This window comes from Gopherus evgoodei, chromosome 8 (genome assembly GCF_007399415.2).
Source record: "Gopherus evgoodei ecotype Sinaloan lineage chromosome 8, rGopEvg1_v1.p, whole genome shotgun sequence".
In the NCBI taxonomy this organism is placed as follows: domain Eukaryota; kingdom Metazoa; phylum Chordata; order Testudines; family Testudinidae; genus Gopherus; species Gopherus evgoodei.
Window position 1 is genome coordinate 72,605,381 of NC_044329.1, and position 72,089 is coordinate 72,677,469.

At 42.2% G+C, this 72,089-nt stretch overlaps 1 long non-coding RNA gene across 1 annotated transcript; it reads left to right on the forward strand.

Moving 5' to 3' along the window:
• The first annotated feature begins 30,657 nt into the window (after positions 1-30,657).
• LOC115656480 lies at positions 30,658-52,380 on the forward strand. The gene is made up of 3 exons (XR_004001675.1): positions 30,658-30,738; positions 37,243-37,252; positions 52,367-52,380. It is a non-coding gene; the product is annotated as an uncharacterized LOC115656480 (long non-coding RNA).
• Positions 52,381-72,089: the final 19,709 nt, after the last annotated feature.

The following is a 72,089-nucleotide window of genomic DNA, read 5'->3' on the forward strand; positions in this document are numbered from 1 at the left end:
AGTTGTCACCGTTCCCCAGAGAGTACTGGAATCCCTTCGGTGGTGGCTGGACCAGTCCATAGTCTGTGCAGGGCTCCCGTTTCATCCGCCCCGGCCCTCGGCATCCCTGACTACGAACGCCTCAGATCTGGGCTGGGGGGCGCACTGCAGCGCCCAAAGAACTCAGGGCTTGTGGACCCCTCAGGAGCTGGACCTCCACATCAACATACGGGAGTTGAGAGCGGTCCGTCTTGCTTGTCAAGCGTTCATCCATCACCTTCAAGGTCGTTGTGTCGCGGTGTTCACCGACAACATGACGACCATGTTCTACATTAACAAGCAGGGCGGCACCAGGTCCTCTCCCCTATGTCTAAAGGCGATGCGTCTCTGGGAGTTTTGCATAGCCCATGCCGTTCACCTTTCCGCCTCCTATCTCCCGGGAGTACGAAACACTCTAGCGGATCGACTGAGCAGGTCCTTCCGCTCGCACGAGTGGTCCCTCCGTCCAGACGTCGCCCTCTCACTCTTCCAGAGGTGGGGTCATCCCCGGATGGACCTCTTCGCGTCCGGGGGAACAGGAAATGTCGAGCCTTCTGCTCCTTTCAGGGTCGGGAGCCCGGGTCTATAGCGGATGCCTTCCTGATCCCATGGGCGACCCACCTGTTTTACGCGTTCCCTCCCGTTCCGCTGATACACAGGGTTCTCCTCAAGGTGCGCAGAGACAGAGCTCGGGTGATTCTCATAGCCCCAGCGTGGGCCAGACAACATTGGTACCCCATGTTGCTGGACCTCTCAGTAGCCAACCCAGTTGCCCTGCCCCTACATCCGGACCTGATCACCCAGGACCACGGCAGGCTCTGTCACCTGGACCTTCCGTCTCTGCACCTTACGGCATGGCTCCTGCATGGTTGACAGGCTCTGAGTTACGCTGCTCTACCCCAGTTCGGGAGGTTCTCCTGGGCAGTAGAAAGCCTTCCACCAGGGCTACTTACTCGGCTAAGTGGAAGCGTTTCTCCTGTTGGTGTTCGGAGAAAGGTCTTCTTCCTATGGAGAGTCCCATCACCACTATTCTAGACTACATCTGGTCCCTCAAAGCCCAGGGTCTGGCATGGTCGTCCCTCCGGGTCCAACTAGCGGCTATCTCCGCGTTTCATCCTGGAGTGGATGGATGTTCCGTCTTCTCCCACCCTATGGTGGTGAGATTCCTGAAGGGATTGGAGCGTCTCTATCCGCAGATCCGCCTCCTGCCCCTTCATGGGATCTCAACCTGGTCCTAACTCGGCTCATGGGTCCTCCATTCGAGCCATTAGCTACTTGCTCCCTGCTCTATCTCTCATGGAAGACCGCATTCCTAGTGGCCATCACCTCAGCTAGACGGGTGTCAGAACTACGGGCCCTCACAGTAGATCCCCCGTATACGGTCTTCCATAAAGACAAGGTGCAGCTGAGACCACACCCGGCCTTCCTTCCCAAGGTGGTCTCTGCTTTCCACATTAACCAAGAGATCTTCCTCCCCGTCTTTTTCCCAAAGCCCCATTCGTCCCACAGGGAGCAACAGCTCCACTCGCTAGATGTCCGTCGGGCGCTAGCATTTTATGTGGACAGGACCAAAGCGTTCCGCAAGTCCCCCCAGTTATTCGTGGCGGTAGCGGACCGGGTCAAGGGGCTACCGATTTCCTCGCAGAGGATATCTTCCTGGGTTACCTCCTGTATCAGGACCTGTTATGACCTGGCCCATGTTCCGGCGGGCCGTGTGACTGCTCACTCCACCAGAGCACAGGCGTCATCGCTGGCTTTCCTTGTCCGTGTGCCAATCCAAGAGATTTGTAGGGCGGTGACCTGGTCATCAGTCCACACATTCACTTCCCATTACACCCTGGTTCAGCAGTCCAGAGATGATGCGGCCTTTGGCTCTGCAGTGCTCCAGGCCGCGACCTCTCACTCCGACCCCACCGCCTAGGTAAGGCTTGGGATTCACCTACCTGGAATGGATATGAGCAATCACTCGAAGAAGAAAAGACGGTTACTCACCGTTGTAACTGTTGTTCTTCAAGATGTGTTGCTCATATCCATTCCACACCCGCCCTCCTTCCCCACTGTCAGAGTAGCCAGCAAGAAGGAACTGAGGAGCGGGCGGGCCGGCAGGGGTATATATCTAGTGCCATAGTGGCGCCACTCTAGGGGGCGACCTGCCGGCCCACTGGAGTTGCTAGGGTAAAAAGTTTCCGGCAAACGTGCACGCGTGGCGTGCACACCTGGAATGGATATGAGCAACACATCTTGAAGAACAACAGTTACAATGGTGAGTAACCATCTTTTTCCTCTTCCCAGCGAAATAGTTATCATCCCACATTTGAGACTATTGCTAGCTCATTTGAAAGATTGCATCTTCACACCACATACATCTGTGCACAGAATTGTGGAGGGGAAAGCAATGGAAGAAACTGAAAAGCTGGTAGATCCCATTTCAAAATTAGAAAATATTATTCCTCAGCTTTTTGTTCTAATTTTTGAGGCTAGGTTATGATACTTTTATGCACATTAAATAACATCTTCTACTGACTCTGATTCAGGAATTCATTTAGGTATGTGTTTAATTCCATACCTTTTCAGCATTTAAGCATGTTCTTAGGGCCCTTTGACAGGCTTAAGTGCCGTCCTGAATGTGAGTGCTTTCTCTAACTGGATTAGTAATGAGTAGTCCTATTTAAAAAAGTGGGTCAACTGGTAAAGTAAGGTGCTAATTTGGCCCCAAGAACTTATCTGGTAAAAGGAAAAGAATGCAGTGTGTCTTCTGTATGTAGAACATGAATTACACAGTAGAATCCAGTCCTATTTCCCATAAACTGAAGCAGTTCTCTGGTCAGCTGTACTTTCCAAACATACGTAGGAGCATTGGGACACTTCTGATGCTCTTTCTGATACCTGGTACAGCAACTCCTCACTTAATGTTGTAGTTATGTTCCTGAAAAATGCGACTTTAAGCGAAACAATGTTAAGCGAATCCAATTTCCCCATAAGAATTATTGTAAATGGGGAGGAGGATTAGTATCCAAGGAAATTTTTTTCACCAGACAAAAAACTATATATTATATAGATATACACACAGTATACATTTTAAACAAACAATTTAATACTGTTCACAGCTATGATGATTGTGAAGCTTGGTTGAGGTGGGGACGTTAGAGGGTGGAAGAGGGAGGGCTATTTCCCAGGGAATGCCTTGCTGCTAAATGATGAACTAGCACTTGACTGATCCCTCAAGGGTTAACACATTGTTATAGTAGCCTCTCACACAAGGTAGCACGAATACGAGGGAGGGGAGACAGCATAGCAGACAGAGACATCTTGTGTGTGTGGGAGAGAGAGAGAGATGCACACTGCTCCTTTAAGTAAGCTGACTCACTCTTAAGTGCATTGTCTTTTTAAGTGGATCAGGAAGTTGAGACAGCAGCTGCTGCCCTAAGCTCTCTCTGTCTCTCTCCATCAGTGTCCCCACCCTGCTCTATATGGAGGAGTAAGCGGGGTGTAGGAGCAGGGGGAGGGGGACACCCTGACATTAACCCCCCTTCCTCCCTGCACAGCAAGCATGAGACTCTGGGAGAAGCTCCAAGGCAGAGGGCAGGAGCAGCACATGGCAGTTGGGGGAGGGACAGGGGAACTGTCTTGATAGCCTGCTGGGTGGCTGCAGCACAGGGAACTTAGGGGAGCAGGGACCTGATAGGGTGACCTGATGGGGGGCTGCCAGTCTACCCTGGTTCCAAGCCCCCACCAGTTAGCTGCAATGGGCTGCTCTTCCTGCAAGCAGTGGACAAATCAGGCGGCTGCCAAACAATATTAGAAGGGAGCATTGCACAGCTTTAAACGAGCATGTTCCCTGATTGATCAGCAATGAAACAATGTTAACCGAAACAACTTTTAGTGAAGTGATAATGTAGTAGAAAACAGCCCGGATGGTACAAAGGTACATCAGCTCCTGCATACAAGCTGGGGAGGATTTTGTCCTGTCACTAACTCGTACGTTGTGTTTTGTCATCCAAGACTATTTATTTCTGCAAAGATATGATGATGATAATGATCTCAGAATGGAAATTTGTTCATACCATGAATACACTTTCTGCTGGAAATTGTATTCTATCTATAGCTGAGAAAACTAGACAGTGATTCTTACACAGGTACTGAAGTAATCTGATTGGGTGAGCAAGAAAGCCCATAGCAAACATTTGCTTATGACACAAAGTGGAAAAGCTTTTTGATAATCATGGTATCTTAACATAGAGTGGATTATTTTTCCTCCTGTTGTTTATCCATGCATCATCTTCTCATGCCTTTTAAAGCCATAGCAAATTAATGGACTTTTGATTCTTCTGCAAAGTTGGAATTCAATATTTCACCCAGGACAATAAAAACATGTCTGTTATTTGAACTTGATGCCAGATTGATCTAAAGTTACACAGTTGAAAAGGTACAGTTAAGTAATTGCATCCATCAGGCAGACAGAAGAAAAATATCCTCAAAAAAATTAGAACAAAACTCACTTACTAAAACAAATATATATTTTTATTTCATCTGTCCATCTGTGTTTTTAACATTTTGCTGCACTGTGGTGAATAAATGTCCAAATTTGATCTGAGAAGCTTATCTCTACAATGAAGAGTATGAACAAAAGCTGAAAAGAGAAGTATCTTGACAAAATTAAATTTCAGTGTGAGATTTAGATTTAGCACAGAGATATTGCCAAAGTCCTGCAAGTAAACTGAAGTGCTCTTGTTTTTGCCAGGCTAATAATATGTTTTGTGTCAGCGTAAAATGTGAGGAGTGAAAATAAAGGAATATGTTGGGTTTCCTTGATCTACATCTTACCACTTGATCTGAGACTGAGAGGGAGAGCTTTAGTTCAAATGTTTTATTCATTTTAATATCTGCAAGAGAAAAAGCTACAAAAACATGCAGTGAAAAGGAGGCAGATAGGGAAGGAGAAGGCAAGAAAAGGCAATAATAGTAACAGGCATTAGGAAGAGGGGCACAATCTAAAAGGAGAAGAGTGCGATGGTTGCATCTGCTAAACTACCCTCCTCTCCCCACTCAAAAAAATTGCAGGAGGGTGTGGAGTACTTTGTACAAGGGTAGACAGCTTAGAGAGAAATAACAGTTCACTCATATTCAGAAGACTAATATTAAAGCCGTTATTATATATGGCAAAGACCTGGAGATCAAATCTTTTATTGGTGTTTTGTTGATGGGTTTTTTTTCCTTCTTAATTTAACCAGATAAAAAGCAATTGAGTTCTTGGAAAGTAAGTAATATTAAAGATACTACAGTAACACCACAGATGGCCTTTAAGTCCCTGTAAAGTGCCGGAGGGTGAGAAAATACTGGGAGGGGTGGACAAAAAAATAATGTGAATTCATTAAAAAAATACTTGAACAGCAAAAGCTGCACCTCAGATAAAATTTATGCATTAAGCTTTGTCATGAAACCTACCTAGGTTTCTGTGACTCTAACAGCATCCCAGTGCCAGAGTGCAAGGAGCTCCCTGGTATCTAGCAGTGAGTTTCAGCTGGCCAAACCAGTTCAGCATACCCCAATTCACTAATGTCATAATTTAACTAACAACACACTCATCATTAATATTCTTGCGTGCTGTATGTACAGTAAACCCAAAAAGGACTGTACAGTTGCACTGGAAATATGGGACAAAAATGTGTTCAAACCAGACGAGTCTGGTGCATTAGGAAACAGTTTTTTCTCAGACAGAGGAAAGACTGACGTCCGTCCAGCTACAATCAGTCAATTGGTTATTCATTTGCATATTGGAGGTTGCAGGAACAAATCAGTTTGCATTGTAGCAATCACTAGTGGGGAAGCAACCAGTATGGAGCCTTATCCTCCATACCTCATGGCTCCTTCGCTCACCATGAATTAATGAATTTTGTCTGGGGATAGCCTTCAAAAGAATACATTTCAAAGGTTTACTGGACAATATAAGAAAGGGGCAAAGAACCCTTGAGTTAGCCTTCACCTTAGGAGACAAAGGAGCCAAGCAATTTCATCTCTGTGGTGAGTCCTGGCCAATAAAAGCTGGAAAAGAGACTGTGGCTGAGAGAAACCATCTTGAACAAACACTATATTTTGTTAGAGTATATCTTAGTCTTTTAGATGCATGTTTTCCCTTTTATTTGTAACCATTTTATCTTTATCCCCTTTACTTGGGATCATTTAACCTATGTTAATGTTAATAAGCTTTGTTAATAAGCTTGTTTTACTTTTACTATAAATCCATTAGTTGCTATATTTGAAGGTAAGGATGTATTTACCCCAGTTAAATTAATAAGCTATATATTGACTCTTTTCAAGAGCAGGATACTTAATATCTTCTGTGAATGTGCAGTGGTAATGGCTGTGCATTGTAGAGAGACATCTTTTAGGAGCTTGGGGACTGGAGTTCACTGGTTGTTATCTGCTAGATGAGGTTTGGGCCCAGAGAGCTTTGAGGAGTTGGCTGGTAAGAAAGACAGACTGTTGTGGCAGGAGGTGACACACAGTCTAATATCTAGCAAAGCTAACTCTTGTTGAGGCAAAGAGGCAATGCAGTGGTTCACGGTTCTGGGTGCCCCAGCAATGTGTTAATGTTTCAAAATGCAAAAATGATCCATTCCCATCAATGGAAGAAATCTGGGTGATAAAAAATTAGAGAATCTTGTCTTTATCAAAAAGAACCTGAAGTTTTAATTCCCATTCACGTGCTCTGAAAGCACATAATCCTCTGCATTGACAGTTGTCTCCATAACTCAGTATTTTCTTGCTTACCTGAGTAGATACTCCCAGGGGAAATTTGAGTCATCTGGGCCTCTGACAAGGAGTAGTCATGGGAACTTGATTTCTGCAGGATCCCTGCATTTACAATTGTAAATCTTCAGGTAAATTTACAGTTGCTTGAAAGTTTTCTGAAGAAAGTGCATGGAATTGCTTTATGCTGCATTTTCAGAGGAACATAATATTTTCATTGTGCATCACTGATTTTCTAAGTATGTTTTCCATTTGTTATGTATTTTTGTGTTCTGTTCAGTTATCCTAGGTTTCAAGTACAATTGTCTTCCTAATAGCCTATCTTTGTTCTTGCCATATCCCACCACCATTGAAATTAATGTCAAAACGCCACTTTCTGTTGTTTGAGCAAAATCAGATGATACTTTTGTATGTTTTGAAGTCTGGGTTAAATATCCTCTTCTCAGCATCTTTGAAGATACCAAGTAGGAACCTGTGGAAATGAATTCTGTCAGGATCATGGTTCATTCCTATGAGTATTTTCCCTGTGAAAGGATAATGCACAGAGCAACTGTGCACCTTTAAGGCCCCCTTTTCATCTAGATACTTCGCTGAGATATGACCATGCAGAGTTCAGAAGTAGAGGCTTCTGTGGGATCAAGGGGTAGATGCAGCTTACATTCAGTTTCCCTCCTGCTAAGAGATATGAGACCATTTGAGCAGGTAGTCTACTTATTCCATCCCCTCTATAGTGACAGCTTGTGGAATCGGAATAGGTCTCAGCTTCAGATAATGACATTGTTGATAATGTGACACTCCAGATTTGCCGCTTCATTACACGTGCAATGCCACATGCATAAAGAAATTATGTGACATTAAAGCAGCTATAGTTTTAAATGCCTTAGATTGCAAGAGGCTCTCAAAAATACTAACAATCTGCATTTTTAAATGTATAACCGCCATAATTTAGCTATTGGTGTATCATGATGATGCCTCGTTGCTATTCTTTTGACTATCAGGAATGGTTATGGCACATTAATTCTGGATTAGACTGGTAGTTACCATAGGCTGGGCTTACTTATTTAAAAATATTATTCTCCAGCAACATCACATTTTTAGGAGGATCCAGCGGGACAGGAGGCAAGTCATACATACTAAGTGCACTATGTAAACACTGTAATTTATCCGTGCAAACATGTTCATTATTGGACTCCTCTGAAGCCAAATTTCATTTTTGTTTTAAGTATGCATTCTGAAAATTGAAGGTGATTTATCCCACTCTCTTGGGACAAGATGCACAGAGGTACACCCCTCTCTTTTTTGATACTGGCCTTTTTCCAGGATTAGTCTTCATTTCAAAGCTAATAGCTGTTTTAAGGTTTGTGATGAAAAGTAAACCTGACCTTAGGGATGATCTCAAAGACAGTGAGTAGCTTTCTGCCAAATTCTTCATGGCAACTCTGCAATTATCATGTTGCTTTATTTCTCAAAAGGGGAAAAACTCCTCTCTCAAGTCTTTTCTGTAAAAATTGAAAAAATCTGGAAAAATTATGTCTATTGTAGAGGTATGATTTAACATGAACAAATATATGCATTGTAAATGTTTTCTTGGCAATTTACTTGTCATAAATGTCTACTGTACTGAAAAACTCCACTGGGAATTGGATGTGTTTATTTTGCTTGTACTTATGAATTTGTAAAGAGATGCAATGACAATAAAAGTAGAAATATTATGATTTGCAAACCCCCAGATACTGAAATTGGTTTCAGCTCAAATGTAGCTTTCCAAGGTCTGAGCTTAATCCAGACGTCAGAACAAGCATTAAATGCATATTGTTTTTTCACAATGATGTGAGCACCAAATGATTCTGAATGATATTAGGCAGACATCTATAGGTAATTTAGTACATGATACCAAATACACAGGGCTCAACCCAGTCCAGGGCTGTGGTGGCTGGTGCCATTATAGCTCAGGATGCAGAGCCTTTGGTGCTGGAACCTCTTCCCAGAAGGGATGTTTGTGGCAGAAGGTGGGTCTGCAGGGGGGGACACAAGGCTTCGTGAGAGTCCTGACTGCAATTTAAAGGTACGCTTTCAGTGAAAGTCCCAGAGAGGATGGCACTACATGCATGATTTAAACTTCCTAAGGTAAATATGCCTTGATGTGCAGCAGCTGAAGGGATTACAGTGTTCATCTCCTTGCACCAGTAAGGGTGAATCAAGTGCAAAGGCTGTATAATCAGTCATTACCAAAAAGGAAACAAAAAAACAATCTTTCGGGTTAAATCCATTTCCAAACTAAAGAGGCTTGAATTGCTTGTATTTTTATCTAAATTGTTAAAAAAAATTGAGATAACTTTTGAGATATTAAAAACTTTTGTTTTTATTATCACTTGACTGAAATTATTGCTGAAATAATAATATACAGTCTTAAAGTGTACTTCATAGCAACTGAGGTAACTAGCCCTTCTTGATCTACATATGAATCCATTGCTTATAACAAAGCCGTATTCCTGTTCCGTGTGGGAGTGGCTGTATGTAAACAGTTGGCTGTACATGTTCCTAAATATGTCTCTATATTGTTCATCATATATTTTAAATATTCTAGAACTGAAGATATTTAAAATGTTAGCTATTTAAGATCTATCTTAAATATAAAGAAAAGAAAATATTTTAAACCTACGAGAAATATAGAAAAATAGATATTTCCAAATAAGCTTAACTTTGTGGTACTTCTTAAAGTAACTTGAATAATGTGATATCATGAATATAATACTCTTACCGTATTAGCTATAATGCCTTTTCAATCTCCTCAGTCTAACAAAACGCTCAATAGTTGGTTTTATTCTGTCCTCAAATACACACACAGGAACTGGTGCACATCTTGGAATAACTCCATACGGTGTGTGTGCATGCTCAAACATATATATTGTAATAGCAGCAACTAGAATCAATAGATATATTCACCTCAGCTATGTGGCAGTGCTATAACCTCTTGTAACTTAAACTTTCCTTGGACTTAAAGATCTGTGTCTGTACAGCATTCCTGTGGTCTGATATTCTAATATCATTTACATCAGTGTATATTTGGAGTAACAATAACGAAGTCAATGGAGTTTACACCAGGGTAAAAATGATGTGAGATCAGAATTAGGCCCTTTATTGTAAGGTCGGTGATATTGGCCACCGTTATATTTGACACTGAAGTCTGTAGGGCTAATATCATTATGGTGGTAAGGCAGTCAACTAAAAGTCTGATCCAATACTCATTGAAGGAGAGTAACTCCTGTCAACTGAAGTAGGCATTGGTTCAGGCCCTAAGGATCCACTTCTACTCCCATTGAAACAAAAGCCCAAACTCTTATTTAACTGAAATGGCACAGGATGAGTCCTTAAGTAATTACACCTCTTGACTGCTGATCCTGCAGCTCAGCTGCTTTCTTTCTAAATTCCAGAGTTCTATTGTAAGGGCACCAGAATATCAAAAGTTAAAATACTTGCTACATTGGGTAACATCCGAGAGACATTTTGACCTCTATACATTAAGCAGCAGTGAAGCGAATGAATTTAGAACTAGCTATGAGCTTGGTATGTATTCATATCAGCTGAGACAGCCTTGAATCTAACAATATGTAGATCTAATAAACCATATAAATACCCTTTCCATGAAGACTGTTTCCAATAAAAAAAGAGAAACACTATGCCATTTGACAGACTCATGCCTAAATGTCACAAAGAAGGCCCAAATTAAATCATAGATCCAGAAATCATTGTTCCCTTGAGATCAATACTGAAATATAGCAATTCTAGAGATAAATTTCGCCCCACCTCTCAAGTACATCAGATATTGCAGGAAGGATTATGAAAAAGTGGTAGCTGTAGGCTGGTTTCAAAAATTTCAGTGCTTGTAAAGGAATCCTAGTGCTGTTAGCATATTTTTTATTTTCTTTGACAGCCAGTAAATGTTGTGTGGCAGACCAAATCTGGAAATAAAATTTTATGATGTGCTGTAGCTATAGTGGTTTATATATCTATAAACTGCTGGCAGACCATCAAAAGATGCACATTTTCAATATTTTTGAATGTGACTTGAAAGCAGCTTGGCTTCTGTAATCATAAACACAGACAAGTGTACTGTGCATTCTTGCACCAAATGATGTTCCTCTTCATATTAGAGTGGTGGTGGTTTTTGAGTAGTCCAGTGAGATCAAAAAAAACTGTGAGGTGAAGAAAAGTATTTTTTCTTGCCTAAATATTGAGTGCAAACTGCTTGGTTTCACATAAAAGGAAACACTACCAGGCATATTACTGTAACCCCTCCTGTTCACTATCCCATTAAGATGCTGTTCAACACAGGAATAAGTGCAGTAGTCTTTTATCTTCATGGCTTTCCTTGTAACCTGGAGCCAAATTCTCCTCTCATTTATGCTGGTTTAACCCCAAATGACTATAAGGGGTTGCACCAAAGTATGTTAAAGAATTGGTAGCTAATTGGAGGCATGTGTTTCTCTTCCTCTCTATGCAAATGGGAAGAACGCTTACCAGACCTAGGCAGATAGCTTCAAGAATGATTTTTTTCCTCCCCATTCCCGGATGTCCATGGAGAAATACAGAAAACAGAGCCAGGCTTAAATTGTGAACAAACGGCATCAGTTGCCCCATAGCCTCAGTCATACAGAACACAATGCCATCCACGGCCTCAGAAACAACTCTAACATTATAATCAAAAGGGCTGACAATGAAGGTGTTGTAGTCATAATGAACAGGTCGGATTATGAACAGGAGGCTTCCAGGTAACTCTCCAACACCACATTCTACAGGCCACTATCCTCTGAACCCAGACAGGAGTACTAAAAGAAACGACACCATCTGCTCAAGAAACTCCATTATATCACAGGAACAAATCTGCACAGACACACCCCTAGAGCCCCGACCAGGGGTATTCTATCTGCTACCCAAGATCAATAAATCTGGAAACCCTGGACACCCCATCGTCTCAGGCATTGGCACTCTTACAGCAGGATTATCTGGCTATTTGGACTCTTTCCTCAGACACTATGCTACCAGCACTCCTAGCTATCTTCAAAACACTACCGACTTCTTGAGGAAACTTCAATGCATTGGTGATCTTCCTGAAAACACCAGCCTGGCCACTGTGGATGCAGAAGCTCTTTACATCAGTATTCCATGTGATGATGGACTACAAGCTGTCAGGAACAGCATCCCTGATGAGACCATCGTGGCTAAACTTTGTGAGTTGGTCCTCACCCACAACCGTTTCATCTTTGGGAAAAACTTATATCTTCAGGTCAGCGGCACAGCTATGGGTATCAGCATGGCCCCCTGTATGCCAACATATTTATGTCTGACTTAGAACAATGCTTTCTCAGCTCTTGCCCCCTTGCGCCCCTACTCTACTTGCGTTACATTGATGACATCTTCATCATATATACCCAAGGGAAGGAGGCCCTTGAAGAATTCCACCTGGATTTCAACAATTTCCACCCCACCATCAACTTCAGCCTGGACCAGTCCACACAAGAGATCCACTTCCTGGACACTACTGTGCAAATAAGTGATGGTCATGTAAACACCACCCTATACTGGAAACCTACTGACCGCTATACTTCCCTACATGCCACCAGCTTCCATCCAGGACACATCACATGATCCATTGTCTACAGCCAAGCCGAAGATACAACCAAATTTGCTCCAACCCCTCAGACAGAGACAAACACCTACAAGATCTTTATCAAGTATTCTTAAAACTATAATCCCCACCTGGGAAGTGAGGAAACAGATTGACAGAGTGAGACAGGTACCCAGAAGTCACCTCCTACAGGACAGGGCCAACAAGGAAAATAACAGAACACCACTGGCCATCACATATAGTCCCCAGCTAAAACCTCTCCAGCACATCAGCAGTGATCTACAACCTATCCTGGAAAACGATCCTTCCTTCTCACAGACCTTGGGAGGCAGGCCAGTCCTTGCTTACAGACAGCCACGCAACCTGAAGCAAATACTCACCAGCAAGTACATACCATGCCACAGAAACACTAACTGAGGAACCAATCCCTGTTGCCTACTCTGTCCCCATATCTACTCTAGCGACACCATCAGAGGACCCAACCACATGAGCCACGGCTCAGTCACCTGCACATCTACTAATGTGATATATGCCATCATGTGCCAGCAATGCGCCTCTGCCATGTACATTGGCCAAACCTACGTAAAAGAATGAATGGACACAAATCAGACATCAGGAATGGTAACATACAAAAGCCAGTAGGTAAACACTTCAATCTTCCTGAACATTCTATAACAGATTTAAAAGTAGCCATACTTCAACAAAAGAACTTCAAAAACAGACTTCAAAGATAAACTGCAGAGCTACAGTTCATTTGCAGATTTAACACCATTAATTTGGGTTTGAATAGGGACTGGGAGTGGCTGGCTAACTACAAAAGCAATTTTCCCTCTCTTGGTATTAACACCTCTTGGGTGGATGGGAGTAGCTCACATCCTCCCTGACTGAATTGGCCCTCTCAACAGGGGTTCTCCACTTGTGAGATAACTCCCTTCTCATAATGACCAGTATATTTATGCCTGCACCTGTAATTTTCACTCCATGCATCTGAAGAAGTGGATTTTTTACTCATGAAAGCTTATGCCCAAATAAATCTGTTAGTCTTTAAGGTGCCATCGGACTCCTTGTTGTTTTTGTGACTACAGAGTAACACGGCTACCCCTCTGATACTTAAGAGCTATGGTCTGTGCCTCCTACAGCCCTCTCTCTTTTTCCCTTATGCTCTGGCCTAATAGAACTTACAGACTTGAATTGGGGAGGGGGGCTGACATTGTTCTCTCACTGTTGAAAATCATGAGTAATTCCTCTGATGCCACTAACCTTTCACTGGTGTAAAACCAGCACAAATGGAATCATCATCAGCCCCTTTGTTAGGCAAGGCAACCTTTACTTCCTGAAACTAACAAAGAAATGTTCCCAGCATGTCTCCATCTGTGAGGCTCCCTCAAACACAGCACTTGCTAAAGCACACTACCCTTTGGAATATACAAGTAAGGACTCATGGATCGTCTACATTTTAAAAATTCTCTTTTTCCAAACATCACATTTGAAAAAATGTCTCTCTCAATATAAGCAATGAAAAAAATCTAGTGTATGCTTTTGCATAAGACAGCATGACATGTCCAAGTCTGTTTTTAAAATGTGTAAGTTAACTCAGATATCTAATTATGTATGTGTGTTTCGTAAAACGTAACATATAGTTAAATCATTCAAGTATTATCAAAGGTCAAGCTAAACATACAAGGTCAAGCAAATTCAACAGTATTCCTGCACTGTGATCTATTTACATTGCCTAGAGCAGAGGTTCTCAAACTGTGGTTCGTGGACTACCAGTGGTCCGCGAGCTCCATTCAGGTGGGCTGCGGATAGTTCCCTCTAAGGCCTGGTCTACACTGGACAGGAAAGGGCCCACGAACTTTTGAATTTCAGTTCCTGTTTGGCCAGCGTGGAGAGCTCACCAGCACAGGTGACCACTCAGAGCTCATCAGCACAGGTAACAATGCAGTCTCCTGAGAATCGAAAAAGAGCTCCAGCATGGACCGCACAGGAGGTACTGGATCTGATCGCTATATGGAGAGAGGATTCCGTGCTAACAGAATTCCGTTCCAAAAGACGAAATGAAAAAACATTTTTAAAAATTTCCAAGACCATGATGCAGAGAGGCCACACCAAGGACTCAGTACAGTGCCGTGTGAAAGTTAAGGAGCTCAAACAAGCCTACCAGAAAACCAAAGAAGAAAAAGGGAGGTCCGGAGCAGGGCCGAAAACATGCCGCTTCTACGCTGAGCTGCATGCAATTCTAGGGGGGTCCACCACTACTACCCCACCCCTGTCCGTGGATTCCAAGGTGGGGGTGGTAATCTCAGCCATGGCTGAGGATTCTGTGGATGGGGAAGATGAGGAGGAGGAAGAGGAGGATGAGCTTGCAGAGAGCACACAGTACTCCGTTCTCCCCAACAGCCAGGAGCTTTTTCTCACCCTGATGGAATTACCCTCCCAGCCCTCTCAAGCCACTGTCCCAGACAATGAAGCCATGGAAGGGACCTCTGGTGAGTGTACCTTTTGTAAATAGAAAACATGGTTTAAAAGCTAACGTTTTTTAATGATTAATATGCCCTGAGGACTTGGGATGCATTTGCGGCCAGTACAGTTATTGGAAAGTCTGTTAACATGTCTGGAGATGGAGTGGAAATCTTCCAGGGACATCTCCATGAAGCTCTCCTGGAGGTACTCCAAAAGCCTTTGCAGAAGGTTTCTGGGCAGGGCAGCCTTATTCCGTCCTGCATGGTAGGACACTTGACCACGCCATGAATGCAGCAAATAATCTGGTATCATTGCATGACAAAGCCTAGCTGTGTATGGTCCTGGTGTTTGCTGGCATTCAAGCAACATCCGTTCTTTATCTCGCTGCGTTATCCTCAGGAAAGTGATATCGTTCATGGTAACCTGGTTGAAATTCAGGAATTTAATTAAGGGGACAGAGATGGCCATTCCTACTGGGCTGTTTGCCTGTTGCTTAAAAGAAATCCTTCCTTGCAGGTAGCCAAGCAGGAAGATAGGGGGAGTGATTGGCGCTGAGCTTTTTCGCATTTGGCTAGCAGGGATCTTCCCTGCTACCAGCCACGTGGTGGAGGTAGGGAGGGGGGTGTTTAGCAGTGATCTTCCATGATACCAGCCACGCAGTGGGGGTGGGGAGGAGGGTGTTTAGCAGTGATCTTCCATGATACCAGCCACACGGTGGGGGGGAGGGATAAAGCGACCATCCCAGAGAATTGGATGCGGGGGTGGCTTCTGCTGCTGCATGTTAACAGGAAAGAAGCAGCACTGAACGGGCTTTGCTTGGTATTTGGGAAAGGAGGGCACTGTGTATATGAAGGCTGCAGAAGCTGAAAGACAATGGCTTACGATGGCCGCATGCGAGCTGAATTCTGATGCCCGGACCTGCATCTGTGAGATCTGTAACACCAGAGCCGCAGGCACTCAATATTAAGATGCAAAATGCGACCTTGTAGTGAAATCACGTGCTATGTAAGGTGAATAGTGTTGTTCACCGTGAAAGAGTATAACTATTGTTCTGTAAAATGTAAATACTTCTCTCCCTTTTTTCCCTCCCTCATGCAGCTGCAAATTTTTCAAGCCTCTCTACTCCATTCCAAAGGCTATCTCAGATAAGGCGGCGGAAAAAAAAGACGCGAGACAAAATGTTCTCGGAAATCGTGGAAGTGACCCGCAGTGAAAGAGCTCATCTGAATGCGTGGAAGGACGTGGTATCAAATTACAGGAAAGATGCCAGTGAACATGAGGACAGGAGGGATCCACGTGAGGAGAGGAGGGATGCTCGAGATGAGAGGTGGTGGCAGGAAGGTCAGAGGGGTAAGCATGAAGATCAGCGGTGGCGGGATGCAATGCTGGGGCTGCGGTGTGATCAAACTGACATGCTCTGGCATCTGGTGGAGCTTCAGGAACAGCAGCAGGATCACAGAGTGCCGCTGCAGCCTCTATGCAACCACCCTTACCCCTCACCATATTCCATATCCTCCTCACCCAGACGAGTAAGAACTCATGGGGGAAGGCTCCGTGCACCCGCCCACTCCACTCCCGTGGACAGCCCAACCAAAAGGCTGTCATTACTTTGGAATTTTTTTAGTCGTCTTTTTCTTCCCTTCTATCCTCCTCCCAAACCACACCCAGACTACCTTGTCTGTTCTCTCCCTATTTTTATAATGAATTAATAAAAAATACATGATTTTTAAATGATAGTGACTTTATTTCCTTAAGCAAGCTGTAATCGAAGGGAAAGGGTGGGTTGCTTACAGGGAATGAGTCAATCAAGGGGGGGTAGTTCATCAGGGGGAAACAAACACAGCAGTCAGACTGTACCCTGGCCCGTGATGAAACTTGATTTCAAAGCTTCTCTGATGCGCACCACTTCCTGGTGTGCTCTTCTAATTGCCCTGGTCTCTGGCTGCGCGTAATCAGTGGCCAGGTGATTTGCCCCAGCCTCCCACCCTGGCATAAAGGTCTCCCCCTTACTCTCACAGAGATTGTGGAGCACACAGCAAGCAGCAATAACAAAGGGGACATTGGTTTGGCTGAGGTTTGAGCGAGTCAATAATGTGCGCCAGCGCGCCTTTAAATGGACAAATGCACATTCTATCACCATTCTGCACTTGCTCAGCCTGTAGTTGAACAATTCCTGACCACTGTCCAGGCTGCCTGTGTGTGGCTTCATGAGCCATGGCATCAAGGGGTAGGCTGGGTCCCTCAGGATAACTGCAGGCATTTCAACATCCCCAACTGTTATTTTCTGGTCGGGGAAGTAATTCCCTTGCTGAAGCCATTTAAACAGAGTAGTGTTCCTGAAGATGCGAGCGTCATGAACCCTTCCCGGCCATCCCACGTGGATGTTGGTGAAATGTCCCTTGTGATCCACCATTGTGCAGCACCATTGAAAAGTACCCCTTGTGGTTTATGTACTGGGTGCTCTGGTGCTCCGATGCCAAGATAGGGATATGGGTTCCATCTATCACCCCCCCCCCACAGTTAGGGAATCCCATTGCAGCAAAACCATCCATTATGACCTGCACGTTTCCCAGAGTCACTACCTTTTGTAGCAGCAGCTTAATGATTGCTTTGGCTACTTGCATCACAGCAGGCCCCACAGTAGATTTTCCCACTCCAAATTGATTCCCGACTGACCGGCAGCTGTCTGGCGTTGCAAGCTTCCAGAGGGCTATTGCCACTTGCTTCTCCACTGTGAGGGCTGCTCTCATCTTGGTATTCTGGCGCTTCAGGGTAGGGGAAAGCAAGTCACAAAGTTCCATGAAAATGCCCTTACGCATGCGAAAGTTTCACAGCCACTGGGAATTGTCCCATACCCGCAACACTCTGCGGTCCCACCAGTCTGTGCTTATTTCCCGGGCTGAAAATCGGCGTTCAGTGGTTACAACCTGCCTCATTACCATCAGGATCTCCAAAGCGCAGGGGCCCGCGGTTTGAGAGAATTCTGTGTCCATGTCCTCATCACTCTCGTCGCCACACTGCCATAGCCGCCTCCTCCTTGCCTGGCTTTGCGGGTCCCGGTTCAGCATAGACTCCACGATAATGCGCGAGGTGTTTACAACGTCCATGATTGCGGTATTGATCTGAGCAGGGTCCATGCTTGCTGTGCTGTGGCGTTTGCACAGTTCACCCATGAAAAAAAGCGTGAAATGGTTGTCTGCTGCTTTCACGGAGGGAGGGGTGAGGCTGTACCCAGAACCACCCGCGACAATGTTTTTTGCCCCATCAGGCACTGGGGTAGTAACCCAGAATTCCAAGGGGAGGAGGAGACTGCGGGAACTATGAGATAGCTATGGGATAGCTACCCACACTGCAATGCTCAGGAAATCGACACTAGCCTCGGTACATGGATGCACACCACCAAATTAATGTGCTTAGTGTGGCTGTGTTCACTCGACTTTATACAATCTGTTTTACAAAACCGGTTTATGTAAAATTGGAATAATTCCATAGTGTAGATGTACCCTAAGGTGTCCGCCTGGGTGGCTGCACATGAGAGAATGAAGGGCCACCCACCTAATTAGTGAGCCACGCAGGCCTGAACTCTGGAGAAGACGCACATGAAGGTGAGGCAGTGGCCTTGGGAGGAATAGAGCGTAAGTAGGAGGGGGCAGTGAGGTGAGAAGAGGGGGTAAGAGGAATTTGGAACGTGCAGGGCTGTGGCAGCCAGAGAAAGAGGTGACTTTCCCCAGCTCCAGGGTTGCGACTGCCAGGGAGAGATGGCCCTCCTTCCCAGCCTCACCTCTGTGGTGGGGGAGAGACCCTTTTCCTTCCCAGCCCCAGCTCGGGGGCTGCCACAGGAGGGGGAGAGAGGGCGCATCCATCACATTAGAAAGGTAAGACTACTGATATTAAAATGATTTGTGTGCTTTTATTTGTAGGAAAAAAAAGTTTATTAGGTTTTTTTTTAGATAGTGCTTTTATCCAAAGCGCTTTAGTAGTTAGCTAATGGTACAAACAACATTTGGAAAGAGCATTAAGTTGTCTGCCAAGACCCTCAGCAATTTTCTAGTGGTCCGCAAAAAAAAAAAAAAAAATTGAAAACCAGTGGCCTAGAGATTGCGTAGTATTGTACATAATTGCCCTGAACTGAAACTTCCTGAAAAAGGATCGTAAGTGTTGTAAATGGCTTCGCAACAATAGACATGTTAAATGACATAGCATCAATGCTGACTCAGAGCTTCCTTGTTCTAGCTGTTATTCTTTGGTCTGTGCTGCATTATTTTAATATGTTTGTTTCTTCCTTTTTGTAACAATAGTATGAAATATTGAGAGAGAGTGAAATGCAAATAAAAAACTAAATTACACTTTGCAACAGTGCAAACTTGGATACTTACTATATAAGATACATTTAAGTACAGAAAATAAATGTTCCAAGAGAGAAATTCACAAGGTAGACCTGAACAGAGTAAATCAAATTAATACCCTCACATGCACACACCCACTCTGTAAAATACATGGACATTCTCTCCTATGTAAATACTTTGATTGTAAATCAATTAGGCATCTAAATATAGACTAAGATTATTTAATTTTATACACTCATATTTGTACATTTTAGCCACTGTTTTTTCTTCAGTGATGCCATGAATTCTTCTTTTAAAAACTATTATTTATTTCGTAATCTCATCTAATGCTTGAAAATTGTAAAGGAACAAAGTGACTCTTTGTAAGTAAGTGTCTTTTGTCTAAACATTCCCAACTCTAATATGTCATTCCCAGTAGTTAAAACAGTGTAATAAATAATAGATATAAACAAAGGACACCATAATTACTCTCTATACCCTATACACCTGGCATGAATCAATGGTCTACAACTGTGTACTCCCTGCAGTTTGACAAAGCTCATCCTGAAGCAAATGAGGTTCACAGGAGTTCAAATACAACAGCTGGACACCAATATGTGACAGTGGTAGAATAAGCTCCAAGATTTCCACTGGAGACAAGAAGATGGGTCCTTTTACTGCAAAAGCACAGACCCTTACCACTTGAGCTAAAGGAAAGGCTCTATGTGATGTACATTTGAATTAAGGTTGAATTAGCTTCTTCATGCATCACCTGTATGAAGGCAATGTAGGTCTATGTGCTTGAGCAAGTCTGTCCTTACATCCAGGTGCTCAGAATCTATGCTATGAGAACATACGCAGGTACAGTAAGGTGCCACTGTGTATGTATACACACTAACCAGAATGTGCAAACATATCCTATTCCCATTTCATAAGGCTGTATCTATGGATTTTCTACCTTTCTTGTCTCCAATTACCACCGGGAGCTGTCCTACATATCCAGTGCTTAATTTGTGCCAGAGCTTGCCAGGGCTGAGCCCCATCACCTCTAGCGCTTGACAGTTCATAGCCCCAGAACTTCTGGGCTTGCTGCATCAGTTATGAATGTATAAAAATTGCTTCAGGCCCTGCACCTAATTGCTTGAGTCCCAGCCCCTCTTTCATTACAAATGAAGCACTGCACGTATCTCTGGAATAATTGCCCTAATCTTCTCTTTAAAGATGCAATAAAGTTGGAAGGCTTGTTCACCTGTCCACTCCAATTAATGATTTTAAAAGGCCCTTCTCTCTTCCATGGGCAGTACTGGAGTCCTGACAGCTGATAGGTCAATATAAAAACAAAGTGGTGCATATTTTAAGAGAAGGAACCTCCTTCTCCCTCCAGCAAGCAGTAAAACTTGAAAGAACACCATAATATTTTAAATTGTAAGCATTAGTGCTACCAGAAGGTAGAAAAGCTGTAGATTAACATTGTGGATTGATAATTCATTCACTCAAATTTAGTGAACAGGAGGACCATAAATTCCCTCTTTCCATTATGCCCTATGAATTTCATGTAGAACCATTTCAAAGTGTTTCTACTTGACTCCTCATGTGAGTTAAAATTCAGCATTACATTTTCTCTGATCATACACAGTAAGTCAGCAGCAATTCCACACTCAGACAACAGAATATGTTGAGAGATAAAACTAGAACCTGGAGAGCATGGCCAGAGCCAGTTGGATTTGACCTTTCCCACTTTCTTTTTAGTGGCTTTGTTCCGAGTTCCACACTGTGTCTGAAATAACATAGGGACTGGCTGGACTTCAACCTGATTAATATACAGGCCAAAGAAACCCCTGGTGCTGGAAGTGTTCCTGCGACCTGACAATTTGTGTCAGAGGTTGTCCAGCAGATAACATTATTACTAGTCTTTAAGGAGGGGGATATGCAGCAAGAGAAGCAACAGTAACAGAGATAGGACTACAGTCAGGAAATGCCTGTCAGGATTTAAACCAAACAATAAATAGAGATGTCACTTGAAAAGGCCCCCAGTAGAATGGCTTGAATCCAATATGTGCCCAGGGTAAGGGGAGAGGGCTGAGGGAAAGGGAGCGGTTATTTCCTGAAACCTTCTCTGCTACCAGTACTCAAAACATCTCACTGAAACAAATACATTTCTTGATTCCCCCTGCAGCATTTGTACTAAACTGTTTTCTTAACAGCTACACTATAATTAAGACCATATCATTTGAGAAAATAAACAGTGGGCACCTTGGAAAAAACCTCTGGTTACTTAGTTTTTTATTTAGTTTTATTAAGTGTCGCAATCCTGTTAATAGAAACTGATCTTTATGATTTACAAAAATCTTCTAAAGTGAACTTTCTGTAGGTTTCTCATTTTAAACTGAAACTGACTCTGTGCACAGTCATTGTGATTTCCCTTTGGATGCATAGCATTTTCTTAGCCAGGAATGCTACATGTATCTCTTTGCTCAAACCCAAAAAGTTCAAAAATCTACTGTTAAAATCTCTTTGCAGTTGAAAGCATTAGCATTCCACAAGTTAAGTCAGAGTACACCTGTACACTGACCTCTATTTTGAATCAATTTTATAGCCTTAAATGATTAAAGCTTGAAATAAATGATTGAATATGCCTTGTAAGGAAGAGGTATGATGAATAAAAAGATGACAGATACTTTTTTTTCCCATTGAGATCTCAAACAGGTTTATCCTGGTAAGAAACAGTTCTAGGGTGGGGATGAGATAATAAATTTGTGTTTTAATTTTCAATTATCAGAGCGGTTTGCTAATCCGGTGCTTTTTCATATATTTAAAATCTCTTCTAGCATATTTCTGTTTTCTGAACTCTCCTTTTCTCATTGCTTCAATAACAGTCATGTGCCCATTGTTTCATTGCTCAAATGTCTGTTTCTCTTCCTCAGTGGTTCATTGAATTCCTCTTGAACTTTTCATTTTTTTGTGTGTCAAGCCTGTGTAAAATCTACTTCTTGGACCTGGTAAATGAAATTGATAATAGCTGAAAGCCTTGATATTTAGGATGAATACGAGTTCATAGGACCTCTTCCCATAAGCTGCAAGCAATGGGTGAATTGATCTCACAGCTTTAAAAGCACAGGAGTAGAATCTCTCCCAAGAGTATATATTTTTATCCTTATTCTGTGGTCTCAATTAAAACATTATCCATACCTGTAGGTTTCAGTCAGAAAGTATAGTTGCAGAAAATAAAATATTCATTGCACTAGAGGAAAAAGGAAAGCAGATGCAATAAAGCTCAATGGATGCTTGAAAAAAAGTATTAACCAACATTTGTTTGAATAAAAACTGCAAATGCACTTCAACAGAATTTGCAACCCCTTTTATGTGCTTTCTGTGAACATTCTTAGGTGCAAACGCATGTGTACTGAAAGAGAAAATGGCCTGATTCCCATTTATGCTAACGTCCCTTTACATCACTTAGGCATTGTAAAAAGAGCCATAAAGTGGGACTTAATGACATGGACTCCCACTTTAAGGCATTTTTACACTTCCAAAATGGTGTTAGGAGGCCTGACTGTAAATAAGAATCTGGTTCAATGTTATAAAACCTTGTGCAAATGTGTATTTTTCACAGCACCAGCAAAGTGGAATTGTTCTGGGTATCTGACCAAGAGCCTCCAGCCCAGGCTGAGAAGGGAATCTTAAGCAAAATACCTGCCACAGTACACTAATGAACAGATTGCATAAAGCATGGCAGTTTTTAATCATTTAACTAATAAAGGCCCTGGTTCTTGACTTTTAAAAATGGCTGCTTTGAGCTAGTAAGTTCTGGGTTGAAAACCAATGTAACCGACTGTAGGATGATCACTCCAATGTACAAGCGATCATCTGGTGTTTAAAGTTAGTTTAGTGGGTCCTATGTTACCCTACCCATTGGAACACTTGGTATGGTCAGTGTAAAGGGGCCATAACGAGGCCATTGAAGCAGATTGCTGGGGCCTGGCCCAACATCAGGGAAGCACAAAGGCAGGGCCAGCTTCAGTAAGTGCGGGGACTGATTTGAATACCCGGTGGCGGTCCAGGTTTTTGGCGGCGGGTCCTTCACTTGCTCTGGGTCTTCTCTGGCACTGAAGAACCCGCCGCCGAAATGCTGCCGAAGACCTGGAGCAAGTGAAGGACCCCCCGCCAGCGTGCCGCCAAAGACCCAGACTGCTGCTGGATGAGTAAAAATTTTAAAAAGGCGCCTAAGTTAGATGCTCTTCTTTAGGCCCCATTTACACATCCTGTGCTGAGCTGCTGTGTGCATTCTTAATCCACAGTTGAGGATCTGGGCCAGTAACTTCACAACAAACTTTGAGTTTTGGTCAAATACCAAATATTAACAGAATTTGTGTTAAATATATATGGAAATATATATTTAGTGGCCTCTCTGTTGAAATAAAGAAAAGACTTAGGCATAAGAAAGATGCCCAAGATTGGACGAATCAATGGACCAAACTATGCTCTTTATTACACTCCATATAAACCACATCAGACACCCATAATAATTCCACTTTGCAGATGCTATTAAAATACACATTTGTACAAGGTTTTGTACCAATTCTCATTTACGCTAAGACAATAGTGTTTGGCCCAGTATATGTTTCTGCATTACCTGTCATTAAAAATAAGTAATCCTAAACATAGCCACCATCACTTTGGCATTATAGTAGATATAGGAATGCAAACTAAAAATATTTTGAATCACTTCATACTGGTCATTATCAAAAATGTTACACTGCCAGACTTGGTGTTTTTCCTTTCAAAGACTACTATATATTATACATTGAAACAGGTGTGTTACTTATGGTCTATAGTATTTCCTGTATACGGAAAGCTGCCCATTTAACTTACACTGGTGATATTGTTTTAGCTGACCTAGAGTGCAACCTTAGTTGAACAGAATGCAAAACAGGAGCCAGTGAAAAGTGTTTTTACATGTGGAAGTCATGAATAGCGAACAGATTGCCTGTCCTGCTTTGTAAAGAAGCATCGTGACTTTTATGTGTTTCCTCTCAGTCCTGAAAGGCAAAGGTCTTGATATACAAAATACTTTTTTACACTTCTGAAAAAGTATAGGTCTATTTCTGAAGATTTAGTAGTAAATATGAATAGTACGAGATGCAAAATACTAGCATTAATTTAAACTATGAAATATGAAGCACTCCAAAGTTAAAATATTCTGAAACCTCAGGTTGTTCCAAATTAATTTAGGTAGCCAAGGAGCACAGCTATATTAGATAAGATCTTTTTAATTAATATAAAAATATATGTAAAATATAATTTTGAAATGTCAAATAAGAATAGAGATTACTATATATGTATTACATAGTTTGTTTTCCAGATATTATGGTGACTAGAAGACCAAGTGTATTAGAGGTATGTTAATGAGTTTTTTAAATTAAGTAGTTTTGCATACATGTATTTTAAGAATGTCCCCGTTAATAAAGTCTTCTCACAACTTGCTGACTTTAATATTTACATAGCTTTTTGAAACACTTCTGAACTGTTTTACTCGAATTTCATGCGGATTGTTACGTTTCAAATCTATAAAACAAGCCAAGCCCAAACACAACTTTTCTGGTCAAAATATACTGGGCAACTTTTTTCACCTTATTGTTTGAAATGAAACATAGAAAATTGCATCCCAAAAGGAATTTTTTGAAAGCTTTTTGAATGCAGAGGGCAATAGAACAGAAACTAGAACTCAGCCATAACTATTTTAAGTACTGTACTGCTAGGGCCTAATCCTATTCCCACTACAATCAATGCAAAACTCCCATTTTTTCCAGTGGTACAGGATCAAGTGCCTTTGATCATCTACTGTAGTGTCTAGAAGTAGCAAAGGGAAGATACACTGGTGCTTGTAGATTGTGAAGTGAGAGCTTCTTGAAGGGTTTCATTCATTTAATACAATAATGAAATGATTTTGAGCACCTAAATGGGATCTGTTAATTAAGCATTGTGTAAAAAATGTATTTAGTGAAAAGGAAATACACACACCAAATTCTGTAACAAATAAATCCGCAAATATACCATACATGAAAGTATTCTGCATGCAGAACTGCATCTAGAGCAATGCAAAATGCCATTATCACTGGATTAGTGTTTGAACAGGAAAATTGGCATTTTCCACATGTGGAATTTGCCTTTCATCTTTTGGGAAGTAGAGAGGGGAGGTTCAACAAAAAATGTTTTGATGTTTTATGAACATTTATATTTTGTTTCAAGAATGCTTTACTACTATTAGCCTGTAATTTGCTTTCTGACATTACTAAAACTTAGAAAATTGACACGTATTTTTACTTCTTTATATTTAGAAGTACATAAATAAAGTAACATCCCCTGTACCCATCAGTATGACTTTGAGCTAATCTTAAAGAACCATATTTCATTTTAGACTGTGTTCTGAGACTTTCCATGGTTTTCAAAAGAGGTAGTCTGACATAGTGTCTACAAGAGAGGATGGGGCATTAGGGTCTGTGCCCGATTTTCCCACTGTCTTGCTTTGTAAGCTTAGGCAAGTCTCTTAAACATGATGGGCCTTAGTTGTCACATCTGTAAAATGGAAATGATGATACCTCCTTAGTTTATGGGGGCGTTGTAGGTTTTAATTAATTAATGTTTATAAACTACTCCTATGGGAAGTGCTTTTAAAATGTGCAAACTATCTTTATTTTTATTGCTTATTATTTATTAAATTGACTGGAAAAGGACAAGAATGCACCAACATTCCTACTTTTTTAGAAGGATAGCTTTTATTTCCATTCTTTTGGAAGGGGGGGCAGGAATTGACGCTATTGAATTTCCATGTGTTTACATCTAGTGCAGTTTCTTAATTATTTGGGGACCTCATTAGCAGAAACATTAATCTATAACTTCTTGTTTGTGTTTCTGTCATTTTTTTAAAGATTAATAAAATGTAATAATCCATCATTTCCACACTGGCTTCCAAACATATTGTACCAAAAATGGCTTTTATCCGGATGCAGTTTAAGTTCTCTAAACAGTTACATTTGAATGCCGTGGCTTAAAAAAATGTCCTTGACATTTTGAAAGTTTACATGTGCTGGGAATAATAATATCTCCTTTCCCATGAAAGTGGCTTTTTCATTGATGGCAATGATTGTATATACAGAACCATTCTAGATAGAAAAATAATCATATTCATATTTTGAATCTAAATAAGATATTTGAGTCATAGTACACAGATTTACTTCTTTTCCCCTTAGGCGAAAAAGGTATCATGACATTGTACAATCCCAAGTGTTTTACCAAGTCTATGTGACTTATAGACTCTATGCTACTGTCTGCACCAATCTAATCTTTATTATAGACCTTCAATAGCAGCTTCACAATTTTGGTCTGAAACAGAGTTTCTAGATAAGTCTGACTTTGCCCTCTTAACCTCATTAAAAATCTACAAAAATATTATTTAGTATAGTATGTTAGATCAGGGCCTGGGGATACTTATCAATTCTCTCTCATTTTGAGGGTTGGCTCTCATTTTAAGCTGTTTGGGGCGGAGATGACCTTTTTGTTCAATGTTTATACAGAGCATACCAGAAAAAAAAAGAGGGAGTACCTGATCCATGAATGAGACTTCTAGGCCCCATTATAATACCAAATAATAATTTTATCCCCAAAGTTACCTATGTTTTAAAAAATTATGGTGTTTCCTTGATTATTGTTGAAATGTACATCAGGAATAAAGAATAAGAAGTTATAGAAAGAGTTTGTTGCATGATTTTTTTTTCATGTGCCTCATTTGGGCCCTTGTAAGTTGAAGTGAATTGGATAATTGCTTTATGAATATTGGCACCCTAAACATAGATGTGTTCACCTGAATTCTAAGTCTTCTGATAGGTTGGGGGTGAGGTGTTTTTTTTGGGGGGAGGGTTGCTAATTGGTTGCATAAATAAAAACCCAAATAAAAACAAAGAAGAGTGAAAACTAGTGAAGATACAGGTCTAGGTTCACAAGGGGTCTTAGGTACCTATTGCCCGGTTTAGGTGACTAAATCCAGTATTTAGGCAGCAATGACATTGACAAAACCAACATTCTCCTGCACCTGTAGATGTCTACATTCCTTAGATGCCTATGTTTTTGCCATTAAAGTCACCAAGGCACCTACATTTCAATGGCTGGGCATGCATATAGCTGCGTAAGTCTAGACGCCACCTAGTAGCTCAGCACCTAACTCGTGGGAGTCACAAACGAGGTGTTCCTGGCAATCCTGTCTTTGGGATCCAATCTGGTAGGTATGCTCAGCAGTTGCCTTAGAGCAGTGGTCCCCAACCTTTTTTGTCTGGCGGGCACCAAACAATGAGCCATGGAGGCCCAGGCTTAAGTGCCTAACTCCATTTGAGGGGCCTGGTTTAGACCCCATCCTTCTTCTCAGCATTTCCTACTGACTAGTTTAGGTGACTCCTTGCTCAGTGTGCTGGCTTCTGTGAATTCCATTCTTGGACACTTCACTCTCCCTGTGCATTGATTAGGAAACATGGACACCTAGTCAAGGTTGTGAATTCCATTGAGTAGCAGTGTGCTTATAAGTGAGAGCAATGCTTCGTGTTGTGGTGCCTCCATCTCTTTTGGGAATCGATCCCCTAGTGCACTGCAGATTACCTGATTACATTCAGTTATGAAACTCTTAATTTCAATAGTAAAATTGTGAGGGCTTCTTAGCTCTGGCATGCTTAACATGAGGTGCCACATAACTGCCATTAAAAAAACACAAAAAACACAAATAACAACAAAAAGTATCTTCCTTGCACAGACAGAATCAAAATATAAACCAGTAGCTGTGGAGTCTTGTCAGTGGAAGAAGAGGAATTTTTCCACTAGAAGTATATTTGGTCAGATAAACAGTTTGTAAATTAGAGAGACACTGTGAAAAGTAGTGGTTACCACAATTAGATAATTATTCATATTTTTTTCAGATGGTATTTAAAGATTGGACAGTGGGAGATAAAGTTAAGTGAATTATATAAATCTGTTTGGCAGGGGAATGCCATCCAGCTGTAGCCCTTCCAAGGCTGTGTCTCTCTCACTGCCTCCCATAGAACTTCTCCAGTGAGCCCCTTAAGAGACTCATCAAGGACCAGGCTCATAACCTCCCGTAACACCCCCCTCCAACAAAAACTCCAACCCCCTCTTGTTGGTTCCCTGTTGTGCCTTGTATGAAGTCTGCTAGGCCTATATTGGCTTCTTTTTTGAGGATTTGGCTACATCTGGAAGTAGATGGGTCTCCTGAGTTTTGCCTGGGGTGGGGATAAGGGACCACTGACTTGTGTGGTGATGCCATGCTTTGATGGCTCAGTGCTTAAGGAGCTTGGCTTACAAGAGAGATACTTTATTCTGTCTGGTTCCAAGTGTCTGTGCATAACAGGAGCTTCACAAGCACCATGCCCAGTCTCTGCCTGGGAAAGCTCAGCCCTTAAAGGCACAGTCCTAAATATATCTTCCATTCCTGGTCAACACTTAATAACAATAACACTGAAAAATCAGTTAAGTATTTGTAATGTGCATTGTACTAAACTTACCAACAATGTTCAGTTAATCTTTGAGTTGCCCTGCAATGTCATTAGAGCTGCCACCTGTCTAGCTTTTCCCATGATCATCTCTCTTTGGTAGCTGGCCTGGAAAATCTGTGAGGGTGCTCTGTACATATTGCTAGTTTTACAAGCTCATGATCATCCCTGAAACCCTGATTTTTGCACCTCAGACCTCAGGGATCCCCTGAAACATCAGCACTAGTGCTGTTAGGAAGCAGCAAGTCCATTGGTTCTGGTTATTCCTTGTTCTCTGGCTCCATCATCATCTCAATCTGCTGTGATTGTTGCCTCTCTTGAGACCTTCTCATGGAAGGCAGCCGACTTAGTGCCCCTTATCTCCCTCTTCTGAGATTTGGAGATGGTGTCACCTATTCCTCCAGTATCCCCATGTGGAGTGGCAATTTAGGTTGGTTATAAGAATTTGTAACACCACTTGTGGCTACAGCTGCGTGAAATTTTAATTGGACTTTTATTATTTGACACACATTTTCACCAGTCTGTTAGACTGGTGGTAATGAGGACTAGCAGTTACATGTCTAACCCACACTTTGCTGCAAATTGCTTAAACTCTGGCTCATTGTCAACATTACTATGTTTGATATATCATGTCTATGAAAATAGATTTGATATTCACAATCACCTGTTTAGCTGTAGTATCTGCTAGTAAGACCACTTGCAGGGAATTGAATATAACAGTGTAGGACAAGTACCTATTTTTTCCAGACAATGTAAACAAATCTATGCATGCTTTGCTTTTATTTTGATAATCCAATCGTCTTTTGTTGCCACATTATCTCCTATGAAGAGTTCATCTGAACTAGTGGTGCTGTCATCCTCTTTTTTCACACTGAATACACTCTGGTGGTGCTTCCAAATTCTTGCGAAGTGATGTAATTCATTGAAATTCATGTATTTTTTCCTTCATATGCCCAGCATTGTCTTGGCTTGTGTTGGTTGCCACAATCTGTGCAGCTCCATGTGCTATTTTTGGTGGACTCTGACTTAAAGCTCTGCATGCCTTTCTGCTGCATGTCTCTATCTTTTTGTATTTTGGATTCTGTATCATGTCTACGATGCCTGAGTGCTGTCCAATCTCCAAGCTGTCCAAGCTTCATTCTGGATGGAGTGACTGACTTCTTTTGCTTGGGGAATTCTGATTGCTTTGTCAAAGGTTAATACTTGGTTTTCCAGTAGCATCTCTCTGAGTTTTTGATTACAGATCCAAATCATTATCTGGTCTGTTATCAAGAATTCATGTAGCCTCCCAAAATTGCAAGGTTGGTTCTTTAGCTTTAGATCAGTTACAAACTTTTCTATGGTGTCACCTTTTTGTACTGTCTGTTTAAAAACTCATGTTTAATTTTTACATGGACTACAGTACTCCAATTTTTGGAATAAAGTTTCACAGTTAACCTCCTCAGCCTGAGTTAACTGAGAACTGTTAAATGGAACAAGTTCTTCAGAACAAGCTGTTGTCAGAAATAAGGCTACCTTCTTACTGACTGCCTTTTGCTGGCACTCATTGCTTGCAGATACAGAGTAAAGTGTTTAAACCTTGACCAGTGCTTTCCACATTTCCAGAATTTCAACTCTGGTGGGACTTTTAAGTGTTCCATCCTTTCCCTCAGGTTATTTCTTAGTTCCTTTTTACTCTAGATACCATGTAATTCTTCTTTGAGTGATTGCTCATATCCATTCCAGTTAGTTGTGCGCGCGCCGCATGCATGTTCGTTGGAAGACTTTTTACCCTAGCAACACTCGGTGGGTCAGCTGGGTGCCCCGTGGAGTGGCGCCGCTATAGCACCAGATATATACCCCAGTCAACCCAGCCACTCTTCAGTTCCTTCTTACCGCCCGTGTCGGTCGTTGGAACATTGGAGTGCAGCTTAGCTGACCTCCACTCCCCCTAGCTACTCGTAGTTTTTCGTTCGTTATCGTGTATATAGATATAATTCTTTTATATATAGATATATATATAGTTATACGTTTCAGGGAGTAGCCCCTTCCCTGCACCCGGTGCCGGAGCCCATGCCTGACTCACTGGGTTTCAAACCGTGCTCAGCCTGCCACAGGCCGATGCCGACAGCAGATCCGTATGACTCCTGTTTGAAGTGCCTCGGGGAATCGCACTTGACAGCTAAGTGCCCCATTTGCAAGGCTTTCAAGCCGCGAACAAAAAAGGAGCGGGACATCAGGCTTAAACAGCTCCTCATGGAGGGTGACTCTGACCCCTATACCTTCGGCACTGAGCGCTGGTCAGTCGGTGAGCAGAAGCGCCTCCGCGGCACCGGACCACACTGGTACACCCAAAGACTTTCGGCACCGGACGTCGCCGGCACCGAAGTCAGCTCCACGACGCTCCCTCTCCCCAAGGTTGAGAAAGGCCAAGACTCCTGCTGCTTCAGCACCACCTGCACTGCAGCCAGAGAGTACACCTAGGTCAGATCGCCAGGCGCCGATACCCGCCGCGGCACTGACTAAATCGGCACTGTCGATTCCGGTCCCACAAGGGCCATCGAGTCCGGCACCTGTTAGCTCCCCGGCGCATGCCACGATAGAGCTCACTATGCCATCCATGCCAGAGGTGTTCTCAGCAGCGAGGGACCTGATCGCCCTGACAGACTCGGCACTGCCTCTACCCATGGCACCGCCAGTGAGGGTAATCCAATGCATAGGCAAGCCGACCTTGATTAGATCACCCTCTGTCAGCGCAGCGGACCGGCACCGCTCATAATCGCGGTCCTGCAGACGCTCCAGGTCCAGACGGCGCTCCCGCTCTCGACACCGCTCACAGTCCCGGCACTGTTCTACTACACGGCACCAGTCAGACTCGCTGCACCGGTTGGATTCCTGTTCACTGGCTCACTACCCACGGCACGGCTCCAGTTCTCGGCACCGCTCCAGGCACTGTGCCTCCTGAAGCCATTCACGATGCCGGGATTCGAGATCTCGGTCGACTTCCCGGCACTGATCTGGTTGCAGGTCCTGATCTCGATCCCGGTACTGATCCCCGATACATAGGGGAGCGAGGTCCGTTGGAACATCTGCACAAGGTTTCTCCGCTCCTCCATGGCCATCCAGACATACGTCGGTGTCATCCCACACGGACAGCTACTGTGACCAAGACCGCGATGCGGATGTGCCTACCGGAGTTTTTCAAGAAGCCCAGTCTCAGGACCCAGGACCTCACCAGTGGTCCTTTTGGACATCTTGGGCGTACCACCAGGCCCAAGGTGCTCCGCTAGTTCCGACCCGCTCTGCTTCATCAGAGCACCAAGCACCAGAGGACACAGTTAGCCGTCCTCCTCCACCCGGGATGGAGGAGCCGATAGTCCACCCACCGGGTTCCCCGGTGATGCTGGAGCAGGAACCGGCGCATGAGCAAGAGGCCATACAAGACCCGTTCGTCCCCGGCATTTCATCTTCTTTCTCTCCAGATGAGGCAGTGACAGGGACCTCCTCTTCGGGGCCGCCTCCAATAGACCTAAGAACCCATCAGGACCTCCTCACGAGGATAGCGCTCAATATGAACCTACAGGTGGAGGAAGTCCCGGAGGTCGAGGACCCTGTAGTGAGCATCCTGTCGGCAGATACCACCACTAGAGTGGCTTTACCTTTCATCAGGACCATCCAAGCCAATACCGACACCTTATGGCAGTCCCCAGCCTCCATTCTCCCTACGGCAAAGGGAGTCGAGCGAAAATACATGGTACCCTCTCGGGGATATCTATATGTATCTATATGTCCACCCTCCTCCCTCCTCGCTAGTTGTCCAGTCGGTCAACGAGAGGGAGCACCATGGCCAACAGGCACCAGCCCCAAAGTCAAAGGAGGCTAGGCAGATGGACCTATGCGGCCGCAAGGTGTATTCGGCAGGCGCCCTACAGCTCCAGGTGGCAAATCAGCAGGCTCTACTGAACCATTATAGCTACAACACCTGGGTGGAGGTGGGTAGATTTACAGAACTATTCCCCCCGGACTCCCGCCATGAATTCGCTGCATTCCTAGAGGAAGGGAAAAAGGTAGCCAGAACCTCCCTCCAGGCTTCTCTAGATGCGGCCTACTCGGCAGCCAGAACTCTGGCCTCCGGTATCACCATGAGACGCATCTCATGGCTACAGGTTTCCAACCTCCCGCCTGAGTTACAATATACCATACAGGACTTACCCTTTGATGGTAAGGGTCTGTTCTCAGAAAAGACTGACCCCAGGCTACAAAGCTTGAAAGACAACAGGGTCATCATGCGTTCTTTGGGCATGCATACACCTGTGACCCAACACAGACCTTTCCTTCCCCAGACTCACCGCCCGTACTTTGTGCCCAGACACAGGCAAGACTTTAGCAGATGGCATGGATGGGGTGGCCGTAGACACCAGTCCAGACCCCAAGGGGGCCAAAACCACGGCCCCTCAAAACCACCAGCGGGACCTAAGTCTGCCTTTTGAAGGTATGCCCGAGGACAGCGTACCAGTTTCAGGACAGGATCCATTTCCTCCCTTCTCCAACCGCCTCTCCTACTTCCTCCCGGCGTGGTCCCAATTGACCTCAGACCTCTGGGTCCTATGCACGGTGAAACAAGGATACCACCTCCAATTTGTTTCAACCCCGCCTTCCCACCCTCCAACACAATCCCTTTTCAGGGACCCCTCTCACGAGCAATTCCTCCTACAAGAGGTGCAGACGCTCCTCGCCATAGGAGCAATAGAGGAGGTACCACAAGACGAGAAGGGCAAAGGGCAAAGAACTCCCCTTACTTTCTGATCCCCAAGTCGAAAGGAGGCCTCAGGCCTATCCTAGACCTGCGAGGCCTCAACAAGTTCATGATAAAGTTGAAGTTCCGCATGGTCTCCCTGGGGACCATTATCCCGTCCTTGGATCCTGGAGACTGGTATGCTGCCCTCGATATGAAGGACGCGTACTTTCACATCGCCATATTTCCTCTACACAGGAGGTATCTTCACTTTGTAGCCAACCACCAGCACTTCCAATTCACGGTCCTCCCCTTTGGCCTCTCCACGGCCCCAAGGGTGTTTACAAAGTGTTTGGCCGTAGTCGCTGCACATCTCTGCCGACGTCGGATACACGTATGCCCGTATCTGGATGACTGGCTCATCAGAGGGACCTCCGAGACACAGGTCAGGCAGCACATAGGCATTATCAGGGACCTAATCACACGCTTAGGCCTGATGCTCAATACGGAAAAATCCACACTGGTCCCCACATAAAGGCTAGACTTCATAGGAGCTTCTCTGAACTCCAATCTAGCCAAGGCCTACCTACCCCAGCCATGATTCCAGGCAATGGCGACGATCATTCGAGGTCTGCAGAACTTCCCGACAATCTCAGCTCGCACCTGTCTCAGTCTCCTAGGTCACATGGCTTCCTGTACTTATGTGACGAAATATGCCAGGCTCCACCTCCGACCCCTCCAAACGTGGCTCAATTCGGTCTACCATCTGGGCAGGGACCCAATAGATGCAATAGTTACCATTCCCCCGAGCATCCTACGCTCCCTCGACTGGTGGCTAACCCCCTCCGTGGTATGTGCAGGGTTACCGATCCATCCGCCACAACCCTCACTGTCCCTGACGACGGACACGTCATCTCTCGCATGGGGGGCTCACCTTGGACACCTTCCTACCCAGGGCCTTTGGCTATCGCAGGAGCTGGTGCTTCACATAAATGTCCAAGAGCTGAGAGCGGTCCATCTGGCATGCCAGACATTCCAGGAGCATCTACACAGCCGTTGTGTCTCAGTGTTTACAGACAACACAACGGCCATGTATTATATCAACAAACAGGGAGGGACTCGATCTTCCCCCCTATGTCAGGAGGCCATCCGACTCTGGGACTTCTGCATAGCCCACTCAATAGACCTGGTAGCATCCTTTCTCCCAGGCATTTGGAACACTCTGGCGGATCAGCTGAGCGGATCCTTCCTCTGTCACGAATGGTCAATAAGACCAGATGTTATTCATTCGATCTTTCAGAAGTGGGGCTTTCCCCACATAGACCTGTTCACCTCTCGCACGAACAGGAAATGTCAAGCGTTCTACTCCTTCCAGGGTCTTTCACCGGGATCGATCTCGGATGCATTCCTCATGTCATGAAAGCACCGCCTGCTCTATCCCTTCCCACCGTTCCCGCTGGTTCACAAGGTCCTGATAAAACTCCGCAGGGACAGAGTGCACATAATCATGATTGCGCCAGCGTGGCCCAGACAGCACTGGTACACCACACTGTGCAACCTATCCATAGCCAGCCCAATTACCCTGCCACTCCACTCATATCCATTCCAAACCCACCCTCTTTCCCCACTGTCGGAGTAGCTGGCAAGAAGGAACTGAAGGGTGGCTGGGTTGGCTGGGGTATATCTCTGGTGCCATAGTGGCGCCACTCCAGGGGCCGACCTGCCGACCCACCAAGTGTTGCTAGGGTAAAAAGTCTTCCGACGAACATGCACGCGGTGCGCGCACACCTAACTGGAATGGATATGAGCAACACATCTCGAAGAACAACAGTTACAAAGGTGAGTAACCGTCTTTTTTCAGTGCTTTCTCACTGTTCAAGGTGCTTGCGAAAGATCTGCTTTACTCTGTCTGGTTCCAGCTGTCTGTGCATAACAAGAGCTTCACATTTCCCAATATCACAACTAGTCTTTCTTAAGGGTTGAGGGAGTTGGTGTTTGGCAAACCACCCAAAGCAATGGGTGGCCATGCGCCTCCCAGGGCTAGCCTAGCACTGTGGACCTGTGAGGCTCCTAAGACCAGTGGGAACTTGGGTCTCTGATGTTCCACATAAGTCTTGTATGAGATCAAAGAATGCTGATAAGCATATAAGACTTGTGGGAGTTGTGGGTTTGGGAAGTTCCCAAAGAGCCTTGTGTGGGAGAATCATCAACTGGCTAGATCCACAGGAATCATCAGGCTTCTGAGCCTGCTAAGCCACATCTCGAAGAGTTTAAAAGCTGCACCGGGAAAGAGCTCACAAAATGCATAGGAACATAAAGTGTTCTATACAGAAACCATTCCTACATTGAAGTCTGTCTATAGAGAATGTTTTCAACTTTGCAAACTCAGTGCCTGGTGCTACTCCCACTGAAGTGAATGTGAGTCTTGCTGACTTCGATGGGAGAACTGTGCTCTTTTTGCAGTCTGTGTCATAGGAGGTTAAGCATGGCCCAAACTGAGTGTTTCGTCACGCTTCATTATTTGTTGCAAGCAACAAAAGGGCTCCATCATCAGTGAGTGCTAAAGTTGAAACTTTCAAATGATAAAATTCAGCCACTTTTGTGTCATTGGATGAGGAAAATTCACCTTCAAAATCATATTTGCGAAAAATGGGATGGAAATTTCACTTTTCTGTAACTCGAAATAGCTGAATAAATTTCGCTTAAACTTTTTGCCTCTGGGATGGCACAAAGTGGAGAACATTTTAGGAGAATATTTCAAAAACTTATTGAGGAAAAAAATGAAGTTATAATGCCATTCCTGACATAAACTTAACAGCCGGTGCTACCTGGAGCCTTGTATAATAATGCATCTTATCTGACCCAAATCCAACAACAAATACTTTGGTTCTCTATTCCTGTATATTTTGCTGCTGGCTACAGATAAAATTGAACATGTTTTGTTCAAAGTAGCTAGACACCAATTATTCACCAAGTCAAAGGTGAAAAAGAAATACTAAAGTGTGTTAGCTACAGTGTAATGAGTTCATTACACAAACTGGAACATGAATGGCTTAGTATTTCAGAGACAAAGGGAGCATTCATAAATAGGAGAAAAGGAGACAGGATGAATTCTCCACTTTTATCATTGAACAAAATTGATGACTCCTTTGCTAAATATCATAACAAAACCAAAGCTGGATGTAATTAAAATATGTCCCAGCTTTGTTTAATTGTGTATACTGTGTAAATCCTTGGAGCCATTTTGTTCACATCTATCAAAATAAAAGGACTCCTGAGTCCTAATTCATAATTTATAAGCATAGCCATGACAGTGAGTGTGGCTGCAGGCTACTGTGACTACCTTTGCAATAGCCAGAGAATGCTAAGTAGAAGCAGCATCATACCTTTCGGAGCTGAATAGTTTTTTTTCTTGTTTCTATTTTATTTATACATTAAATCTTTTTTTTTTTTAATTTTAATTGTCAAGCTGCAAGTCTTTTGCCTTCTGATTACTGGCTGCCCAGGATGTTATTTAGTCTACTCCATGTGCTTATGAAGATGAAAAGACTCAAAATAACATCAAGATGTCTTCAGTGCTCCATGCTGACAGAGCAGAGGCAGCCTCTATTGATTGTCACCTCTCACAGCAGTAATAAGAATGTAAACTCATCCTTGTGCTGCTTTCCACCAAAGCATTGCACGACCAGCTTTCCTCTCTCACAAGCCCACGTTCATCTCTTTGGTTGTCAATATGTCCTGATGGAGCTTTTAGACACTTATCAATATTTCACTACATTCCTATTGACCCAGCAATTACACAGTAATTGATTTAAGATTGATAATCAAGTTAACATTTTAATGTTCAAAGACAAAGATAAACAACTAAATGTGAAATTATTTCAGTGTATTACTTCGTGTGTGTGTGTGTGTGTGCGCGCGCACGTGCGGTACTGTTTACTGCAGGAGAAATGAAACATTTCACAATATTGTTTGGAGTCTGAGACTCATTTGTTGTCTGCCAGGACTAAGCAATATTTTATTATAACAGTGCTACTTTTTTAATAGACACGTTCCAGTGAGTCCCTTCAGCACTTCTTGATAATAAAGCTTTATGAAATGAGGTGTATTCACTAAATATGAAAAGTCCCAGTTTAACAAATGTATGAAGCAATGTATCTGCTGAGGAGTAAGGCCATAGAGTTATTTAGGAGACTACAATGTTGCATGAAAGAGTTAGCTTTGGTAAGTGATACTTTTGGTGAATCAGTAATATTGATTTCTTGCACAGAAAGGTCTGAGGTGCAGTCAAAGTTCTGACAAGCTTGAGTACTACCAGCTCCGTGGACATAAATATTTAGCAAAGAAAATGTTCAAATAAATAAAACCATGAATGTGGAAAGATGGAATCTTTTCCAGTATGACAGTGATTAACTCAAATCTATTGATTTTGCTAGCTGTTTGGTGTATAGGGTGGAATACAGGCTGTGAAATCATGATCCATTCTGGATGATACCAGTGGAATAGGAGGGCAGGAGGACATGCATCCAGCATGAAGGTTGAATTTTTCACTTTATAAGAGGCGTTAAGTCACAAAGAAAAATGTTACTCCTGACTAATAAATTTGGGAGTGGAAAGAAAAGGATGATGGAAGTAAATTTTGAAATTGTTACCCCTGTCGGTTTCCTAACCAGTCTTGTTATCAGAGATTACTGTAAGGAAACCTAATGCTTTTTTTTATTTTATATAACTGGAAAGCATTCCAAACAAAACATTAAGAACCCAATCCTTTAGCCCTTATTTACACTAGCAGTGCCAACTTCTCTTTCTGATGTAAATGGTCACAAAGAGTCCCACTAAAGATAAAGTTTATTGGATTTGGGCCATAAATGAGAAAAGAAAAGGAAAAACCCACCAAAGACGTACATGTGAAGTCACATTAGGAAAGTCACTTAACATGTGGCCTTTCCATATCCAGGTGCAAACAAAGAGCACAGCACAGCACTTGGTTGCAACAGAGCTAAATGTTTTATTAGTAATAACCAGAAGCAACACAGGTAGTCAGCACTGAGTCTGGGGGCAGTGAGGTAGAGAGAAGGTCCATGCTTTTTGAGGCTTTAGGATCTTTGAGTTTGCTGCTGAATAACATTATTATGATCTTCAATAAATTGCTCCTCAGTGGGATATGAGGGAAGAAGCGATGAAGCTTCATTCTCAGCATTGTCACAATCAGAAAATGTTAGCCCTATGGCCATCTCTATTGTGGATGTCTCCTCTTATCTGGTTCTTTATTTACCGTTTTCAGTATTCCCATCTTTAGACATCAGTTCTGTAATTACTGTTAGGGCTAGTAGAAAATTTTCCATCAAAACTTTTTTTGATGGAAAAATTGGGTTTCTCACAAAATGAATGTGTGCTTTTCCTCCAGAACTGAACTCTCCCTTCCAAATCAGACTCTTTTTGGCCCAGTATCTGTGCTTGCTTGCTGTAGCGCCTCTGTGATTAACGTTTCTGTTTTACCTGTTTCTTTCTTTTGTACCTTTTGGGGCTTTTCTTTTGCTCACTGCCTTTCTCAGTCTTAGCTGCTACTGCTTCTCCTCTTCTGTCCTGACATCACAATGTATTTGGGGAATTAAAGAAAACTCCTTAGTAAAAAGGAATTTCACACATTTCTCTGTTATTTCTTTACCTGTTTTCTCTCCTGTCTCTAAGGTTGGAGGGACAGCCAATTCTGACATCACATTGTGTGGTGTAGTGCAGGCAGCAACCAGGAGTAGACAGGCAAGTATGGCTGGAACAGAAGTGCTCTATTTATAATAACCCAGAAATAATATAGATAATACAGCTACTTCTGGGTGTGGTGACACCTACAGTTTTAATTCTGTAAATTGACATTCTGATTATTTCTATCACATACCCAATGTTTTATTAGTGTTGTTTGAGAGTCCTAACTTGAGTGCATCCACATGCTAATGTAAATTAAAAACAACAGCTTGGAATACTTAATACAGGTGATTACACTGAGTTGTTGGGTTCTGAATGACCAAATGACAGAAACAAGCAACAACACAAAAGGTCTATGATTTTCCCCTTCATTCCCCTCAGTGTAAACTACTGAGAGTAGAGCAGTACTTCCTCCCAACCTCTAAGAAGAGACTTACAGGCCTGCAGACTTTCAGATATTTAAGTGAGGTTTCTTGCCAACATAAGCGTTTGTCACTTGGGACAGTATACAGGACTGGGGCCCTTGTAAGTGAAATCCTTTCTTTCTTTCTTTCTTTCTTTCTTTCTTTCTTTCTTTCTTTCTTTCTTTCTTTCTTCCGGATTTTCAAAAGTTTTACATTTCTGCATTCAAAAAACCAAAAACAAAATGTCCCACAATTTGTGTGGTAGTATGAATGTTAGAGTGAAGCAGTGAGTGGAAGGCAATGTGAAATTCTTCAGAATCACCTCAGATATATCCAAACCTCATTGTTATTTAGGCCAAATCCTCACAGGTATTTAGATGCCTAAAGTTATAGATTTCATTGAGAGGGCCTTAGTGAATAAATGAATAAATTAAAAATATACTGCAAGCAAAACTCTCAGGGTAGGGGAGAGAATATGAAGTATTTTAGCTATGTAGGTACTATGATGTTATTATGTTTATTGCTAAGGGTCAATGTGGCAGTTCAAACAACAGCTACCTCAAACCAAACTCCCCAAAACCCTCTTCTTGCAGAAAAACATTTGGTGAAGGGTCCCCATCCACTACCCATAATTTCTCATCTGGATCAAGAAGCCCTGAAGATGATCTAAGGTCCAGTTCATTGTGGACCTGCACCTTGTGTTTGTTATTACATCAGTGTCAGTTGCTGAGAAACACTTCCATTCTGGCTTGGTTGCATTTTTTACCTACTTTGCACTGATGTAAATGACTGCATGTGGTTTGGGTTAATGATAAACCCTAATAGCATAGGGATAAGCAGGTCACTTGGCTAGCCTCCTCCATTGAAAGGACAGTGGGGTAGATAGAGAAAAGCAGGGCCTGTTGTAATGGGATAGGAAGGAGTTTGGTTTGGTGAGGGCTCCCCAGGTCTTGGTAAATTTGGATAAACATTTGAACTTTTGGATGCTTATCAACATTAAGCCTCCAAAGGTTTGAGGTCAGACCATCACTAATTATTAGCCACATTTTGCCTTTTTAAAATTAGATGGTCAAGGCATAAAGAAGCACGAGCTATGCATGTCAACTGCAAAAAGTTGATTCCTAGCCTGCAAGACTGCTGATGATAATATGAATAATAGATTTTAAAATGACAAACCAGGGCACGTGTCTGCATTTCATGTCGACGCATTCATATTTTATTTAATGCTCTTATCCGTAGATAGAAAGACGTTAGATATTAGAGATTTTACTTTAATTAAAACTCAGTAGGATCAACAAACCAACAAATAATGGAATTGTGTTATGCATTTCTGGTGCCTGACTTGAAACAATGAAGGCTCACAGGTTCTGAGCACTCATAATTCCAGTTGAAGTTAGTGGGAACATCAGGTGCTTCACACCTTTCAAAAGCAGGCCTGAGGTGTCTCAGGTTGTGGACCCAGAAACTGAGGAACCCAAAATCACTTGCTGCTTCTGAAAATGTTCTTAATCCCTGAATTCCTGAATCCTGTCTCCTTCTGTGATGCTTTTTTAACATCCTAATGCCCAGGCACAGCTAGATTCCAAAGGAGCAACAACATCTCTGTGAATATTTTCACATCCGAGCTCTGCCAGTGACTTCCAGTGGTAAAATTCTGATCTGATCTCCCCCTCCTCCTGTTTGCCAGTTAGAGCTAAGATGGAGCTATGCAGAGCTGCTACAACCGTAGATAACTTCAAGCCCCTCTAGAGGCATAATGCCTGCCTGATCCCCCACAAAATGGTGCTCTGCCCCTCCTGCCAGTATAGATTGTGATACAATCTGGCCCTTGTCTGACCTATCTATCATAAGGCTTTGTACTGTCGCCCATCATCACAGTATCTGTGTGCCTTCCATGTAAACTCAAAAGCAAATTGAAGTCTATAGTGGACATTGTGGAGTCTGCAGTTGCTCTGTGCTGGTTTCCTCTGCTAGTAAATGAAGGTAATAATGCTTAACTATCTCTCAGAGTTTTGTGAGAGTTAATTAGTTTGTTAGTATTTGTACAACACTCTGAAAAATATAAAGCATTATAGTCCAGCTCCTCAAAGTGATTTAGGCATTGATTTCAATGGAAATTAGGAGCCTAAATACTTTGAGGATCTGGGCTTATGTGCTAGTCACTGACGATTGCTACAACCTTGCGTATTGAAAAGATAAATACTTTTGGTTCTTGCCAGTGTCCATGGTACTATTAAATTAATAAATTACTTTAATATAGATTTAACTCTGTAACATAGTAATTTGTTCAAACTGGTCAGAGTGCACTTGTAACTAAGGCTAAGAGAACAACTTGGCCTTTTATACTACACTGTCATTATAACATGAACCTGCAAAACCACTGATATTCAGAAAGCCAAAGAGTGCATACTATCATAGTAGTATTTAAAAGAACTTTCTAAATGGCTCTTTTATGCTGGCTTCATCTCTTGCAGGCTCATATGAGAAAAAACTTTCAATGTAATTTATTATGTGTCAGTGTTCTCTAGCTCCAAACGTATCCCCACTTCAGTTCCTTGACTTCAGTATAACAGAGGACCAGAAACAGCTGTTTTGCATGACAAATTACACTGTTACACCCAGTCTTATAATTAGGATGGAAGGTAGATATGTTACATCCACATTTAGGAAAAGAGCGACAAAAGATTAATTGCAGTCTATTAAAATTCTAAATTCATCATTGCTCGAAAATTTCTTCATTTTATGCCAGAGTGGAAGAAGTCCAATGCATTTGTGAAATGAATCCAGTATGTGCTAATCTGCCATGCTGACCTCATTCAAACTTGAGGGCCCAAATGTATTATAAAGCATAATTACTTTAGAGCTAAAATCTTAAGCAAGGCTTTACAAGGGCCATGTCTATGAAATGCAAATTGAAATTGCCATGGTTCATGTATAAACAGGGAACCTAATCAAGTAAAACCCATATAAACAAGGACTTCTTAAATAGCCCCAAGAAACAAAACATAAAAGTGATATTAGAGTCTACATTTTATAAAGTATTTGAACACTGCTTTTTTTTAATGAATTTTAAGACCTGCAATGTTCTGAAGGTTTTCTATGTGTTTTAAGTTATGCATTTTTAATTTCTTTTATATTAGCTGGCAGATGTCAAAATAGAACGTCATTCAAATTTTCAGCCTAATTATGCATGCCAACACACAGTATCTGGGTAGAATATTATGAGTTCTGGGTACCAGTTTTTAATTTTTTATTAGGGCAATTAATCTAATTGCATATTAGTCCACTTGTATCATAAGATTTTTAATATCAGGATGCCAGTCATTTATGTTCAAGAAGAGGGGAGGGAATATTGGTCTTTTTTCAGGGTTGTGGTTTAACTTCTGAGAACACCATTTCAGGGACATTTAAGACAGTAGATTATTTCTTTTTTGAAGATAATCATAAAAGTTTTTATGGAAAAAGTAATCTGATGAAGACAGAGTGGGGTCAAAGCTGACAAAGGCAAATGATTCCTCACCATGAGAAACCCCATCTCTGATAAAATGCTCAGTTGAAATTAGAGCTTTCTGAGGTTTGGAAAACTCACATTTGCTTACTACATGCAATCAGGTTAAAGTGAAAGCAAACCTGCTCAGCCTTTCTCATCTATATGCATCACATAGGGGGGCGGAGGAACAGATGCTAGCACTTCATTACTTTTTTGTAATAACCATAGTATAATTTATCCTGAAGTGATTATAGTTTGATGATCAGCTAATTAGGAGACACATTATAATTTTTATAGGCTATTTGTAAAGTATTACAAGTGAGAGAGTGGCACAAAAATATTGTTTCATGACAATGGTAGTAACTGTATTTTATAACAAATAGTCATCAGGCTGGGTATGGAAACAAACTGAAGTCACAGGAAATTTAAATGGGATATTTAAATCTTCAAAAACACATTTTCTATGTTTATGTGTAAGTTGATATTTTCCTCAATAGTTTTTCCCACTACATACATTCTTTGTTGTTTTTTCAAATGTTAGACTATTTCAGTGTTTTATATGAAGAAAGTTACACAATGAGAAACTTGTTACAGAAACTCGTTTATTATACATGTGCTCAGTGTGTGACTCCTGACCTAATAGAACCTTCTTAATGTTCACTTTGAGAAATGAATTTGAAGTGTTAAATGTCCTGAGTTCATTACTGTGGGTTGCCATTTGTTCCAGTGAAGTTACAGTGCAGCCACTGAATAGCTCTTGCAAAACAGTTAGCAATATTTTGTGGTAACTCTATGAATAACTCATGTCTATATTAATGCTACCCAAAATCACTTGCACCTTCATTTTTGATTGTCAAACACACTTTATGTGGCTTATCACTCCTGCCCTTCTCCTATAGCCTTCCTTCTCAAATACATCCTCCCTTCCCCAACACCATCCTTTCATTCCCCCACCGGTCCTGAATCTGATCTCCTTCCCTCTTAGTTAATCACCTACAATCTCCTATCCTTCCCCAAAAGGCAGATAATCAGGACTAAGTGACTTCCTTTCTCCAGAATGTTTCCCTGATTTCCAATATCCTCCTCCTCCCAAAGCCCAACGTTCTTCTATCTATCTGCGTAAAACACATCCAATCATCAGAAGGTTTTACCAATAAGCATATACAAAAACATTCTCCATTGGGCTAGCTGAGATCATTTGACGAGAGCGTGAGCAACATTAGTAATGACATTACCATATTATCATTTGCAAGGCAGCCACATAGTCATCCATACATATGTTTCTGCACCATTATGCCATTACAACATCTTCCAGAGCTGACACAGGCCTCAGAAGGGTGGTCCTGCAATCCCTATTTCGATAGACTACAAGCCCCCTCTCTTGCATGGGGTGCTGCTTGTGAGTCACCTAAGCGGCATACACGTTTGCATCTACCTACAAGGAGAAAAGGTTAGTCGCTGTAACTCTGGTTCTTCGAGATGTAATGAAGATGTGTATTCCCCCGACCCGCCCTTTGGCCCCTCTGCATCACAGTCTTCTATCATGGGCATTCAGTGTGAAGTAACTAAGGGGGAAGGGTCCAGGCGGCATCACCTCATATAGCCAGGGGAATGGTCACAGTCACGAGGCATGAGCACCACTCCTCTATGGGAACTGGTAGGCAAAATCTCTGATGCACTAGGTGCGTGCACACCTAAGTGAAATACACATCTGCATCACATCTTGAAGAACCACAGTTACAGTAAGTAGCCATTTCTTCTTTTGTCTGTGCCCCTACAACAAATGTAAGTGTGCCTTTCATAGAGTCTGCATTTTATTGAATTATTAGTATTTTACCAGAGTACTTTTCAAACAGACTTAAATACAATATGACGCTGTAGAACACTTTTATCGAGGCTTTTAATACAACAGTGGCCTATTTTATCTAGTACATTTATTGAAAGAATCCACAGATTCCCTACTAACATTGCTCACTTAGGCGTTCTCCCACTTTTCCAGATTGGTCTATATTTCTGTACAATTTTGTTTCTGATAGCAACACTATTCTAACACTCCATACAAGCAGGATGGGCCTTATCTTCCTCTCACTTACATTATTGTAAGTCAGGAGTAGCTTCACTGAAGTCAGTAGAGTGACAGAGATGTAAAACTTGAGTCAGTCAGAGGAGAATCAGGCCCTGTAAGTGTTCTGAATAAGGGCATTTTATACTAGGACACTAAAACAGAGTATTGTATAATAAACAGAGCATCATTAAGGCAAGCAGTAAGACTCAGAAGATACTAAATTTCTGATTTAAAAAAGGAACCTAGATTGTGATTTGACACCTTAATGAAAAGGAAATGAAAGAGAATGTTACATTCTTTAACTACACCCTACCTTTGGAATTAATTTATTTAAACCAAAAATGTTAAATTCCTAAAGGAGAACAGAAGATAAAGTCTCTAAGCGGCAGGTAGGGCAAGCTTCAGTATGAGGAACTTGAATATGCTAGAGCTGTTTGAAGGAGATAAAATAAGGAAAAGAATCCTTCTATGCTTTTGATCTGTATAGGAATTTCAGTTTAGATGTTAAGACACAATCATTTCAGGATTCAATAATAGGGTCCAAATGTCTGAGGGGTCTCTAAGAATTATTGGAGTTCTTTGCTCCTATTAAATTTCTGTTTCTATAGGAATTCACCATAGGCTTTCACAGAAGAAAGAGCAAACAAAAAACCCTCCATGTGTGTCACTATTCAAAAAGTATGTTGATAGATATAAAGATTGGATAGATTGTATATGTGAAAAACAGAGAGACTGCATAAGTACTTGGGCTGTTTCTGTATGATTGATTAAATCACAAAATGCACACTGCTTTCCAGGATAGAAGTTTTATCACGGAATCCTAGATATATAGGGCTGGAAGAGAACTCGAGAAATCATCTAATCCATTCCCCCCACCCATGTTGGTTAGGTCCAAGTATACCTGGACTATACCTGACAGGTGTTTGTCTAACCCGTTCTTAAAAACTTCCCATGATGGGGATTCCACAGCCTCCCTTAATAACCTATTCCACTACTTAACTACAATCCTTATAGTTCATTTCTCCCCCCCTATTATCTAACTTAAATCTCCCTTGCTGCAGATTAATGATATGTTTATACTTGGAGTACGGGGTGTGATTCCCAGCTCATGTAGACATACTTGTTCTGTTATTGCACTACTGCATTAAAAATAATAGTGCAGCTGGGGTAGCACTGGCAGCACCAAATGGTGACACAGATTAGTCGTGTCGAATACAAACCCACCTGAAGCCCCTGAGTATGTACTCACCATGGCTAGCGCATACTACCACTTGCTGCTGTCCATGCTGCCCCAACTACACTACTATTTTTAGCATTCTAGCTCAATGAGAGCTAGCGTACAAATGTGTGCGTGAGCTGGGAATCACATCCCCAGGTCCAAATGTAGATGTAGCCTAAACCGATTACTTTTTATTCTATCTTCAGTGATCGTGGAGAACAATTGATCACTCTCCTTTTTATAAACTTTGTATACTTGTGGCACCTTAGACACTAACAAAGTTATTTGAGCATAAGCTTTCATGGGCTAGAGCCCACTTCATCGGATGCATAGAATGGAACATATAGTAATGAGATATACACCTCTACCTCGATATAACACTGTGCTTGGGAGCCAAAAAATCTTACCGCATTATAGGTGAAATTGTGTTATATTGAACTTGCTTTGATCCACTGGAGTGTGCAGCCCCCTGCCCCCCGAGCACTGCTGTATCGTGTTATATCAGAATTTGTGTTATATCTGGTCGTGTTATATCGGGGTAGAGGTGTATATACACATACAGAGATCCTGAACAGGTGGGAGTTGTCCTACCAACTCTAAGAGGCTAATTAATTAAGAGAAAAAACTATTGTAATGATAATCAAGATAGCCCATTACAGACAGTTTGACAAGAAGGTGTGAAGATACTTAACATGGGGAAATAGATTCAATGTGTGTAATCACTCAGGCATTCCCAGTCTCTATTAAAGCCTAGGCCATTACACACATTGAATCTATTTCCCCATGTTAAGTATCCTCACACCTTCTTGTCAAACTGTCTGAAATGGGCTATCTTGATTATCCATCCCTCCAGTTTGTTCACATCTTTCTTAAAGTGTGGCACCCAGAACTGGACTCTGTCCTCCTTATGAGACCTCAGCACTGCTGAGTTGAGTGAAACAGTTACCTCCTGTGTCTTATATACAGCACACATGTTAATACAGCCCAGAATGACATTTGCCTTTCTAGCAACTGCATCACATTGTTGACTCATATTCATTGTGTGATCCACTATAATTCCAAGCTCCTTTTCAGCTTCTTCTTAGCCCGCTATTTCCCAATTTGTAGTTGTGCATTTGATTTTTTCCCATCTTGTTGATTTCAGACTATTTCTCTAATTAATATTAATATTTCATTATATTTTAAACACTTGACAAAACCAATTATATTGTTAGAAGAAGAAAAGCATTTTTAAAATATTGTATTCTATATGTCAGAACCAACCTTAGGATGCATCTCTCCTCAACCCCAGGGGATGAAACAGTCCATCCAGGGTAGGTTGCAACATCACAAGTTTCCCACTCAGCCAGAGGACCTGCAGCTGGCTAGGGCTGCTCAACAAGTGTTATAGATGCTTTTGTCTTCTAACGGGTTTGGCCAGGCCAGCCAGTGTAGGTACTGATTAACTGTATTCCCTGGCAGCTCTCACTGGTAGGTATATGTATATTCTGTCTACATATAGTAGACTGGAATGAAAAATCAGACTAAAATTTTGCTTTGATGGCCAGTAAAGAATAAAATGTGGTTTAAAACAAACTTGAAAACCTCATTTTTTTTAATCTCTGCTCACTCAACCTTCCCTTTGCAGCCCCTTTGTGTATTTTTGTTCTTCCCTGAGATTCAGTAAAGGGAGACAGGTTCATGGGATCTAAGGATTTTATACCGTTTGTCTTCGTTGAACAGTAATTTTTGCAACAAAAACTGTTGATCAGCTAGCCGCTGGTTGAAAATGGGTCAAATGCCCTTTACCTTAAATAGAAAAGTATTAGCAAAAATAACTGTAGCAGCAATACAGTGAGGATAAAAGTATCCTATTTTTTGTGGACTCATAAAAATCACAGATGGCAAAGACCTACTTGTCACCAGATAGAAAGCTCATTAATCATAGAATCATAGGATGTCAGGGTTAGAAGGGACCTCAGGCAATCATCTAGTCCAAACTCCTGCTCAAAGCAGGACCATTCCCCAACTAAATCATCCCAGCCGGGGCTTTGTCAAGCCTGACCTTAGAAACCTCTAAGGAAAGAGATTCCACCACCTCCCTAGGTAACCCATTCCCATGCTTCACCACTCTCCTAGTGAAAAAGTTTTTCCTAATGTCCAACCTAAACCTTCCCCACTGCAACTTGAGACCATTGCTCCTTGTTCTGTCATTTGCTACCACTGAGAACAGTCTAGATCAGTGGTCCCAAACGCGGTGCCCGCGGGCGCCATGACACCCTCCGGGGCATCTATGTACACCTGCGTACTGTCCGGTGGACGAGCATCCGCCAAAATGCCCCGAGAAGCAGTGTCATCCAGAGGCGTCACCGTTGAAATGCCACTGATTTTCAGCAGTGATGCCTCTGGATGATGCTGCTTGTTGGCAGCATTTCGTCGGTGATATCTATTGACGTTGCTGCTTCTCGGCGGCATTTCAGCCGCGGCACCTATTGACATTGCCGCTTCTCAGGGGAATTTCTGCGGATGCTCGTCCACCAGCCACGGTCCTCAGTGGCTCATCGTATGGCGCCTGCCAGACAAAAAAGGTTGGGGACCACTGATCTAGATCCATCCTCTTTGGAACCCCTTTTCAGGTAGTTGAAAGCAGCTATCAAATTCCCCCTCAATCATGTGCTCCAGCCCCCTAATAATTTTTGTTGACCTCCGCTGGACTCTTTCAAATTTTTCCACATCATTCTTGTAGTGTTGGGCCCAAAACTGGACACAGTACTCCAGATGGGCCTCACCAATGCCCAATAGAGGGGAATGATCACGTCCCTTGATATACTGGCAATGATCCTACTAATGCAGCCCAAAATGCTGTTAGCTCTCTTGGCAACAAGGGCACACTGTTGACTCATATCCAGCTTCTCGCCCACTGTGACCCCTAGGTCCTTTTCTGCAGAACTGCTGCGTAGCCACTTGGTCCCTAGTCTATAGCAGTTCATGGGATTCTTCTGTCCTAAGTGCGGTGCCTTTGTCCTTGTTGAACCTCATCAGATTTCTTTTGGCCCAATCCTCTAATTTGTCTAGGTCCCTCTGTATCCTATCCCTACCCTCCAGGACTTCTACCACTCCTCCCAGTTTAAGGTCATCTGCAAACTTGCTGAGGGTGCAATCCACGCCATCCTCCAGATCATTAATGAAGATATTGAACAAAAACGGCCCCAGGATCAACCCTCGGAGGACTCCGCTTGATACTGGCTGCCAACTAGACATCAAGCTGTTGATCACTACCCGTTGAGCCCGAAAAGTATCTTTCTGTGAAATTCATCTAGCCCTGGATCATCTAGTTCATCTCTCCGCTAGTGTAAAATTGTCCCTTATTTACATTTATTTGTGTTTTCACCAGTCTATTTTTACATGTGACAAGTGATGGGAATTTCCTCTCTTCTTTGGAGAAATAATTCCCCTGACTAAGGCTGTGTCTACACTGCACTTTTGTTGGTAAAACTTTTGTCAGTCGGGTGTGTTTTTTCATGCACCCTTGACTGACAAAAGCATTACTGATGAAAAGCACCAGTGCGGACAGCGCTTTGTTGGCAGGTGATGCTCTCCTGTCAACAAAGCTACTGCCCCTTGTTGTCGGCAGGAGAGCTCTCTCCTGGCGACGGCTGCGCTGCATACCTTACAACGGCACTGCTGCAGCGGCTATAAGATGCGCATTGTAGACATAGCCTTTGGTGGTGTAATGAACTGCACTCAGTTGGCGTTCTTTGGGCAGTTGGCTTTTATATGTCCCAGTTCATTACACTTGAAGCATCTTTCATCTGACTGGTCACTGGGTTGAGGTGAGTTACTGGAGACTGGTGAGGTGGAAGAATAGTGTGTCTGTGGCTTTTCTTGGGTTGTAGGTGGGGTCTTTGGTTGTCCTCGGTTGTAGGGTTTATGGTCAGTGTACCCTCTGGGGTATTCGTTCCCCTTGACAGTAGCTTTCTTGCTTTCTGTCACTTCCATTCATCTGGCTCCAATCTCCCCTGCCTCGGTGAGATTTTTGGATTTTTCATCTTGTATGTACCGTGTTATGTCCTTAGGAACACCATCCAAGAACTGCTCCATTTGTATAAGGAGGTGCAGTTTATCTAAGGATTTAACATTGTTTCCTGATATCCAGGCCTCATAATTTTTCCCAATGTAGTAGGCGTGTTTGGGAAATGACACATCTGGTTTCCACTTTTGGGTTCTGAAACGCCGACGGGCATTATCCGGGGTTATCCCCATTCTGTATCTGGCCTTGGTTTGAAAAAGTTTATAGTCGTTCATTTTCTCCTTAGGCATTTCAGCTGCCACCTCTGCTAAAGGTCTACTGAGCTGTGGTCTCAATTCTACCATGTACTGGTCTTCAGAGATGCTGTACCCAAGACAGGCTTTTTCAAAATTTTCCAAGAAGGCCTCAGTGTCATCACTTGCCTTGTAGGTGGGAAATTTCTTGGGATGTGGAAGCATAATTGGCGAAGGGTTGTTAGGATTGGCTGGAGCATGCAGCCCAGCTTGCGCTAAGTCCAGTTTATGTTTTCTCTGTTTTTCCTTCTCTTCACTTTCTTTTTGTTGTTTTTTCATTTCTCGGCAGTGGGCCACCTCTTCTTCTTGTAGTTTTCTGTGGTGGGCTGCATCTTCTTCTTGTTTCCTTCTGTGAGCCACCTCTTCTTCTTCTTGTTTCCTTCTGTGAGCTGCCTCTTCTTCTTGTTGTTTTCTTTTGTGGGCTGCCTCTTCCTTGGCTAGTTCTGCATTAATTAGTTCTATCCGTCTCTTATGATCATTTTCTTTGTCTATGGCTTGTTGCCGTGCTCACTCCTGCCTTAGGCTTTCCTTGGAACTCATGTTTTCTGCTTTCTTGTGCTGAGGCGCCCTCTGGTGTTTATTGTCTGAACTGCAGCTTCTCTGTTGCCTTCTGGGGTCTGCCTAGCAACAATGCCTTTTTCCCTTTCTTCCTCTAGCTAATTTTTTAAATGTAAAGTAAACCAGAAAAACCACTGTATTTGCATGTGTATTGCTGTATACTGACTCTCAATGGGAGTGCTATTGTCACAAAAGACCTTTAATAGTTCCTTAATGGTTCCTTGCTTAATATGCAAGCCACAACTGCCAGAGAGAGCAGAGAAAAAAAATTCTCTCTGGTTCCTTTTGAAACCAAATTGTTTCTCTCTGCTTAAAAGCCCCTAGCAGAGAAAAGAAAAATATAATATTCCTACTGGCTTCTGGATTCTATCTTTCCCACCGCTGCCACCATGTCATAACATATTCCCAGATTTGGACCTTAGTGTCCGAAATATGGGTGTTAGCATGAAAACCTCCAAGCTTAGTTACCAGCTTGGACCTGGTAAAGCTGCCACCACCCAAAAAATTAGAGTGTTTTGGGGCACTCTGGTTCCCCCAAAAACTTTACCTGGGGACCCCAAGACCCAAATTCCTTGAGTTTCACAACAAAGGGGAATAAACCATTTCCCTTCCCCCTCCTCCTTCCAGGTGTTTCCTCCCTGGGTTCATGGAGAGATACACAGAAGCAAGCTCCGTGAATCTAAACAGAGGGATTCCACCCTCCCTATTTCCAGTCCTGGAAACACAAGTACCGAGAGAGCCACTCTCTCTCCCACCCCCCCTTCTTCCAGAGGGAATGCAAAGTCAGGCTAGTAAATCTAAAACACAGAGATTTTCCCCCCTGACTTCTTCCTCCCACCAATTCTCTGGTGAGCTGCAACTCAATTCCCTGGAGTCCCCCACTAAAGAAAAACTCCAACAGGTCTTAAAAAGAAAGCTTTATGTAAAAAGAAAGAAAAATACATAATAATGGTTTCTCTATATTAAGGTGACAAATACAGGGTCAATTGCTTAAAAGAAATATGAATAAACAGCCTTATTTAAAAGAACACAATTCAAAACACTTCAGCAACTACACACATGTAAATAAAAAAAAAATTCTTTGTACTTACAACTGGGAAACAGAAGATTAGAAAGCAGGAGACAGAAAAATCCTTCCCATAGCCGAGAGGGACAGACACAAGACAAGAACAAAGGACACACACACACAAATTTCCCTCCACCCAGATTTGAAAAAGTCTTGTTTCCTGATTGGTCCTCTGGTCAGGTATTTCAGGTTACTCCTTTCCAGGTGAAAGAGACATTAACCCTTAGCTATCTGTTTATGACACTTTACTCTCAGGAAAAATATAATTATAGTCAGCCTATTTTTTCCTTTAATTTCATTTCATTGCTTCTTAATTATGAAAAATAATTGCTTCCCACTTCAGTATTAACACTCTTCTAATATTTGTAGACTGTTGTCGTGTTCCCATTTAGTTTCTGCTTAGTTAAGCTATTGTAAATACATTTAGCTTTTTTAATCTTTCCTTGAAAGTCTATCACTTCAATCCATTTTTTGTTCCTCTTTAAATTCCCTATGGTCTGTCAATATCAAGCTGCCCAGAACTTAGCATAATCGTTTCTGTGTAATTGTACAAGGGCTATATAAGTCATGGTGAAAATCAGTGCAAAATTTATATCCTCTTTGCTTACTTTTAACCATATTTCAAGATGTTCTTAGATATTGCAAAGAATATACTATGTTTTGCAATTTAGGCCTGATCTACACTGGGGCAGGGCGGTGTCGATGTAAGATATGTCGACTTTAGCTACAGGAATACCGTAGCTGAAGTCGATGTATCTTATTCTGACTTACCTCCCGTCCTCACGGTGCGGGATCAACGGCCGTGGTTCCCCCATTGACTCCGCTACTGCTGCTCGTGCCGATGGAGTTCCGGAGTTGACAGGGAGTGCGTTTGGGGATCAAACGAGACGTAATATATCGATCCCCGATAAATTGATTGCTACCCACCGATATGGCGAGTAGTCTGGACGTACCCTTTGACACTTGAAGCCAAATTCTGTCTCCATTGCTCACACAAGTAGTCACATTGACTTCTGAGACTCTTCATATGAGTAAATTAATCTTATTATTGCTTTAGAATAGACTTCTTTAATTCTATTTGGGGCAGAAAGATATCACTTAATAACTTGTATTTGCTTTTTCTTCATTTTAAATTTGATGTGAAGGGTGAGTTGCAAAGAATGTTCTTCTTTTTAGAATATAATTTTTACAAACATAGAAACAGGAATATTCCTGTTCTTTTGCAATCTTTCTCTAAGATAATGAAAAAAGATGGAATTACTCAGAACTTGTCAGTTTTTGAGTGTTTCATTTTTCTCTCAAAGGGGAGTTGTTAAATTGCAGGGTCAAATACGTGAACAGGAAACCTGCAACTTTCCAATTTGAGAGCTAAAAGTAGAAGCCAAAAAAATAAGAAATAAAGACCTCAAACTGGGGAGAGGAATTGGGACAAAAAATGTTATTAACTGGTTAGAGAGTGTTTCTAACTATGATCTAATAAAAATCTCACTCCAGAGCAGATGATTTATTTGAATACTTTCTATATATACATGTGTATATATGTTTGTATATTTGTGTGTGTATGTATAACTATTATTATTTTAGGAATAGATACACATTAATTGTGTTGTTAGTGTTGTGAATATGTTGCACATTGCTGGGCTAGATATATGATGATGTACAAACATGCACATGTACACCTGTTGCATCCTGCCTAATGTGTAGGCTGTAAACTGTAGGTACTAGGGTAATACTAAATAAGAATAATAAATGGCAAGACCCCCAAAAAATGGAAGGAAAACAAGGGTAACCATGATAGGGACATATGGTTACAATCACTAGCTAGTAACCATTATCACCATATCAGAAATGGCAAAACCAAGACTGAGAGGATAAGTGATTTGCTCAAGGCTGCACAGAGGGTCATCATAAAAACTGAGGTTAGAATTCGGAAGTTACTGGTTCCCAGCCAGGTGCTTATTCCAGTACATCATGCTTGTCTGTGTGTTGAGCCAGCACATTCTTAACAACAACAAAAAAAACAGCGAGCGAGAGATCAATATCTTCATTTGGAAGGGAATATAATTACTTTCTACAGCTGCTTATATGGCAAAGATGACTGTTGATTGTAAACTGAGACCTAGTTTAGCAATACAAAATTAAATTCCTCTGTGCCGGCCAAGCCAGAATTCAAAAGAGCAAGAATCTAGCAATCTCCTTTCATGTTTAATCTTTGCTTTCTTGATTATTTCTGTAATCTTTCACTTTAGTTGTCTATATCTCCACTTGTAGCATTGATCTCGATGGTTTATAGTCAATGTCTCATGTAGTCTTTGCTCTTTTGTGTGCTCTCCCTTAATTTGCCTGGGAATCCATACTAGTAGTTTTCTCCTTTTAGGATATTTATTTCACAATTACATGCTTTTACTGTGATCTGTCAACTTGAAAATCATATTTCCATCTGAAAATATTGTGCCTTCTCTTATTACAAGACCTTAAAATTATGGTAGCTAAAGGGCAAAGAGAATTTTCTTTATTTCAGTTTACTTTCCTGACAAAGATCTGTCAAATACACAGTGAGCTTCACTTAGAGTGCACTCTTCCTTAGATCCTGCAAAGAGAAGCTCAGCAGTAACAGCACAGCTGAAAATGAAAGTGAATAAGCAGCAAGAGTAAGTGAGTGAGCTGGTAAGTGTGGGCACAGAGAGAAAGGAGCGTGTCAAGCGGGGCGGGGCTACGGCGGAGCATGTTTGGTGGTGATATTGTCAAGCCAACCCCAAAGATCCTCATGAACATAGAGTAGCAGAAAATACCTGTATTGCAATATTTTTAATAGGAGTTTTTTTTTTTAAATTAGAGCATATTATTGAAAGGTTGCTCTATAGCAGACACCTTTTTCTTTACATGTTGATTGATTTCTTTTTCTCTTTGGAGTCTTTTATGCTCATTTCAATTTCTTGGTGTATTTGGTTCACAAATACGTGTGGGATTTTCACATTTTGCCTCAATGCCCTTTTCTACTTCTGAGATTAACCATAGTCTTAATTTAGAATCTAATCGACAGCTGATTGCTCCTTCTGTGGGATTCCCCATTTTCAATGAGGAAACAAACTGAAGGGAAACCTAGCTTTTAATACAAGCATAGGTCTGGGCTGTAGTTTTTATGAGGAAGGATGTTAGTGTGACACATCTGCAGCAGCACATGATTCCCTTTCTGCTCTATGGTTGCCAGGTGTCTGGTTTTCTACCGGAACACCTGGTCGAAAAGGGACCCTGGTGGCTCTGGTCAGCACTGCTGACCAGGCTATTAAAAGTGGACTTGGGGCTCGCAGGCTTCCTACCTGGCTCCATGCAGCTGCCTAGCTGCATAACTATAAGGTAATATTAGGTGTGAAGGGTCTGGCCCCATGGTACAACTGTAAACTTAGGTCTGAATCCTCAGCTGTGCTGGGTTCTGGCTTGATTCAGCTGAAAGAAGGAAGTCAGAAGTGGGACAAAATAACCCACTTCCTCTGATCTAAACCAGCTTCTGCCCCAAATTAGAGCAGTCTAATGGCTTCTCTAACGTCTTCCAGATTGTAATAGCCCTCTAGGAGCTCTTATACTAGTGAGGAATTTGAAGTACTTTTACTTCAGCCCTGCCACTGGAATGCCCCATCACACTCCCTTCGTAATTGGGAATTAGTGTAGAGTTGGCTGTTGCAATGTTGAGCCATGTCATAAACAGATAGTTAAGGGTTAATGTCTCTTTTACCTGTGAAGGGTTAAGAAGCTCAGTAAACCTGGCTGACACCTAACCAAAAGGACCAATGGGGGGACAAGATATTTTCAAATTTTGGTGGAGGGAAGTCTTTGTTTGTGCTGTTTTTGTTCTTTGTTCTCTCTTGGAGCTAAGAGGGACCAGACGTGCAACCAGGTTTCTCCACTCTTTTTGAAACAGTCTTTCATGTTCAAAATAGTAAGTACTAGCTAGAAGGCGGATTAGTCTTTTGTTTGTTTTCTTTATTTGCAAATATGTATTTTGCTGGAAGGATATTTTACTCTGTTTGCCGTAACTTGTACTTAGGCTAGGGGAGAGGGAGTCCCTCTAGTCTATATATAAGCTGAAGACCCTGTAAATATTTTCCATCTTGATTTTACAGAGATAGTTTTTTACTTTTTCTTTCTTTAATTAAAAGCTTTCTTTTTAAAGAACCTGATTGATTTTTTTTCTTGTGTAAGACCCAAGGGGATTGGGTCTGAACTCACCAGGGAGTGGTGGGGAGAAAGTGGGGGGGAAGGTTAATTCCTCTCTGTTTTAAGATTCAAGGAGTTTGGCTCACAGTGATCTCTCAGGATTCCCCCCCCCCCGGGAGGGGGAAAGGAGGGGGAGTGGTTTATTTCTCTTTGTTTTAAGACCCAAGGGGTTTGGGTCTTGGGTCCCCTAGGGAAGGTTTTGGGGGACAGGAAGTGTACCAAAACACTATATTTTTGGTTGGTGGCAGCGCTATCAAATCTAAGCTAGGAATTAAGCTTAGAAGGGTACATGCAGGTCCCCACTTTTTGGATGCTAAAGTTCAAAGTGGGAATAATACCTTGACAAGGCATTTGGGTGAATCCTAAGCTGCTGTTAGTTAGGCTAAAGATTCCCTTTGCCCTGCCAAATGGGCCTGTAGTGTGTGTGAAGGTTAAGGAGGAACATGGATGCTGAATGAGAGAATGAGAAAGAAAGTGATGTTGAGGGAGGGGAGCAGAGAGTGTGGACGAGAGGGGGGATTAGGAGGAAGGGGGAAAGAGTGTGGAGGAGGAGCAGGGGTGACTTGGAAGGAGGAAAGGAGAATGTGTGAAGGAATGAGATTACAAAGTAAATACTGCACACTAAAGCCCTAGATATTTATTTTTAAATCACTTGTATAGGAGGTAGTATGGGGAGTGACTTTTATGAGCCTTTTCTCTGCTCAATATGTGTATGTATCTAGCATAATGTCAATGGGAATAATGTGAAGGGAAAAATGAGCTCCATAATATTTGATGTATTTAGGGTCATGCAAAAGTGTTCGGATTGGCAAGATCATTAATTAAGAAAAAGCTGTGCAAAGGGAGGATTTTTTTTTGTTATTCAGCTTACATAAGGACTGCTCTTTGCCACAAAAACATCATATATTTCATTTAAATATAATGCCCTCTGATCACAAGGATGTTGACTCAGAGTGGTACTGCCATGGAAAAATAATTTTAATACAGTTCTTCAGATATTCGGTGATGAGCCTGATATGATGTCATTAAAATGGGGAAAATATTTCAGTGCCAGTGTAGGAATTATTTTTTTACTGCATCTTAGTGTCACCATAACGAAATGAAAATCTAGAAAGATGACACACATATTAGCAAGACAGAAATAAAACAACCCCATTGCAAAACCATTGAGACAATAACATGAAAGTAAGGTGACATCAGAGAAACTGCAGGAAGGAGATATTACAATTTTAACTTGAAGCCAACTGATGTTTATGTATGTTAAAATTACATTTAAAGATATTGTATTTTATAGAGCATTGTAATTCAGACACATGCACACACCAGGAAAACAAGGAAATTCTGACTTAGGGCTGACATATCATACTTACGATTATAGGATTTATACAAGACCACACAGCAAGGTGGTGGCAGAGCTGGGAGTAGGACACATGAGTTCTAATTCCACATCCCTTATTCTCGCCAACAGGTCATTCTCACAGTAGACAGTATGGAGTAAATCAGTAAGGATGGTGTGGAAGTTTAACTCCAAAGTAATCCTAGGGATAACTTTAAGCTGATGTGTAAATCTTAGTACACCTCTACCTCGATATAACGCTGTCCTTGGGAGCCAAAATATCTTACCGCATTATAGGTGAAACCATGTTATATTGAACTTGCTTTGATCCACCGGAGTGCGCACCCCCGCACCCCTGGAGCACTGCTTTACCACGTTATATCGGGTGGCATTATATCAAGGTAGCGGTGTATATTTTAATAAGTCCCTTTGTCATTACTAGCAAGTAAAAAGTACCTCCCCATTTGGTCCTTGCAGGTTCATTCATGTAACTTTTTCATTATTCTTCTGTCAGGCATTAGTTTAAAGGTGTTAACTATATATAGGTGATCTGTAGGTACTGTGCCAGTAATTGTATTTTTTTTTTTGATGTTCATTCTTTGGTCAGATATTTAAATGAGTTTCACTACAGTAGAATTATGAAAACTAATACTGGCATATTAACAAAATACTTCAGCAGGGAAAAACATCCTGTCAACTAACTAGAAGATATGCTGTAAACAAAATAATTTGTTAAATATCTTAATCTGTTTTGTTTACTTAATAAATTCTGTAAGCTCCATGAAAGCCTTACAGCAATTAAAAAAAAGAAGTAGTTTGTCAAAGACCAACACTTCTGATGGAAAAAAAATCATTTGGCAAACTCTTTAATTCCCTCAGTTGACATCTTGAATTTTGGTAGGATGCGGAAACTGATCTGTGACATGAATTAATGTTGTCATCTGTGTGAAAGCATTTTCAGGGCAAAATAATCAGTATAATACTGAAATCCAATATATTTTGTTAATGACATTTTTTTCTTATAAATTGACATTCTTGGCAAACTCTGAATATTACATTATAGAGATGCACTATCTTTTCTGTAGTTAGGCTTGGCAGAGTTCAATTTTTATTGTTTATAATTTTGATAATATAAATGCTTATTTTTAGCATTTTTTATTTTTATTTAAATATTCACAGTTTGCAAAAATATGGAATTTATTTTGTTGATTTTTATCCATTTAAATTTTCACAGTTTGGGGAAATTATTGTAGGGGGAGGGTCAGACAATAACTATTTAATAACAGTAGTGGATGGTAATTTCAAAAAATTAAAGCTTTATATTGTTAGAAATTAGGGAAATTTTTCTAACTAACAGAGTAGTTAAAGTCTGGAATAGACTTCTAAGAGATGATGTGGAAACATTGGAGGTTTTTAAAAATAGGTTGGACAAACACCTGTCAGGGATGGTCTATGCTCACTTGGTCCTGGCACAGCACAGGGGGCTGGACTGGGTGATTTCTCCAGGTCCCTTCCAGTCCTACATTTCTATGATTCTGTAACTGTTAAAACACAAATTATCAACCTCACATGTCCAAATATACAAAGTAAATATCCTTAACTCAAATTCTTTATAAGTTCTCAAGCGGCATGTTTCTTACTTTGCCTATCCATCCATTTCTATTACTATCAATGGAAATATATTTTGTCGGTTCGTGTGTATGGTGAAATTGACATTTACTAACTTGTACCAATAAAAGTCTAATCCTTCCAAGTCTGTCTATAGTTAAGCTTCAGAAGCACTTTCTGGTTGAAGGATTTACTCTTCTAAGTGCTCTAAAATCCACATGCTTACTCAAACTGTCTTGAGAATTGCTGTGCCTCATGGTGGTGCTGTGTATTCCTAGTGACCCAGTTTTGGGGTTGTTTGAGCAAATGTGTTTCTGAGAAACTATCTCCCCCACCCAAAGAAACCCAGGTATTTTAAAAAATCAACAGGGGTGGCAGAGTTGAGGGAATTAAAGATGTGGGGGCTGTCTGTGCCACATTCTCCCCTCCCATGTGTGTGCAAGAATCTGAAGGACCCCTGCTTCTGATAGGGTGCCTGAGAATCTCTCCCTGTGCCATATATGTGTTCTGGGTTCTGGAGGACTCTACAGCTCTGGGGAGATCTGAGTCCCTCTCCCTCCTCCCCCATAGGATCTGGGGGTTCCTGCCCCTTTGACAGTCTAAGCCCCTTTCCCTGCCTCCACACCCTCATGTGAGGTCTTTGTGGGGAGCTGAGAACAGGCATGCCTGGTGCATACCAAAGGCTCACAGGCTTTGATTGTGGGGAAGGGGAGATGAAAACACCCACTGGCACGAAAGGAGCGGGTCTCAGAGCTGTTGTCTCGGGCTGTATTCATCATGAGGTGAAAGTAAGCGGGTACAGGCCGGTATGGCATACTGGTAAAAAGTGGCTGCCGGTATTGGCCCATACTCAGCTGATGCTTTAACATCGCTGCCCCTTTTGCACCCGCCATCGGCGGCCCTGCCAGGTCCCTACTGGCAGGGCTGCCACCAAAGGGAGGCGGGGGGGAACATCTGGTTTTAAAAACCAGATTTTCTTATTGTTACTAGGTTACAGACATATACCCACTATAAGGTGAAATATCCAGAGCAGATAGTGGAAAAGATATTTCCTCCCTTAAGTGACAAGATATGCACACAATTGTCATAATAAAACTCACAATCTCAGTGACTTATTGGATATTCATCTGCTTCTGGATGTCCAGACAGAAGCCAAAAGCACTTTTTTCTATCTTCAGTTGGCATAGCTCTTGTGACCTTTACTCTTTGAGAGATGTACAATAGCTATCCATGCCTTTGTTATCCCCAGATTGGATTACATGGGGTTTCTCTTGAAATTAATTTAGAAACTTCAGCTAGTGCAAAATTTAGCTGCCTGCTCACTCAGTAATGTTTCATGCATGCAGCATATTACACTACAGCTGCATAGATTGTGTACACTGTTTTCCAGCATCTTTCCAGGTGCAATCCAAGGTATTAATTTTGATCTATAGTTTAGAGCTTGTGTGTCAGCAGACATTCTTCATGCTCCATCCTTGCAGTTAAAATCATATGGGTCAGTTTTCAGATTTGTTTGGAAGCTGGAGGCAGGTCATTTGCTTCCACCATTTAGTCCCTGAGGTTGTGGACCTGCAGAGTATATACCAGGGTCTAGTAGATTTCCTAAGGAGATGGGTCTGCACAGAAATTTTTAGTGGGGGGCAAGGAATAATCTGAAACTGAGGGTGCAAAAACAGTAAGGCCTCGGTGGAAGTGGTTATAGGGAGAGCAAGCCCACCCTCCCATAGGTGGCTCCTGGCTGTTGTAACCTAGTGCAGCATCATTTAGCTTTGACTTCCCCACCCATCTTTCATGATGATGGGGCCAAATTTCAGCAAGTAGCATTGCAACTGGGCACAAGTTACAACATGTCAGGTGCTATAGGTTTATAGGGCCATGGGGCTGCTAAGTAGGAGCTCTATCCTCTGCACCACCAAGCTGTAAGGACTGCTGAGCAAACTGCTGCTAATACTCTACCACCAGAAGCTACACCTGCTGACTCAGCAGAGTCAGATGAATAACAGGAGCCTGCTGATTAGACACCACTGGGTATAAAGCTCCTTGTTCCTATTCCATTCCTTGTCTGAGCAACAAATTCCTGGGTCTGTTACTGTCTAGGCCAAGTCCCTGTGTCCTGGCTTGGTTCCTGCTTCCTTGCCCTGACCCCAGTTGCTTGCTCTGACTTTGACTCTTGGTGTGACCAAGACCCTGAGTTTGTTTCTGGCTCCAACCACTAAGTCAGACAGCCCATATTACAGTCTCTGACATTTCTTTGGGGGGGTCTCTCAAATAGGAGGCCCAGGCAAACTGCCCTTCTCCCTAATGGGTGGCCCTGTAAAGAGGTATTTGAGGTTTTTTGGAGAGTGGCTGAGGTAATGGAATTTCTTTCTTGTAAACTGACCTTCATTTGAATTAGGGTTAAATTCACACGAGGGGAGAGGACAGCACAAGTTTCTCATTTCTGTACCACATAAGTCCTATCCTAGGACCCCTTGTGTGAGCCCTTTGCATTGGGACAAATTTCACTTCTGATTAATGTATGGACTTTATTCCCTCTAATGAAGGTGTACACATAAGGAATAACTCCTCTGAAGTCAACAGAGTTGCACCATTGTAAAGAGGGGAATCTGGATCCCTGTGTCTTTTACAGTTTTTGCACATACAACTGTCGAGAATAGCCACATTTTTATAAACTTGAACATAAATACAAATACAAGCACATCTTGTGCAAATTATGATAATCCAAAGTAGGGAGATATAATATGGTAGGTTTTAGTAGGACATGTTTGGTATCTTTATGTATAATATATATACGGATATAAAGTAAGTATTTTTTCTCCTTCATTTAACATGGAAATTAATTTTGACTATTGGTTTATATGAATTTGCCTTCATAGCTCAGGTTAAATTCTATACTCAGCATCTTTGCCAAGGTTGTGGCAGGAATAGTTCCTTGTAAATCTGATTATCATAATAAAAACCTATTGCTTTATGCTGGGGGAAAAATGGGGGGAGGAAAATCCATTTTACCTGCAAACCTGCTTTAGTGCTTGGCATCTTTATGATACATAGACACTGTTCATTCTCTCTTACGAGAACTGAATTAGATGACCTGGAAGTGCAAAGCAAATGTTTTAGCTCTACTAGTCCTTGAGAAGTGGAGAGATGGAGAAGATGCTGCAACACTCGTTAGTGAAACAACTCAGAAATTGAACTACACAAATTTTCAAGGCCGCATCTCATCTTTGTCATTTACAGAAGCAACTTATATATGTGGCCCTCAAAACTTGTGTACAGCCACCTCCTTATTTAATGAAAGTTACTAAATCTCCTGTATTCACAAGCTGAGAAGCATATTATAAAGACAAAATCTTGTAAAATACTGAAAACCTTCTGCTAGGTAGGTGCTAGTGCCTTCAACTCCCACTTACGTTGAGGCTGCTCAGCACTTCACAGGATGGTGCTCAGTACTTTACAGGATAAAATCAATTTGCAGTGACCTTGCTGGTATGATATATTGTAAAGCCAGTTGTCTAACCCTGAAATCTCAAAAGGGCAAAATCCCAGCTGAAAGAAATCTTCTTCCCTCTAGAAAAGTTGCCATTATCCATGCTTACTCATTGACTTTTAGAGGGCATTGGCTCATGTGTTCTAGTAGGCCATGTGTTAAAACACCAGTAGCTAGCCTACACTAGCACTCCCACTCTCAGGATATAATATTACTACCATCAGTGGAGATGTAACAGTGGCAGATTTTCTGCAATTTTGCTGTTGATGGAATCAAAGTAATAGAGAGCATAAAGTTGCAACATGGGGCTGGAATGAAAGGCACAAGATAACTTCCATTTTTCTTCCTGTTTGTTCATGAATAGTACTACATAACATGTAAATAATAACATATTAATAACAAATAGGTCAAGTGTTGTCCCAGCACTTAATAACATGTTTATAAAGGATGCTTTACCCGTGTGACTGTGGAAATAATACATTGTCTCACTTAGTGATTAGCCAGTTCCATAAACTATTTATAGCTAGTTTTTGGTACACAGTAATGTCCAAAGAGCAAGAGGATGGGACGATATGAGTGAGTATAGCAAGAGAACTCTTACGAAATATACAAAAGAGGTGACATTAAGAGCGCAATCCAATGACTGTGACACTGGCTTTAATTAAATGTGTTAAAGCTGGTGGAAGAATCCAAATAGAAGGTTATGTAAAGTCTTTATATGTATGTATGTAAAGAGTGAGATGAGGAAGTAAAGAATAATTTTTTTATGTGAAATGAGAAGTTATAAAATATTGTAGTATATTTGAAGTGACACCTTTAATTATATCTTGCATAGATGGATATAGCTACCTTGATTTCACTGGATAATTCGGATGCTATCAGTGGCTATTTAGTAATTTACTACTACACTAGAACCCCTGATTGTGTTTTAATACAGACTATTATGAGATTTTCAAAAATTCTAGAGGAATGGCTATTAGATAGCTTCCCAACAGAGAATATTTGTACTATAAATATTATTTTATAGACAAAAATAAAATTCATAAGCGTTAAATCTCCTAGATAAAGAATAAAGATGTGAATTGGATTACAACACAATGAGGTTTCGTTAAAATGTAGTGGACTATACTCCCTTGTGTCTGAATTTATTCTAATCTCATTGATGGTGAGTTCATTATTGAAATCCATCAGGACACCATCATTTAGATAACTACTTTATCATATGCAGAATAAAAAAAAAGAAAACTGTATTAGAGAATTTAACAGTGCTGGTGATAGCATAGGCTAGCTAGGTCCTTCATTCTCAAAAACTTCCAAGATCGTCGTAATCCTTTAATCTTCCATGTGAGTCTCAAGGCTCTCTCTTTTAATGCCTTGCTACATTTTCTCCTGCCTTTTTCTTTCTTTTCTGAATCTCTTTGCTAAATCTATTCTGTGTTTATTAGGTGGTAAAGATGTCCCTTCAAACTTACTACTGACAGCCAAAGCTTTGGTAAAGTATTTTTTTATATACAAAGAAGTGGATTTCCCAGGATATGCAAGGGTTCATTACTAATGGTGAGAAAAATATTCTGAACCCTATTTTGGTTGAATGACAAGACAGATCAGTACAAGAAAAAACAGGATGTTACAGAAAAGGGGCTATGATGGTGAAATGGAAATATATGTTGCCTGAATACATGCCTTTTATCTCTAAGAGCTGTTTTTTATTTAAGCATTTGAAAAAAAATATTGTAATCTAATGACATTCAGTGAAATGAATTCATTAGCCCCTGGCAAATTGAGCTTTTTTTATTTATATTTTATTCTTTGTCCTCATCTCCCACCATAGAGTGGCAGATAGCAATGTCTTTTGGGAAAATGATCAAGCAACTCGGCATTTGTTGCTGTATTTGACCAAGAAGAAGTTGATGAATCTTTATCATGTTTCACAAGATTTGCAATTTCTAGCCCTGTGCCAATGAGATTGAGGGCTATGGCATCATAAACTATCCCAATAATGACAGTGTGTAGGCAATAAAAAGGCAAATCTTATGTCACCTTGGCAACATCACAATTGGGAATCCAACTTAAACTGTGAATAACAATAATATCATAATCTGTATTTCGGGCTTGATTCTGTAAGGCATTGTGCCAGCATTTTCACCTGTGCGGGATGAGTGTACAAACACTATCCAAATCAGAATGGTATATTTCAGAAACATCAGCAAGGATCTTTGGGAATTTACTAATCCAGGGGACTGGAGAAGGGCAAATATAGTACCTATCTTTCAAAAAGTGAAAAGCGGACCTGGAGAATTATAGACCACTCAGCCTAACTTCAGTTCCTGGGATGACACAGGAACAAATTATCAATCGATTTGTAAACACCTGGAGGATAATAATGTGATCAGGAATAGCCAATGTATATTTGTCAAGAACAACTTTTCCCAAACTAATGTAATTTCCTTCTTTGTGGGTTTACTAGTTTAGTGGATGTGGGAAAGCAAAAGACATGATATATCTTAATTTTAGTAAGACTTCTGACACAGTCCTATGTGACAGTTTCAGAAGCAAACTAGAGAATATGGTCTAAATGAAATTACTATATGGTGGGTGCACAACTGGTTGAAAAACCATACTCAGAGTTTATTAATGGTTCACTCTCAAACTGGGAGGACTTATGTAGTGGGACCCTGCAGGGGTCTGTCCTAAGTTCAATACTAGTCAACATTTTCATTAATGACTAGATAATAAAGTAGAGACGACACTTATAAAATTTGCACCAAGATGAGAGAGGTTAAAAGCACTTTGCAGAACAGGATTAGAATTCAAAATGACCTCGATACATTGGAAGATTGGTCTAAAATCAACAAGATGAAATTCAAAGACGATGAGTGCAAAGAACTACACTTAGAAAAGAAAAATCAAATGCACAAATGCAAAATGGGGAATATCTAGCTAGGCAGTAGTACTTCAGAAAAGGATCTTGGGGTTATAGTGGATCACATATTAAGTATGAGCCAGTTGTGATGCAGTTGTGAAAAAGGAAGATATCATTCTGGAGTATATTAACAGGAGTGCCTATATAAGACACAGCAGGTAATTGTTCTGCTCTACATGGCACTGGTGAGGAGTAATTGTGTCCTGTGCTGTGGGCCACACAGTAAGAAAGAGGTGGATAAAATGGAGACGGTCCAGAAGAGAGCAACAAAAATTATCAAAGTTTTAGAAAACCTGACTGTCATAAACAGATAGCTAAGGGTTAATGTCTCTTACACCTGGAAAGAGGTAACCTGAAGCACCTGACCAGAGGACCAATCAGGAAACCAGACTTTTTCAGGTCTGGGTGGAGGGAAGTTTGTGTCTGAGTTCTTTGTCTTGTGCCTATCTCCCTCTCGGCTATGGGAAGGATTTCTCTATTTCCTGCTTTCTAATCTTCTGTTTCCAAGTTGTGAGTACAAAGATAGGTTTTTTTTTTGTATTTACATGTATGTAGTTGCTGGAGTGTTTTGAATTGTATTCTTTTTGAATAAGGCTGTTTATTCATATTTCTTTTAAGCAATTGACCCTGTATTTGTCACCTTAATACAGAGAGACCATTTTATGTATTTTTCTTTCTTTTTACATAAAGCTTTCTTTTTAAGACCTGTTGGAGTTTTTCTTGAGTGGGGAACTCCAGGGAATTGAGTCTGTGCTCACCAGGGAATTGGTGGGAGGAAGAAGTCAGGGGGAAATCTGTGTGTGTTAGATTTACTAGCCTGACTTTGCATTCCCTCTGGGTGAGGGGGGAAGAGAGATTAGCTCTCGGTACTTCTGTTTTCCAAGGCTGGAAACGGGGAGGTTGGAATCCCTCTGTTTAGATTCACGGAGTTTGCTTCTGTTTATCTCTCCAGGAACCCAGGGAGGGAATACCTGGAAGGGAGAAGGGAAGGGAAATGGTTTATTCCCCTTTGTTGTGAGACTCAAGGAATTTGGCTCGTGGGGGGACCAAAGTGCCCCAAAACACTCTAATTTTTTGGGTGGTGGCAGCTTTACCAGGTCCAAGCTGGTAACTAAGCTTGGAGGTTTTCATGCTAACCCCCGTATTTTGGACGCTAAGGTCCAAATCTGGGACTAGGTTGTGACACTGACCTTTGAAAGGTTTAAAAAAAACAAAACCTGGGTAATGTTTACTCTTGAGAAAAGAAGATTGAGGGGAGGACCTGATTGTAGTCTTCGCATATGTTAAGGGCTATTACAAACAGGACATTGATCGGTTGTTCTCCGTGTCTGCTGAAGGCAGGACAAGAAGTAATGGGCTTAACCTTCAGTAAGAGAGATTTACATTAGATATTAGGAAAACTTTCTAACTATAAGGATAATCCATTAGCAAGGGAGGTTGTTGAATCCCCATCTTTGGAGGCTGTTAAGAAAAGTTTGGACAAATTCTTGTCAGGGATCATCATAGGTATACTTGGCAGGGCCACCCAGAAGATTCAGAGGGCCTGGGGCAGGGCTGGGTTTTCAGCGGCAATTCAGCGGCGGGTCCCTCTCGGAGGGAAGGACCCACCGCTGAATTGCTGCCGAAGAATGAAGCGATGGTGGTAACAATCGCAGCTTTTTTTTCCCCCGCTGCTAGCGGCGCTTTGTACTTACTGGGCGGCGCTCTGAGGCTTCGGCAGCACTTCAGCGGCAGGTCCTTCACTTGCTCCGAGTCTTTCGCTGCGCTGAAGGACCCGCCGCCGAAGACCTGGAGTGAGTGAAGGGCCCTCCACTGAAGTGCCGCGGAAAACCTTGAGCAGCTCACGGGGCCCCTACGGAGCCTGGTGCTTGGGGCAAATTGCCCCACTTGGCCCCTCTCCCCACACCCTCCCGGGCATTCCTGATACTTGATCCTGCCTCTACTTGTGGGTAGACTGGATGCCTTCTTGAGGTACCTTCCAGCCCTACATTATTATGAATGTATGGGATATTACTATGCAAAATAGTGGAGAATCTGGTCCAAAGGCTCTAAGATCCCAAGTAGCGCATAGGATCAGGTCCCGTTTTTTTCTGTTTCAATGAAAGTCTTTGCTCCTAATGGGTAAATGTCAAAAGATTTAGAAAGAATTTTCATTTAGAAAAACATGCCCAACTTTGGTCCTGATAATGTATTTGCAATCTTGTGAGATCAGGCTTTGTTGTAAGATTTCCAGTGGTTCCTGCATGCAGTCACTCTGGAAATGCCACAAAAGGCTTTTTGCACTCTCCCATTCCTTCCAGTTCTGCTCCTGGCCAGAGTCTGGAAGTGAAGAGACACATGAAACAGGGGATTGGTTTTTTTCTGTTTTTTTTTACTGGAGATGGCTCCAGAGCAGTGCTCAAGATCCAAACCCTGGATTCAAGACAGGATTACTAGCATGTACCTATCTTTATAATGTACCCAATCCAAACAGGCTAAAAAAGTTCATATTTCAAATCCCTACTTTGGGCATATTCAGAGGGTTTACCTTCGACCTTTTTAGAGGTACAGGACCAGGTCCCTGTGTCTAGCTGAGTTGTACTCAGTGCAGGACCCAGTTGGGGGAGGAGAAAAGTGACTGTCAGGCAACTTCTTTGCTTCCCTGATCCAGGGTAGCCTGGTTCCTTCCCTCCACACAGGCACACACACATTCATAATTTGGAGCAGTCTAAACAGTCAGTTATGCTGGCAGGAATGGTCTCCTAGTGACTGCTATGCTGACTAGGAATTGCTGGAGCACAATGCAGTTCAGAGACTTCTTCCAACATACCTCCTCCATGGTTTCTCTGCAGGGAGGGGCAAATGGCATAAAGGCACCTGAGGTACCAGAATTTGTCCCAGAAAGTCCAGATCTGGACCCAGACTTTGGGCCATTTACTAGTTTAGACAAAAATAATAACAGTATTAGCACAGCGAACTTCAGAATGTTAATTAGAGGAATACCCATCTGGTAGCTGGCTAAAGGCATGCAACTCATCTATTGATGCTACTTTAGTCCAGTGTCTCTGGGGAACTGTCACCTGGATTTAGTTGCAAAAGCTTCCAAACTAAGGGGTCAAAGTCTTATGAACAGTGAATATTTATTTATACACTGAAGTGCTGAGATTTTTAAAAAGTTTCTTTACTTGGGGTCAAATTATTATGGTTGGTGCACAGAGGTGCCCTTCCCCTGTCCCTGTCCCTTCACCTTTCTAACCCCAGTTTACCTCATCCTGAAAATCTGAGTCCAACAGCTTGAGTGAGGGCAAATCTGTCTATGCCTATTGTAGTTCCATCAAGAAAATATGTCAAGGTGGCTTTGCAGGCCCATTGTGATGGAAGCATTTGAGTGAGGTGTAGGAACCAAGGGTCATAGTCTAAATATTTATGTACATATGCCCCTTGATTTAGCATTGGTCCCTTGAACAGAATCTATGGGTGATTTATCCTCATGACTTCTTAGAGCCAGAATACAGGCACTTTTCTATCATCTAAGGTTGTGTTTGTGCCCTCTAGGATTGTGTTTATGCTATTTTTCCCTGCAGTGGCCAGAATGTGGTCCTTGGGATGAATGAATACTAGAAAACAGTCAAGAGATGAAGCTTTAATGATTCCAAAAATAAAAATGACCTGAAAACAGGGTTGGGCAAATTAAGAAATGTTCAACACTTTAAGGAATTCTAATTTCCAACTCATACTAATTAAACTTAAATCTACATTTGACATTAGGCAATTATAAAACATCATTAATAGGATTTTGGTTGTTTTGTTTGTTTTTCAGATAAATCATTCCTCCCACCCTGCTTAACATTATCCTTTTTGGCTTTCATAAGCAGCAAGTTCTGCTATGAGATAATTTCTATAATTTTCCTTTGAACGTTATGTTAAAGCTTTCTAGTCATTGAGGGAGAGAAATCATCAAATATTCTTGTGATTTTTTAATGTTATATCCTTGCTTGTTATAATGCTAATTAACTTCTGGTGAAAACAACAGACAAGCAATGTTGGGCAAATTCCATTTAGCCCCAAACTATTTGTCTTATCTTAAAACTGGCTCCAGAATCCAAGGCTTTAAAGTGCCACAGTAATAAAACTCGTCAGTAGAAAGCTAAAATTAGATCATAAAATATCTTAGCGCTATGTAATGCAGAGGAAAATGATAGTGGGAATATGTAATATAACCGACTGTGAATTGTACAGATTAAGACTCTTAGCTTAACTAAAAAAGTTTCAAAAGCTAGAAAGGTTTCACCATAGATTCATTACTAGATGGTCACAAAGTACATCAAATGTACATTACTGAACTAGTATCTATATAAGAGCAAGCTTTTAACAAAGTAATTTTATTTGAAGATTTTATAAAACTTTTTTATTTGTAGGTATTTGAAAAATTGTCATTTATATGTGGAATTTGTAAGTTATATCATCAAGAGCTGTCATTTTCTGATGTCTCTGAAAGTCCCAATACCAATTCATGAGTGTTCCAAGTCTGAGATTTTTCTGATTCCTAAACTTGACCCTCAGGGCCGGTGCAACCATTTAGGCAACCTAGGCGGTTGCCTAGGGCACTAGGATTTAGGGGGGAGGCATTTTCCTCGGCAGCGACTGCAGCAGCCAGATCTTCAGCTGCCTCGGTCACCGCCGGATTTAGGTGGAGGGAGCTGGGGCAGGGGAGCGTGGGGAGGGCAGCCTGCAGCAAGTAAGTGGGGGGTGGGGGTGGCACACAGGGAAACTTCCTGCCCTGGCTCACCCCTACCACGTCTCCTCCCCAAGCATGCCGTGGCTGCTTCACTTCTCCCGCCTCCCAGGCTAGCGGCACCTAAGCTGATTGGCGCCACAAGCCTGGGAGGCAGGAGAAGTGGAGCAGTGATGGAGTGCTTGGGGAGGAGGCGGAGCAGGGGTGAGCTGGGATGGAGGGGGTGCCTCAGGGCGGAGGGTGGGGAGTGGAGAGCTGCCATGGGGGGGTGCCCCAGGGTGGAATGGAGGAGCTGCTCTGACCCCCCTCACACACACCCCAGCCCTCTGCCCTGAGCCCCGCAGCCCCTGCCCTGAGCCCTGTACCCCCCACATACACACCCAGCCCTCTGCTTGACTCCTTCACCACCACCCCCCACGACCCCAGCCCTGACTCTGGCATCCCCACACATACCCAGCCCCCACTCTGCCCTGACACCTGCACCCCCCTCACATGCCCCCAGCCCTCTGCCCTGACTCTGGCACGCCCCACATCCCCACCCCCACCATGAGCACCAAATGGGAGCCCCTGCACACACACACACACCCACATTCCCACCTGCACCTCTCACCTCAAATGGTAGCTGCCCAGGTAAGGGCCCCACACCCAAACCTCCTGCCCCAACCCTGAGCCCCCTCCCTCATTCTACCTCCTGGCCAGACCCTTCACCCCCAACCCTGTGCTCAGTGCACTCCCACCCTCAGCTCAGTGCAGAGAGAGCAACAGAAAGGGGCAGAACCAGGGACAAGGTAGGTACCCACTGTATGTGGGCAGGGCCAGGACCCCAGACTGGCAGTGGGCTGAGTGGGTCCGGCAGCTGGGATCCCAACTGGCAGGAGCTGGCGGATGGAACCCCTGAGGAACCCCTCAGCCCACTGCTGGTCTGGAGTCTCGGCCGCCGGCCTCGCACAGCCTGCTCCCGGTCTGGGGTTCTGGCTGCTGGACCCTTGCCAGTTGGGGTCCCGGCCACAGGCCCCACCCAGCCCGCTGCTGGCCTAGGTGAACGGAACTTCAATAAGTTGCAATAAACTTCTCAGTTTAAAAAAGGCATTTGTGTGTTTATATATATATATGTGTATGTGTGTGTGTGTATGAACTTTTTCATGAATGCTTTAATATATACAACAAACTCTAAAAGAGACCTGCACTGATATTTTGGCATTTTAGTTGTCACAGTTGTTCTTATTTTTATGTTCACTGTTTATCATGACCCTAATAAGTACCTTTGTTTGACAATTTTCAAGAGTCAGATTACCAGAAGAACCACCTTAAGCTCATGCGATGAAAGAAATGTGTGGGCAAATTCTGCCATTTGTCTTCCTGAAGACAATATGAGTTTTCTTTGAGTAAGAAGGATGACAGGATTTGGACTATGTTTGCCACGGTCGAGTATTCTAGCAGACAGGTGACTACCACTCCAATAGATTTTTGACATGCAAACAGAAAGGGTGGCCTCCACCTAAGTATGGAGAGCATACAAGATCCTTTTTACCCCATAAGCCTCAAGAAA